Source organism: Coptis chinensis, chromosome 4 (genome assembly GCF_015680905.1).
Source record: "Coptis chinensis isolate HL-2020 chromosome 4, ASM1568090v1, whole genome shotgun sequence".
NCBI lineage: Eukaryota > Viridiplantae > Streptophyta > Magnoliopsida > Ranunculales > Ranunculaceae > Coptis > Coptis chinensis.
This window is the reverse complement of record NC_141459.1, coordinates 7536233-7602803: the sequence shown is the minus strand read 5'-3', so window position 1 is coordinate 7602803 and position 66571 is coordinate 7536233. Positions and strand designations below refer to the sequence as shown.

The 66571-nt window shown below is 37.1% G+C and overlaps 5 protein-coding genes, 2 long non-coding RNA genes and 2 pseudogenes across 8 annotated transcripts; 3 read left to right on the top strand and 6 right to left on the bottom strand.

Annotated features, from left to right (window-relative positions):
- Positions 1–2641: 2641 nt before the first annotated feature.
- Positions 2642–4489, bottom strand: LOC147501601 (protein FAR1-RELATED SEQUENCE 5-like). The gene has a single exon (XM_086604346.1). The coding sequence runs from the start codon at positions 4487–4489 to the stop codon at positions 2642–2644; it is 1848 nt and encodes a 615-aa protein (XP_086460472.1).
- Positions 4490–6135: 1646 nt separating this feature from the next.
- SERPIN1 (Serine protease inhibitor (SERPIN) family protein) lies at positions 6136–9787 on the bottom strand. Its single transcript, XM_086606635.1, has 2 exons — positions 9229–9787; positions 6136–7030 (listed from the first exon to the last, which is right to left on the bottom strand). The coding sequence occupies exons 1-2, from the start codon at positions 9616–9618 to the stop codon at positions 6257–6259; spliced, it is 1164 nt and encodes a 387-aa protein (XP_086462761.1). The 5' UTR covers positions 9619–9787; the 3' UTR covers positions 6136–6256.
- A 10638-nt stretch (positions 9788–20425) lies between these two features.
- On the top strand, positions 20426–25998 carry LOC147501599 (uncharacterized). Of its 2 annotated transcripts, none has more exons than XM_086606633.1 (7): positions 20426–20779; positions 21049–21164; positions 21254–21439; positions 21527–21622; positions 21712–21783; positions 22432–22548; positions 24726–25998. In XM_086606633.1, exons 1-7 carry the CDS (start codon positions 20551–20553, stop codon positions 25635–25637), a joined length of 1728 nt encoding a protein of 575 aa, XP_086462759.1. In that variant the 5' UTR covers positions 20426–20550; the 3' UTR covers positions 25638–25998. The 2 variants fall into 2 exon arrangements, with proteins under 2 accessions (XP_086462759.1, XP_086462760.1); XM_086606634.1 differs by having other exon boundaries at positions 20647–20779; positions 20985–21164.
- A 983-nt stretch (positions 25999–26981) lies between these two features.
- Positions 26982–28407, bottom strand: LOC147501598 (uncharacterized). The gene is made up of 2 exons (XR_015219838.1): positions 28153–28407; positions 26982–27814 (listed from the first exon to the last, which is right to left on the bottom strand). It is a non-coding gene; the product is annotated as an uncharacterized LOC147501598 (long non-coding RNA).
- Positions 28408–34312: 5905 nt separating this feature from the next.
- Positions 34313–34717, top strand: LOC147501597 (uncharacterized). The gene has a single exon (XM_086604345.1). The coding sequence runs from the start codon at positions 34313–34315 to the stop codon at positions 34715–34717; it is 405 nt and encodes a 134-aa protein (XP_086460471.1).
- A 5809-nt stretch (positions 34718–40526) lies between these two features.
- On the bottom strand, positions 40527–41570 carry LOC147501596 (uncharacterized). Its single transcript, XR_015219837.1, has 3 exons — positions 41316–41570; positions 41151–41233; positions 40527–41063 (listed from the first exon to the last, which is right to left on the bottom strand). It is a non-coding gene; the product is annotated as an uncharacterized LOC147501596 (long non-coding RNA).
- Positions 41571–44427: 2857 nt separating this feature from the next.
- Positions 44428–45030, top strand: LOC147501595 (endoglucanase 9 pseudogene; annotated as a pseudogene).
- Positions 45031–57483: 12453 nt separating this feature from the next.
- LOC147501594 (small RNA binding protein 1 pseudogene) lies at positions 57484–57888 on the bottom strand (annotated as a pseudogene).
- Positions 57889–58551: 663 nt separating this feature from the next.
- Positions 58552–60830, bottom strand: LOC147501593 (translocase of chloroplast 34-like). Its single transcript, XM_086603806.1, has 4 exons — positions 60749–60830; positions 59119–59225; positions 58906–59013; positions 58552–58764 (listed from the first exon to the last, which is right to left on the bottom strand). The coding sequence occupies exons 2-4, from the start codon at positions 59215–59217 to the stop codon at positions 58558–58560; spliced, it is 414 nt and encodes a 137-aa protein (XP_086459932.1). The 5' UTR covers positions 59218–59225; positions 60749–60830; the 3' UTR covers positions 58552–58557.
- Between the last annotated feature and the right edge of the window lie 5741 nt (positions 60831–66571).

Below are 66571 nucleotides of genomic sequence, written 5' to 3'. Positions count from 1 at the left end.
TCGCACTAAAAATTAACTTTTATATCTGTTACGTAATTAAAAACGTAATTTTAGTAATAATAATATATAACCCAAGAAAAAACCAAAACCAACTTAATTAATGGGTATAGTTTCGGGTTTTCTTAAAAATAAAATAAAATAACCAAACCTGATAGGAACCATTAAAAATAGAATGCAACTTCGAAACCAGTAAAACCGACCCATGAACACCCTATTTGGTACCATGATCAACCATCTTTGTTTAGCCTTAGGGTGCCCAGGTGTGTCTACCGCAAATTTGTCCTATCTCATTTTATTATATTTTTTATTTGAAAATGTGACCTCGTGTTATCAAAGAAAAACGTCCACCAATCTTTGAAGTTATGCCCGCGCCTACGGCCCACGAGACCTCGACGCACCTGCGGCGCTACCCCGAAAAATGAACAATCAATGTTCATATATGTTTTGGGTATGAACATTTATTGTTCATATATGTTTTGGGTATGAGCAATCAATGTTCATGTCTGTTTTGGGTTCATGTTTTTTTTGGGTGTGAACATTTATTGTTCATAGCCTATAAAGCACGGACGCACCTCCTAATAGGTTGTGTCCGCGTCTGACACGGACGCGGACACGGATGCAGCATGGACGCCCATCGGACGTGGTCAACATGGTCAGGACGCGGGTCAAGACACAGTCAGGACGCGGTCAACATGGTCAGGACGCGGATTTTGACCTAAAAAAAAAAAATAAATCAAAATAATATTAAAAAACTCAATTTTTTCATTTTTTTTGTTTTGTTAAGACTTATAACATGTTTTTAAAGTTTGATTAGGAAATATTAAACTTAATTTTGTGGCTATTTATCTTTAATAGTTTTGAATTTATGAATGTTGATACATTTAATTAAGTTTTTAATGTTTAATTTATATAAAATAAAATTATAAATATTAATTAATTTCCGCGTCCTTTGCCGCGTCCGCGTCCGCGTCCTACTTTTTTGAGATATAACCGAGTCACCGCGTCAGTGTTTGCGTCTGCGTCAGTGTCCGCGTCCGCATCCGTGTTCGTGCAACATAGTTCATAGCTAATGTTCATAATTTGGAGTATGAACAGTTATTGTTCATATTTGTTTTAATAAGCAGTTGATGAAGAACAACTATATAGTTGATTGAGAAGTTATATATGTGATAAAATATATGAAGAAATGGTCACACACCCCATGCTTTCCAACGACAAATATTTCTTATGGGCTTATTAGCGAGTAAAATGTGTAGGAAAAGACGGCTTTGGATTGTGCTTTTAAACAGACTTAAAGATTACAAGAACTTGAAGGAGAAAAGACAATGGAATTAGAAAGCCTGAAATGAAGTGCACGTCATGTTCAAGTGAAACGTATCAGGGATGGTTAAAGAAGTTAAATGGACTTGTATACAAAAGGGTATGCCCGTGCCTACGGCCCATGACGCGCTTGCGGCGCTACCCCAAAAAATGAACAATCAATGTTCATATATGTTTTGGGTATGAACAATCAATGTTCATGTCTGTTTTGGGTATGAACATTTATTGTTCATATATATTTTGGGTATGAACAATCAATGTTCATATTTGTTATGGATTCATGTTTTTTTTTTGTATGAACACGGATTGTTCATACCTTCTTTAGGTATGAACAATCAATGTTCATATCTGTTTTGGGTGTGAACATTTATTGTTTATATCTGTTTTGTTTCCGTTACACGTGTAAAAGTGTGTACTTTATGCAACCATCATATTTATACCTCTCCTGTTTTCTCTTCACCAACGGAATCCAGCTCGGTATGATTTTTCTTCTTTTTTTGGGTTGAATTAGATAGATAGATATTCACATATTGTTCATCTTTAATTGTTGGATATACTTTGATCAACTCATGCTTATGATTTCTAAATCTTCTACTTAACTAGATATTTACATTTTTGAACAAATTTTCAAAAAGAAGACTTGGAATCAATTAGATCCCAAATTTTAGAGTGGTGGATATCACTCTTAATATTCAGACCCTATGTAGCCCCAAGCCTGAGGTAACAACTTAAATTCTTTACCAATACTCGGTCACCGTATGCTAACAGCACTTCAATCTATCATCCTTCTATTGATGCAATATTGGTTTTGGTTCTGAGCAGAAGTCTAGGAGTAATGTGATGTTTTTGGCCTTCGCCAATCACACTTCAAGTATACCATATTCCTTTTAAAATTGACGTAATTGCACCTGAAAAAACAAGGGCTTGTGCTATTTATGTTCAAGAACATGCATCGAATATCTAACAACCAAACATAACCACTTCTAAGCATTTTTGAATTCCGAAAATTCGATAGCTGAAAGCTAAAAACTCACGAGTCACATTCCCACTCTCCTGGATTGAGTTGCCGACTTAGAGGCTTTTCTTTACGTAGCAAGCATTTTGTATTCTTGGCGAAGCTCAAAAAGTTACATCTAAACAATTCAAACTTTAGTGAGAAAGAAGATAACTACATGAATAAGCGGTTAAATATGTGAAGCCACCGGTATCTTACTTGCCACAAACCAATCTCCTTTCTTCAATGGAAACAAGGTCTGACAATCAAAATTTACAAAGTAAAAGTGTAGCACTTCACCATTGCTATACTCTAAGCAAAAAAAAATTACAAGCCAAAATAAATATAGTGTAAGCCTTGTGATGCATCATCTTTTTGAGGGTCTCTACCCGTTGCCCCCTTCAATCGGTTAGCCCCTTTCAACCATCTTTCTTTTATGAAACATTTAGGAATTTCATAAACATCAAGTTTGGATAATACCTTTAGTAAGTGGGCACAAGGTATTCCAACAAACTCATAACGATGACATTCACAAACACCTTCACAAGTTTGTGGATTCCATTTCACAATCCAATGCTGATTCTCACCATCAATTTTATTGCGCATGAACTCCACCTTATATATATTCAACTCGCCACCAACAAGTTTAGCTTTATACAACTTGAGATCAAAGTACTGAGCCCTAAATTTTTCATACATCTTTCTTGTATATATCTTTGCTGCATGATTCAAAATAAAACTTTTTCCAGTAACAATACGATTTTTCTGCTCCGACTCAAAATCCTCATGTCTCTCCTTTACTTCTATAGTCTTCAAAGCTTGTTCATATTTTTGAACGAATTCCTTCAGACTAGTAGTACTACAAATATAATCTTTGAAAAAGCTATTAATTCCCTCACTACGGCCAGTAGTATTCATACCAGCAAAGAAAGTAGTTCGATTATACACTGGAACCCATGCCTCTCTATCTTTATAAAGTCCGTCCAACCAAGTATTTTCAGTCAGCCCATATTTAACTATCAATGATTTCCATCTCCTCTCAAAATCCTCAATCCTAAATGTAAATCTCAAACATTCCTTCATGGCCCTTTTGAAACCTGATTTTTTGTAGTACAAACATCCTAATTTTTTACCAAACTTCTTCTTAATATGCCAATAACACAACCTGTGTCGTGTGGTAGGAAACACCTTAGGAACAGCAGCTCTCATGGCTGGATCTGAGTCAGTAATAAAAGAAACCGAAGCCTTTCCCCCCATCGCTTTCTTCCAAGTCTCGAATAGCCATAAGAAACTCTTCTCCATTTCGTCTTGTAACAATGCACATCCAAATTGGATGGTTTGAAAGTGATGGTTTACACCAGTGAATGGTGCAAAAGGTAACTCGTACTTGTTAGTCTTGTATGTTGTATCAAAAGTGACTACATCTCCAAACTGTTCGTAGGACATGCGTGACCTAGCATCAACCCAAAAAAAATTAACAGCTCTCCCTTCTAAATTACACTGATGAGCATGGTAAAACTGAGGATTATCAATTTCTCTTCTTTGGAAGTGATTAAAAACCCACTGAGCATCACCAACATCAAGTTTTTGTCTCACATCACGAAGATGATTCCAACAACCACGATCATTGACACCAATCACTTCACCTCCAAGAACAGTATTGACTTTGTTTATTTGTAGATTTGCGTCATAAAAACGCTCAACCATACCTTTCACTGCATCGGGCATTTTTCGATTTGGCTTTAGGTGGTTTCTTTTTGAGGGTGATACAAAGGAGTGATTATGCTCGTCACAAAATTGTCTAACCTCCCATTTCATTGTGATTCGAATGAGCTTAATATACATGTGTGATTTGCATTCCCCTCTTTGTGTTGAGGTATTCAACCGTGACCTTGACACCTCCTCTTTAAACTTTTTTTTGTATGACCCGAAATGTGAGCATGCAAAAGAGATGTTTGTCACCTTATCACAATTACTCCAGGATTTGTTAGACAATCTTTTAATGATTGAAAACCCCTTGTTAAGACCATACTTTTCGTAGTATTCTTTCGCCTCTTCGCTTGAATCAAAACCCATGCCCACAAATGGTGTTTGAATATTATGTTCAGCATCTTCATCAGAAAATCCGGTGACCTGCCTCATATCTTCAAAAAATTCTGTACGTGATTCTTCCATTTTTAACAGCACCACATCTGTAGTAAAATGTTAGTGATTAGCCCCTTAATAATCCATAAACTCCATTAATTTTGTTTATCTCAAATATTGCTTTTTTTTTTTAAATTAAGAAAAAGAAGAAAAATAAAAATAAAAATAACATAACTAATACACTATAAAGAATCAAAGAAATATAATACAATTGAAAGAGTAAATTAAAAGAAAAAAAAAATCAAATTGAAAACCTTAATAAGTCTTGTAAATGAGAGTGTGGATTGTCCTAAAAAAAAGTATGAACTGGAAGATAATGTCTGAGCACCGAATTTTTGGTAGAATATTTTTAACAAATGGAAGAGATAAGAGATGAGGGGGGGTGGGGGTGGGGGTGTTCTCTCTGAAGAAGAAATGGAGGAGAGAGAGAGAGAAAGTTGGGAGAAAAAAATAGAGAAACCGTAATAGTTTGGTCAAAGGCTTAATTGCCCATTAGTTGAGCCGAACAGTTATTGTCAATATTTGAGAGTCAATTATGAAAGCCTAACTCTCTTGAGGACCCTAGGATTTGATGTGTTGTAAGGCCTATATTCATTGTAAAATCTGTTGTATACTGATCCCTCCCCTATATATATATATATATATATATATATATTTTTTGGTTTTTGGAGAGTCCGATATATCGCCTAATATCAAAATATTTGGCCATGCTATTGATTAGTATTTATCTAGTGGACTAGACATACATCATATTCACTATCATTTTCAGATGATTTTGCTTTCCTTCCAACGTACACGTCTTGTACGTTGTACCTATATATATATAGACCTTTAGATAGATAGGATCGCTGAATGTTGTTACTCTACTATGTGGGACTCATTTTCATACGGTTTTCAAAGGCACCTTTTGCACAAAGGGTCTAGGGATGATTTGGCTTCCAACGAGAAATCTAAAATAATAACAATCTCAAGCAGTCCGCTAATCTAATTTAAGGCCCAAAATATTAAATTCGGTAAATATTTCAATGTACTCAAAAATTGATATATATTAAATATATTAAAAATATCAGAGATTTTTTTTTTTTGTTTACCAGTCAAAATTTTGTTTTGTATATTAATATATTAGAAATATTATCGATTATATCATAAATATCATCAATATATCGGTCAAAGTCAATAATATTTGGGTCAAGATCAACAATTTATATCATATATATCGGTCGATATATATCATTATCTCGGAAATTATGATATATATCACAAAAAAAATTCAATATTCGGTTGAGATATATCTATATCGGTGTACCAAAAAAAACGATATATATCACCAATACATCATATATATCGGCGATATTTTGGGCCTTGCTCTGATTAGCTTTGGAGGAACATTCCCAAAAACCAAATCAAGTCCCAAGTTAACGACTTAACGGGCATGGAAAATTGTACTCCAGATTCCAGGCAATTCTGATTCTGATTCTGGCGTATAGGCTTAAATCAATCTTTATCGGTACTATACTCAAAGACCTAATAAGCAGGGATTCGGACTTCCAGTACCTCTTATTCATAGGCATGGCAGACTTGTTTGGATGTATATCCACAACATCGCATCCTACAAGGGGTTCATCTTACAACTATCCAGCTTAGTAGAATTAAAACGACCTGCAAAGTTTGGCAAATATTGCAAACATCTGGGATCTATATCATACCATTATAATTATATATACTGCAACATAAGATAAAAACTACTGTAGTCATGTATTTTTATTATTACATAGAGTCACCTAAATCTGACTCAATTTAAGAACTGTGTGTTGGGTTGAGCACATGTCCAATGAACACCAACACTCCAGTTAAGTCTTCTCTGATCAGGAACATAAATGGGTGGTCAGCTACGAAGTCTATGGTAATAGGCAGAGCCCTCAGCTTTATCGCACCAGCAGTAGCTGCAGCAGCTTCAGTACCTTCCTCGTTAACTTCAATGAAAGATTTGTGGAAAATGTTTGACACATATAGGTTCTGACCAACCGGTGAATCCACCATTTCACTTAGACCCCCGGAAAAAGGTGCCATCAGTCCTAAACCTTTCAAAACTTCTGCAGCTTCAAATCCAAATGAAATTTTGAACTTCGGTATTTTGAACTCACCCACTTGAACATCTTGGAGAGGGCGATGATGATCTAAGAACCCAGATTGAGAGCCCACCTTCTCTACCAATGCTTGCAGCCCATCTTTCGCATCAGGTAGAATGAAATACATGGTGAAGTGCCTCTTATCTTCACCATGTTTGTAAGGAAGCCCGAGGACTTTAAAACCATCATATTCACTGAGGTACTGTTTCTTGGTGCTGGTCATGAAAGGCACTTTAACAGAAGACCCATCAAGAAGGTGAAAATCATGTTCCTTGGTTTGTGATGCATCAAACTTCTCAGTCCATGCTCCTTTGAAATATAGTGCATTAGCAAAGATGAGCCTCGTCGAACTGTCAACTGAACCAGAAGGTAGGATGTCTTTGATAAGGCCACTGGTTTCTTTTTCAGCCCATGAGTTGACTTCACTCGTCACCTCAACAGCCTGCATTAAAAAAACACAAATGAAAAGATCATTTCATCAGTGAGAAAGTAAATATCACACAGGACTCCAGCTATAGTTAGTACCATGGCAGACAAGCTACCCAACAATATAAAACAGAAGAAGCAGGACAAAACGGAAACATTTCCTTCCAAGAAGGTGTAAATTAGGCACGCATTTTTCTCGTGGACACAAGTCCCACATAAACCTCAAGTTGACAAAGTTACGAAGCTAATCACGGCTTTTCTCTGATTGGGAGAAGAGAGTGAGTGAATCATCTCTAGTGGCTCCTCCTCAACTGGGACACAGACCATTTCCATTTTTCACTTTTCTGACAGTGAACCTTATGCCTAACGTCTTGCTAAACCTTCTATGACTTGTGATGTCACTTCTTTTCGTTAATTTAATGTTCTCTTATACTCTCGTGGCAATCGTTATGGGAACACTTAGTCATTTACCAGACCACAATTATTTGGTCCTTGTGAAGGATAAGTTACTATCAAGGCTATCAGAACTTGGGATGTAATCAAGTGACACTGTGAAAGGTCCAAATTTCATATGTTTAAGGGATATCTCTCGAGGGGCTATAGGGAGCAAGCCCTCACCCCCGGCATGGCCACCCTGAATTTTTTGGAAGTTTCTACTATGAAAAACCCTGTTATTTTCTTATACAAGGCAGTATCCTCCTTTTCTCCAAGCTTTCTTCTACATTAACAAAAATTTTACTTGGATCAAACTATTTGATAATTTAAGTCCTGATTCTAGAATACGTATTGCTTGATGCCTGAGAGTTCTTGGTTGTTCTCAGGTCGTATCCTCTTTTTCTCCATATTTTCTTCTCCATTAACAATAATATAATTTTACTTGGATCACACAGACACAAACAAACAAACAAACAAACAAACAAACAAACAAACAAAAAACCTCAAGAATCAGTGTATTTCAAAGATCGATAGAATAATCAAATCTATAGTTTTTGTTATCAAAGATAATGGTGATCAGAACTTGACAAACTTGAGAACAAAAGTATGTAAGTTTGTACGTAAAACACAAAATAACAAATATTGCCAACTATAATCCATGGGAAAAAAATAATATCTGACAAGAAAAAGAGGAGTACAGTCATAGTCAATATAAGTGGACCTATCTCCAATGTGGTTACTTTTGATCACAACCATCAAGTCTATCGCGACTCTAAAAGTCTAATCATATTTCTATTAAGACTCATACCTCACCTGTATCCATTAAATCGATATAGAGGGGATAACACTTAAAATAAATAAAAATCAAAGTCCACAAGGCAACCATAGAACATAATTATCGTGGACATAATTTGGGTGACATGGGCAAGTCCTGTGTACGATATGATGACTGATGAATCTGAAGGACAGATAGAGGGTGGACGTGTTTGCATTAGTGGGATTTCCATTAGCATGATATCTGACATATAGCCAAAGGGCCCAGAAGACCGTGACACATGAACCATGCCGAAACCCACGGAATAAATACAGACAGAACAATGTAACTTGGATATTCCCTTATGTCTTAATAGGTCGAAAAAGTACATATTGGATTGGAAATGGAAACATGAGATGTTCATGCTATCTAAAAGATATCTCAAGAACACGCATCATGTGTAAAGGATGCGTCATGAGGTGTGCAACTGTGCACCTTAACAGCAAAGGATGTATCCCCACCCAACCCCCGCTAAATCAGCAGATTTAGCCACTTTGCCAGGATTAAAATCCCTTTTAGACTGCACTTTGAGAGGGAGTATGTGTAACCTGAGATATGGGAGAGAGTTCTTTATGGTTGCTGCTACGCAAAGGGTATTCTAATTGCAATAGTGCATTAGCTTATCTGAAAATTGAAGTGTCAGGGACAACGTTAGGTATGCACATTGTCAGTAAAAGAGACCTCTCAATCCAATGCAGAGTTGAAGAGCAGTAGTAATTACATCGCACTCATTCACATATCAGAGACCATCCCCGCGTTAATGTAATAGGGAAGCAACTAAGTGACACATGCTTTCTATTAAAACTATCCCAGCAAAATAAAATGTTCAAACCACACTTTGACAATGCACTCCATAAAACAAAACCGATTAGTTTTGCATCTCTCACTACGCAACAGGACAAATGGAGTATGCGTCAACATTTCATATAATGAAATAACATAGCAAGTAGAGTAGTTATTATTACCTTAGTTTGGAAATCAACTTGTTTAGCAGAAGCATTATAAACCTTTTCAACAACATCCTTAAAAGAAGGTTTAATAGGCAAAGACTTTTCAACCCAAACACTATTAGCAAAAGAAATATGGGGTCCACCAAGTTGAGTAGCATCAGCCAAAACAAGACCAACTAACTGAGAAGAAAATGAGTTAACATCGTCGTTAGATTTAGATCTTAGGAACGTGAGTATCTGATCTAATGTTTCACCTTTGGAACCAGCTGATATTATACTTAGGATGACGTGGATTGATAATGGGGAGAATACTAGGTTTCTGTCTTTTGCGTGGGTTGAGATTATGTGTTTTGTTAAGCTCAGTGATAGCTCTGTTTGACTCTTTATTGATTCACGAAGGTCCATTTTTTTTTTTTTTTTTTGGAGAACTTGGAGATGAGTGAGGAAGTGGTTGGTGCAGAAGAGTGAATGCCGACGCGTTTGTTTTTTTAAATGGTTCAACGAAGAGTGAAGTGGTTACACGTGCCTCTGAAAGCAACTTTAGTGAGAAGAAGATTATTATGTTTGTCCACCTATTCAATCCACGTGCATCTTCATTCTTAAAGGCCCCGTCGACATGAAGTAGGATGTCCATCGCACCGAACCCGACAACACCCGAACCAAAACCGAAATATGTAGGGTTTTTTTTTTTTTAACACTTTTCACAAACTTGGATCGATCCGAATCCGGCCCAACGATTTAGTCCTAAACCGGTTATAAGGGTGGTTAAGAAAACCGAAACCGAACCCAAAATGTACAATCCGTTCAAGAGTTTCCTATATTTTCACAAAAGAATACACATCTTGCTCTATTTAATTTGCTACATACTATTTTTTATCTTCAAACGGTTCATATTCACCTCAATTGAGTAGATCGATTAATATCACCCACTGAAATGGCATATTCGGATCTAATGAAGAGTGGTAATAGTGGAGGTTAGGTGGTGACGATCTTATGAAGAGAGTCATACGATGGTCTCTCTTCATATATTGATGTGTTTTTTTTCATTGATTAATTCAATGGGAGTTTTAAACCGTAATTAATAAACTAATAGCTAATAGAACAAGTGGGAAATTCTCCACCCGAACAAAAAACTCAAGTGGCATCTCTTTTTTAGTTCTAAAGTGTTGACTAATTTTTAAACTCAGGGTTGACTTCCCTTTTTAAATTAAACTCAAATATTACTCCAAACAGTGGTGGAGCCAGAAAATTAGATGAGGATGAGCCAACCCCGACCCGCCCCATTTACATCCCTTGTCTAACACAATCACACCTAGGTATATTAATAAGAAATTTTTATATATATATATATATATATATATATATATATATATATATACATTTGGCTAGAAAATGACATCCTTATAATGATATTCGATTATTGACATCCTATCAAAAATCTTTAGCAATTTCAAAAAATGAATTAGTAGATTTTTTTATATATATTTATTTTTTCTTTCATTATATCCCTACAAAAATTAAAAAACTCAAAAGAATATAATTCCTCATGCTAGAAAAAATCTTGGGGACACCCACCACCACGAAAAGAAAAACTAAAAACCGATAAGAATGTTAATTGTTTGAAAAAAAAAAGAAAAAAGGCTATAATTAAAACCCAATGACAAATTATTGTGTGTGTTTGTAAATGTGTTTATAGGGAGGAGCAAAAAAATACAATCAAAGGAGATCAAAAGAAAACTAAAAGAAGATTCTCAAAGTATGCCATATCTTTAATTCCTTTTTTACAAAAAAATGTTAAGTCTATAAGAGCATCTTTATCAATGATATCAACCTGGAATCAAACACTAAATTTCCAATAATTTAACCCAACTTCAACTTATCGAGGGATAACTACATGTTGATGAAAACACATCTCCAAATTGAAGAACCAAACACAAATCGATACCCAATATATTTTGTTCGAGGTTTTGTTAGGATCAAATCACCTACGTGGTTTTTGTGGATCTATTTTTTTCTGCCAAAGTCAAATGACCATTGTACCCTCTCTTAAATGGGGTTTGAACATTGTTGTTAGATAAACGATATGTTTTTCTAAAACCGTTGTTCATCTTAATGACAACATTGTTCATACTACAAAAATGAACAATCAATCTTTCTAACCTTATAAATTGAAACACTCACACCATAATTTTACAAGTTTATTTTCTGAGCCCCCATTATTTACCTCTACTCTCTACTCTTAAAACAACAATGACTTGAAGTCAACAACCAAAATCAAAATCTATCATCTCTTCATGGATACAAAAAGAAGATGTGGTGTGGTCAATTGGGATTTTTGAACAATTAGTCAAGATGGTGTTATTTGATTTGAAAAAAGCATTCGATTTTTTGGGTTAAAATTTTGATAAAAATATTTTTTTCATATAACAAATTTTGGAAGAATGACCTTTCCGAAAATGCAACATGAGAAAATATGAAACACAATCAAATCTCTCATTCAAGACTTAAATCTACAAATTATATCATTGGAAAAATTTGAAGTGTTACACCACCATGATCAAAATGATGATAATAAGATGGTAAATTTATTTTTATTTGTTATTTTGATTCACAAATATATAAATACAATTCTAATTTAGTTTTTATGCTTAATTGAATGTTTGCGTGTTGGATGAAATCAAAATAAGTGCATAAATTGATGCAAACCAAACTTTAAGTGGAAAACATCTGCTATAATATGGTGAATTTGGAAAACAAAACAAATATATTAGATCCATTTGGGCTACTTAGTTGAACTTTTTGTTGATAAAATGTCATTTGCATCCTTGGCCAAAAGTTAAGTTAATTTGTCAAATATGGGCGGAAGGAGGTTCATCCTGTTTGATATCAACAAAGTATTAGTGAATTTCGAGCAACTAATGGATTATGATCCCACCAAGTTTCATGGGCTGCAATTTGAGCTTTGCTTAAATAAAGAAAGAAAATTAAGAAAAGAATGCAAAAAAGATAAAGAAAATCTAGCCATTTCTTGGTTTGTAAATTGTTAGAAATCCGCTTCAAAATTTGATGATTTTAGTGTATACATTGAACTTTGTAAAAAAGCACCAAAGTAAAAATAATTCAATGCTATGAATTGTTTATATGGGTTCATTCAAATTTGGCAATTGAAGAAAGATTCTTTGAGATAGAACAAAAAATGTTCATAGCTCATGACTATGAACAAAATGTTCAATCCAATTGATCATAGTCACCCAAATCTCCAAAATAACAAAAAAAAAAACTTCAAATGAAGAAAGATAGTGCTTGGGATATAAGAAAAAATGATAAAAATACTATGAATGAAATTAGAAGGATTAAACCTAAATAGCCGCCCTCTTATAAAAATTATAGGTGCAACTCAAAACTCATAAATTTTAACAAAAATGAAGAATCATGACTATGAACAATCATTGTTCATAGTCCAACTATATCAAAGTAGTTCATTGCATAGTCATAAATTTTCATTTGTATGTCTTTTAATTTGAGTTGTTTTAATTTGTCTTTTGAAATTTATGTATTTTAATTAAACAAGGGTAATTTGAGTTTGTATTTTGATTTTAATTAAAATTTGGACTTTAATTATCTATTTTCTTTTAAAATTGAGTTAAGTTACCATTTTAAAGTTGATACTTTTTCATCATTCTAAATTTTTTCACAAAGTCTCCTTTGTATTTTCAAAAAAATCATTTCATATTTACAAAAAAATATCACTAACCTTTCATAGAAATAAACTTTGAACACAAATACATAATGGTGGTTTCAAATAAATTTGTTGACAAAATTCTCATAAAACCACAAATATATAAATTGAAGTTTTTGGGAGCTTACTTGGAACACAAATTTTAAACATAGAAATTAAATTTGTTGCACCCGAAAAGAAAATAAAACCACAAATATAATAACCCATAGAAATAAACTTGGAACACAAATCACATAGAAATAAACTTGTTGCACAAAATTCTCATAAAACCATTGAATGTTCATAGAAATAAACTTGGAATACAAATACATAGAAATTGAAACGATAAATAAACACAAAGTCCAAATGAAGTGCCCAAATTTGATAGAAATCAAAATAAGCATAACCCACGGCTTTGTTGTGGGCACCACCCTCTCACCCTAAATCCATCATTTAGGCCTTCAAAATCATTCTTCAAAAATCCATATTCATAAAACAAAGAATAAACCCTAGCTCATGACTATGAACATTGATTGCCCAATGAGATAGAACAAAATCAATGTTTATATTCATGAGATGCAATTTATACTTGGTATTTCCAAATTAGCAATGAACATTCTTTGTTATATCGTTTGGACTTGAACATCTTCCATAATCATATTGTGTAAAATGATTTGTTCAAATCATTCAAAAATGAGTTGGTCATGTTCTCCAAATACCATATATCCCGGATTCACTAAAATAGCCTTCATTTAATATTCCTTGAATACCAAACGCCATTTGTTCTTTTTACAACGCTTCTTGCTTTTTTTAAAAATTTTGTCTTGTGCAATAGTTATTTCCTAGGTTTATCGGTCGTTTTTTTTTGAATCAAGGTGACATAATTATTAAATGTATCAAAGATACAAAATAATGATGACCATTCAAGCGCGAGCGGTTACAAGGAATAGCTTCATCATTGACTATATCATCAAATAAAAGACCATCAAGCATATTAAGATTATTTGAGAACTTCGCCATTCCAAAAAACATGCCAAATGCCACCAAATTCCCATTGTTTATGAACCCAATGAAGAAATCGCAAAATCAATTCCCAATGTAACGAAGTGTGAGACCTTTGCCACGTGGATGGGCAATTCTTCCATTGCCAGTGCATGCAATCAATGCTTCTTAGCATTTCAAGCCATTCACGTTCCTCAGACTCTTTAAGCAAACGTTGAATATCTGTAGCATTTGGTTTGCGCAAGTATTCACCTCCAAAAATTCTAATAATTCCATCACAGAAATAGCGCATGCATTCATGAACAGTTGGCTCAGCAACATGTAACATATCATCTACTAGATCAGTTGCACTCCTATAAGCAAGCATTTGTATAGCAGCAATTACTTTTATTTTTGGGTTAATCCTAAACTTACCCGCACTATTAACTTTTTGTTGAAAATATAGTACATTATGATTAAGATGATTGAAAATACGAGTAAATAATGACTGACCCATACGAAATTGGCGTCGAAAGTCGTGGTCACGAAATATAGGATTTGTACCGAAGTAGTTAGCATTTACACGAGCCAGTGTTGCCTCGTACTGACGATTCTTACATTTTCTTCCTTTTCTTGAACCACCACTATAAAAGACTCCGCTTCTTGCTGACGCAATAAACTCAGACGATGTCAAACCAAAGGTAGAGCAATAGCCACTAATTTACGAGTTTTAACTGCAGTGTTATCATTTGAAGAGCTCGAGCTCGATGAAAAATCAAAAGAAGATGAATGATCCATTGAAAAATCGTCAAGAGTTTTGGTAGTGTTTTTTTTTGCTCAAGGAGATGAGGAGTTTAGATGAGGGGGAACATGAAAAGTGAAGAGAACCTCGCATGACCAAGAGGGTTAAATGGTTATAGCATGTGATTTCTGGAAAACCGCGCGGTTTTGGCAAAACCACGTGGGCTTGAGCCTATCAGATGGGCTTCTATAGCGTGGTTTTGGGAAAAATTGTGTGGGCTATATGGCGTGGTTTATCCAAAACCGCGTAGTTTGATGTCAAAAATTTGATGTTGCTCCTAAAGTTGTTTGGTGTTTTTTTGGTTCAAAATTTTGGTGTGTGGTATTTTTTTGGTAGCTCTCCTAAAGATGCTATATATATATATATATATATAGGAGGGATACAGCCCGCAGTCTTGTAGCCACATTGTGGACACAGTCGATCTGATCCACCGATCTGTTTCGATATAGTCTATTCTCGTCCTTTGGATATTTTTTAGAGTTCTGAAAATCAAAACAGCTCAGTATCAAAATTGATAATCTTACGAAGGGTTTTCTCTCTCTTCTCTCTCCCCGATTTGCTCGATTCAAACCAACCCCTCCAAATTCAACACCTCCAACACAAAATCAAACAACGAATCTGGCATGTGTGCTTCTCCATCCATCTCGCCCACCAACAAACTTGAAATAGGAAAATAATTGAAAACCCTCACTCTCTTTCCTCGTCTCCTTTAACAGGTTCGTTCCTTGATTTATTTTCATCTCTTCTTGTATATAATTTTCTAATAATAATTACTAAATTCATGTTATTGCAGGTCCTAAGAATGTAATTGCGTGCTTCATAGTGCAGCAGGCAAATTTGTGGGGAGCTATGGTCAGCTACACGATTACTTCTGCTACCAGCATGAGGTACGTGAATTACACTAGCTAGATCGTTGATCTGTTACTACAATAATGACTTGGAGCAACATCCGGATGAACATCAAATGCAACACACATTTTATGCTTAATTTACATGATAGTATTCAATTCAAATGCAACACACATTTTATGCTTCACATGATAGTATTCAATTCAAATGCAACACACTTTAAGGACAAGATACATAGATAAACTGAAAACAACACATGTAAATAACCAAAAGCCTAATATTTATGTCCTCAATTATTTTTTGAAAATAGGGCAATAGTGCGATCATATTGTTTCCACAAGCATGAGACCACGGGTGTAAGCGCTTCAGGGAATTCATTCATGATCATGTTTGGGGGGCAATCAATATTTTATTATCATAGTTTCCAAACTTGGAAAAGATTACATGGCTTTCGGTTGTGGTTCAAGGTGATGTCATTTGGTTATTCTATTATTAGCTTTTGCTTGTGTATGGCAAAATGGATATCTCATGGCTTACATTCGAGGGTCTCGATGGGAATCATGTCTAGAGAGGATGCTACTCTTTCCTCAGCTTCTAAGACTTGGTCTACATTTCAAGCTCTAGGGAATATTGCTTTTGCATTTACTTATCTTTGAGGTCTTGATTGAAATCCAAGCATGCGATATGTTATTTTCTAAAGTAAGAACATTAAGTATTTCTTGAACCTTTGTCTTTTTCACAAATTATAGAAATTAAAGTTTTTGTGCGGGTTGTGATTAGAGTTGGTCTCACGTATTTGTGCAGGTTGAAAAACCGGATGTAGCATAGGCGTTAGACTTTTGGAAGTTGCTCAATAACAAATTTACAATCAACATATTTGAAATGCTTCATGATGTATAAAAGAACCCATTCGATTTTGTGAAGATGCAAAATGTTCTATCACATAGGTAAAGTACATTTTTTCGATAATATTCAACCCCATATATATTTATCTCCTACCATACTCTTAAGTGATGTTAATTGTTTTATTTTGCTTCTAATCAAGAACAATAGATATGGATCTCATCACAACCGAGTTTCAAGACAAAACATGAAAGGATGAGGCGTGAAAAAAATCATGTTTCGTCGATTTCGAAACATAATAATGGAGAAGATGCAACTTGGAGGACCCTCGACTCATACTTTGGAGGTAATGTGATTGTTCTTTATTTCTGAATCAATAGGACAAGTCATTCTAAACTATTTGAAGATGCTTAAAATGTCTACTCTTACTTCTTTTCTTGAGGAGGAATTGAAGAAGCAAAGTTCAACATTGAAGCCCCCCCTTCTTGATGTAAGTTATTTATTCATCATCACGCGACACAAACTTGCATATTGTGGTATTAGCAATGCATACTTATGACCTGGCCTTTCATTCTTGCAGCTAAGAAATGCTCTTTCAACTCTTGCAAGTGAAGGGTTTATTGTTGTTCAAGGTGACACTATAAAGCAGATATGATGATTGGTTGTATACCACATGGTCTTTGGCGGGCTATTCTGAAGCCGCCATATTGGATTCTGTAGTTTCGCTTCAAATAGGGCTTAGATGATGTATAAAAGAAATTGGATTGTTTTCCTTAACTAGTGCAATTGTCTAGCAAGTGTAGTCACTTCAAAGTTCACCTATTCATTCGACTCTTTATCATAGTATGATGACTTTAAGAAAACTTGTGATAGAAAATTGAACTCGGTGGGAATATTTATTTGAGCTTTCTATTTATTTTGTATTTGTACTTGTCAAATTTTGAAGATGTAATTGGGATAAACGAAATACTTCAATAGAACCATAATGACCTTATAACTTGCTGCAAAAAAGCAGTAAGTTTAAAAAATGTATTATACCATTATGGGCTTTTGTGATAGCATAGTTTCATAACACTGCAACACTATAGTGTAGTGTACTAAGCAAGAATGTCTTGAGAATTTAATTATCATACATCCAACCATTTAGTATTTACACAAGATCATGCACAATGCATGTATAGATCTTTAACCAAAGCATAGTTTATGAACACTTTGCGTGATAGGCTTAAGCATCCAGTTCGTGTTTAAAATAACCGCAAAGCATAGTTTTCACCAAATAAACTATAAAACACCCAAACTATTTACACAAAGATCATGCATCCAGATCTTTAGTCGATAACTTCATAATTTATTTGGGAGTGAGTGAGCAAGAAATGCACCCGGTTGAGACCATAGAGTCCACACCACACACGCGTCGGGCCCCCTGCATATCTTGTAGAAACCATCCTTTCCCCGGTTTTGTCCCGTGAATTGGCCGGGGATCTAGTACGGTTTCTCCTTTAGCCTAATGGGAGCAAAGCCACCGAGCGAATCCCACCAGCAAATATTGCATGATCCAACCTCCTCTTAGAACATATGTATGGACATGAGACTCCCTCAGATGTCTCCAGATGTAAGCATTGATACCCAATCGCCCTTTGCAATCAAGCATATCACCAAGTTATTAATCCATAAAGCAATATCGGAAAATGAATGATAAAAAGACATTGGCGCATTGGCTAACAAACCCGCAAGAGGACCATTTTTCACTAGATTTGCAGCTATTTGCTCTTCATCAATGGAGATAACACTAAAGTTAGATCTGATGATCGGCAATCTTGGTCTTATCAAATTTGCATTTACCATCTTTCCCTCAGATAAGGATAGTCTTCCTCTCGTTGAAGTCCACCACTTTGAGTGTATACTCAAGTCTTACTGCTCATTAGGCCACCATTGCACCACAGTATCACATGAACTCGCTTCTTCCATATCACACTGCAACAGTAAATTCCAAACTTGAGCTTACTATCACTTCATCCGGAGAAAATGAAACTACTCATGGCTAGGTGAAAAGCAACAAAACAATATGCGAAGCTTGTATTTCACCAAATTACAGTCATATGCTAAAATTGTGCTAAAACAGTTGAGCTTAATAGATCGAACTTCAGATGTTCCCCAACATGACACGTTAAATAGTAGTAAAACCACTAACATGACACGTTTACATGTGTTGTTTTCAGTTTATCTATGTATCTTGTCCTTAAAGTGTGTTGCATTTGAATTGAATACTATCATGTGAAGCATAAAATGTGTGTTGCATTTGAATTGAATACTATCATGTAAATTAAGCATAAAATGTGTGTTGCATTTGATGTTCATCCGGATGTTGCTCCGAGTCATTATTGTAGTAACAGATCAACGATCTAGCTAGTGTAATTCATGTACCTCATCTTTGGTAGCGTATAATCGTGTAGTTGACCATAGCTCCCCACAAATTTGCTCTCTTTGCACTATGAAGCACGCAATTACATTCTTAGGACCTGCAATAACATGAATTTAGTAATTATTATTAGAAAATTATATACAAGAAGAGATGAAAATAAATCGAGGAACGAACCTTTAAAAAGGAGACGAGGAGAGAGAGTGAGGGTTTTCAATTATTTTCCTATTTCAAGTTTGTTGGTGGATCTTGAGATGGATGGAGAAGCACACATGCCCGATTAAGTTGTTTGATTTTGTGTTGGAGGTGTTGAATTTGGAGGGGTTGGTTTGAATCTGAGCAAATTGGGGAGAGAAGGAGAGAAAAACCCTTCGTAAGATTATCAATTTTGATATTGAGTCGTTTTTGATTTTGAACTCTAAAAATATCCAAAGGGCGAGAATAGACTATATCGAAAAAGTCGATTGGATCGATCGATTGTGTCCACAATGTGGCTACAAGATTCGTGGTTGTATCCCCCCATATATATATATATATATATATATATATATATATATATATATATATATATATATATATATATATATATATATTATATATATTTTATAGAATGTTGAGGGGTGCCTTGGGTGTGCCACCTGACCCCTCGCCATTTAAACGACTCTAAATTACACCAGAGTTTTAAATATAATTTTTTTAAACATATTTTCATTAAGAGCTATAGAGTGTGGGTATATATAGTTTATAAATTAGTGTGTAAGAGCATCTCCAATGGGGGGTGTAAACCATATAGAGTGGAAATTTTACACCCCAAATGTAAAAAAACTCTTTTCAATGGGGGTGTTATCTTCAGAGGTAATCTGAGATTAGTTGATAGAGAGGGTGAGAAATTTCCCCTCTCGCTATCAGCTAATAAAAAGCCCGGGCGACACTCGAACAGATGTTTGAGTAAAAACAAATTCGGACGTCACTTAGAGTGTCGTCCCTATCTATTTCTAAAATCACAATTTGAAAATTTTAAACTCGGACACCGAGTTTAAAATGGAACTTTTTATACTTTTCATTTTAACAACAATAGAGATATTTTATAGACTCTACAATAATTTACAATTGGAGTAGTAAAATCCTAATGGCATCTAGGTGGCGCCTATGTGGAGGTGTAATTTTACACCCCCATTGGAGATGCCCTAAGTGAAGTTGTTAAATCCTAATAACACCTAGGTGGAGAGCCTATGTGGAGGTGTAATTTTATACCCTCCATTGGAAATGCCCCATCTCATTCCCAATGTGTATACCATTAAATAAATCTCATACGGAGTGTATTATTCTTCACACTAAGTTTTGGAAGTTCACTTCCTAAAACTCTGGTCTGGTGGGTTGTCTGTTATTCAGCAATTCTGTTAGTTGACGGAACGCAGCCACCTTATTACGAGATTACGAAATTGCAACTCGCTATATTTCAGAGGATATTTTACTATCATCCGAAATATCAATAGTCTTGTGAATTATATTGAAACATTGAGTGATTCTATATAAAAAATCAAATAATGAAGATATTTCAAATGATATCATGCCTTAAAAAACCGGTAGTACGGCCGACACGTCTGTGGATATTATCGTCTTATTAGGTCAAGACGAAAAGGAAACAATCTGAAACGTTTTTCATATTTACTTCCTCTTCTTTCTTTTGTCAGAAAAGAAGAAGAAGAAAAAAAAAAAAAAAAAATGGGTGGAGAGGAAACAGCAGCAGCACAAAATAATAATAATAATAATGGAATAGAAAGTGAAGGGGGAAATAAGAGAAAGACTGTTGAGCTACCGGATTCTATTGAACTTGTTAAGCAGAAAGTTCAAGCGTATGTATCTCGTCTCGTTAGTGACGCCGAAACTAAACGCCCTCGTCTTGATGACTCTACTACTACTGCCACTACTCCTCAATTATCTACATTGTCTGGTAATTTTTCTTTCTAGGGTTTTTATTTTATTATATTCTTTTACTTAATTGTTTGTTGCTGTCCTGAATGAAGACACGTGGCATGTATCTAAACCAACTCACGGAAGTCCCTTTGTCAATTATAAATTACATAATTATGACATATTGTTGTGTTGGTCTTCTGACCTAGGATTGTGTCTTTGTGTTTTCCCGCTTTCTTTTCCAGGTTTTGTGCTTAAGCATTTTTTGTTTTGGTTCTCATTCTCTTCTTTCACTCGTATTTCACCTAGATGCAAAAAAGCTAACAGAAAACACACAGAGTGGACCCTATCCTTACATGACACAGGCGAGCTCTAATTACGCTTCTCAAGGCTCAAGTAAGAAGATCGACATTCCGAATGGCAAGGTACTTGATTTGGTTTTTCTGCACCACCTTCAACTTCTTATGCAGGTTTACTTCAGCGTCTTTGTTCATGGCTGTGACTTTTGTTATAGGTTGGTGTTATAATAGGGAGAGCAGGAGACACTATAAAATCACTTCAACTTCAATCTGGTGCTAGGATCCAGGTGGACAAAGATACAGAAGTTGATCCTTATTCTCAGATAAGAGGTGTACAGTTGTTTGGTACACCTGAGCAAATTAGTAGAGCGGAGCAGCTAATCAAGGATGTAATTGCAGAGGTAGAATTTCGATAGTAATTACTTTTTGTTTTTTTTTGCTACCTAAATTAACTTTCTTACACATCTTATATATATCCTTGTCAACAGTCGGATGCAGGAGGGCCTGGCTCTTCTGCTGCCCGTGGATTTAACTCTGTTCCTGAGGGAGGTGAACATTTTATACTGAAGGTTCCAAACAACAAGGTAGTTTATGGTATATTGTTTGTGATTGCTGTGGTGGATATCATAATTGCAAGGTTACAGGAAGAGTTTGCATCTCTACTGATTTGTAGGTTGCCATGGTTATTGGAAAGGGAGGTGAGACCATTAAAAGTATGCAAAGCAAGTCTGGAGCTCGTATCCAGGTCTGTATAATTTATATATGCTGTGTATTTTATTCACTTAATCGTATACATGCATTGTTGTATAATTAAATGAGTTCTTGTTTCGGAGCTGTTATTGAACCTACCATGAAGTCAACTATGATACATTGATACCCTATAAGTTATGTGGGGAATCGGTGGTAAGACTATGTTTCGATAATATGACTCAAGGTATCGCGATATTACCTGGTCAATGTTGAACTCCTGGCTTATTTCTGTGGTTATTTCCTCTCACTGGTTATATTCTGCAACATCCTTCTAGGTTCTTTCAGAACTAGAAGCTTGCAAAACATACATGTGTTTGTCACAAAGAAATAGTACTTGTGTTGTTTCTAAGTATGTGGTCATCTAATTTGAACTATGATCTGTATGACATAATGAAAGTAGCTTTTGTAGTATTGCTAATTAGCTAATGTATTGACGATGAGTTTTAAACTTAAACTCTATATTGGGTGTGTCCAGACTCCAGATGTTGTATCATAATTTACATGGGAAAAATTGTAAAATGCTGTGTCCGATGTAGACTTGAGCTCTTTTTTGTCAGAGAGTGGTTAGATACCACACAGTAATCGCTTTTCGTGCTTTTATATTGTAATTACTGATATATACTCACTTTTGTTCTTATTTCAGGTGATACCTCTACGTCTCCCACCTGGTGATACATCAACAGAAAGAAATGTGCACATCGATGGCACTCAAGAACAAATCGAGTTTGCCAAGCAATTGGTCAATGAAGTTATCAGTGAGGTGAGTTTGCTGTAACTGTGATTAACTGAGATGTCTTTTTCAACTTTATTTGTTATGTCTAAGAAGTATATATCAATCCAAAAGTGGAAGGGAAAAAAAAACCATGAGCTTTGATAAGGTAGGTTCCCAAGATATGCTTATGTTTGCCTTAAATGCATAATTGTTGTAACTGTATTCTTTCATTAGTTGATGCGCTGTGATTTGGGGATTTTCCATATTCTGTAGGAAATTCATGGCTTGTCACAATTTGAAGTAGGTCAATTAGCATTAGTTATTCTGGAGGATACTTCGCATTCATACATGTGTATAATAACGTTAACAGTGCATATCCTTTTCCACATGCAACACAGATATGTTTCCTTATTTTGTTTTTACATTGGTCCCTGTATGCTATACAATGCCTTGCAGACGTGATCCTCCAATATTTGAATCTTAAAACTGGGTAGAGAATTTGATGAATTGGTCTTGACATCTTACGAATGGAGCCTTAAAGCCTTATTATGCACTATGGGGCTCACCCTTTGCTTTAAAGTGCTTATGATGTTTTTCTCGGTTTATTTAACCTTGGTGTCATTTCCCTTCCCCTCCCCCCCCCACAAAAAAAAGGAATATATAGAAAGAAAAAGAAACAGTTTTAAAATTCTGATTCTGAATTGGAAGGTTGTAACCTGTGATGAAGGGGTCGTGCAGACCAGTGATTGGTATATGTTTTCCTATTTTTACTGGTGTAAACCCTTCTTTCTTTACCAAAAAAAAAGGAGCAAACGCTTCTTTCCCTCAAACTTTAAAACCCTTTTTTTGGTCATATCTTCTGTAATCCTCTATTTTGTAAATCAATAAAATGTCCCATCATCCAATGGAAGAGAGAAAGAAATAGTAGTTCTCATCTATCTCTCCTTTGTAACCATGTTAGTAGGACGTTGAAACTTGCAAATATTAATTACTAGTCTGCAATGTCTTTCTTTGGTCTACTTTCCTACCTCGACACAGTTATCTTTTACCCTACTTGAAGTATCATTGTGATTTTTGTAAAAGTCAAATGCCATACTTACTAGTTTGTTTCTTAATTGGGTGTAGTCATTCATAGTGCTATTAGTTTCTAAATCTTGAGCTTATAATTTATACATGTATTTCTTATGCTAGTTTGGAACTCTTGAGAAAGCTTGATTTCTATCTAGAAATATGAAAACAAGGTAAAATATCAAAATAAGAGCGTAGTTCTAGCATGTCTGCAGTTTTAGTCAGTACAATAGGAGGTAAAGTTACCCAGAGTTAAGCTTACCAATAGAAATAAATGAAAGGGTCTTTAGGTGGAATAGGAAACCCGGTTGTTGATTCATTGGTAGTAAACATTGCTAATTGTTTCTGGTCAAAGGTGCATATTGAGACACGAGACATACCTTTTGAGGCGTTCGTGTTTCGGTGGGAGTCCATAATGAGATGATCGGGCTAAGAGACTTGTCACTTTATGGTTTTTCTTTTCTTTTTCTATATGCGTGTAATGGAGGATATCTCATCCTTATGTATCTATCTATAATTATATTAATAAAGTTATACTTTACCGATCAATAAAAAAAAAAACATTGCTAATTGTTTCAGCTCGTTTTACTGCGTTATGATCTTGTGTGGCTGCAGAAGTGTATTAATAATTTAGGACTTTCTTGGGTTTTTGTGAACTCCATGTTTTACCCACTAAAAATCTTCCTTACTGCTTTACTTTGACATTGTAGAAAGAGAGACAGTAAAAGTTAGGTCTCAAAGTGAGACCCATCCTTTATTTATAATAACAGAGTTACAATGTACATAGGTTGGGCCCAAGTATGGGACTAAACAGAAATATAGAACTAATATGACAATAGACATTAAACGATTCTGTTTGCCACAAAACATGCTTCAAATTATGATTCCTTTGCAAGTTTGAAGTATATTCCCTTTCTGGAAGAATTTGACATAAACAACTCAAGAACGAATTTTGCCCTCATACTGTTCGGCATCCTCTATTTCCGTTTGGTTTCTTGTTCATTGCTTATGTTAGTAGATTTTTATATTGTTAATATTTTATCTACATCTATTAGAAAAAACCTGTGTGGTTTAATTCTTACGAGAACTAAGTTGGTCTCCCTAGACGCTTGTTTTTATTTCTTCTACTCTAATTTGTGATTGTTTTCTATTGGCAGAATCGTGTAAGAAATCCCCCTGTAGGCAATAACCAAATGCAGCAGGCCTACTACCCTCCTGCGAATTGGGTTCCACCAGTGCAATCATCTACGCCTCAGCCTGGGTATGGATACACACAACCTGGTACGTATCCTGCACCCCCTCCAGCCTATTATGGCAGCTACCCACCTCAAACGGTTGGATGGGATCAGTCAAATTCAGTAGCTGGGCCTCCTCAACAGAGCACTGGAAATTACTACGGACAGCAGAATCAAACAGGTTCGGCAGCGCCAAATGTTAACTTGAGCTATGGTCAGACTCAAAGCACCAGCCAAAATTATGAACAAGGTTACTCTCATCAGCCACAAGGCTCTGGGCAGAATATCTCAGGTCAGGTCCCACCATACGATCAACAGAATAGTTATGTTACTTCAGGATATGGGCCACCAAATGTATCATCTCAGCTTGATGGAACAATCCCTACTCAGCCTTACGCTACTCAGCCACCTGCCTATCAAGGTTATTATGGTCAATCGCCAGCTATTGCTCCAACTCCAGCATATGGTCCTCAAAGCTACGCAGGCCCACTGCCACCTCATCCTGGTTATGATCAAACAGGCTACACCCAGTCAGGTTATGGTGGGCAGCCACCAGCTCATCCTCCAGCGCCACTGCAGTCCCAACCACCGATTTCCCAGCCGGTTTATGGTCAAGCTGGGTATCCACCACAGCCAGCCCCTCTTCAATCGAATAACTTTCAGGGTGCAACTGCCTATGGTATGACTCATCCTCAGATGCAGGCCCAACCACCTCCGAAAACGTATGCAGCACCATTGCCTTATGGAGCTGAAAGAAATGGAGATAATAGCATTGCTCCTGCAAACAATGTCACTGGCTCCACCGTGCAGGAAGTGGCTCAAGCTCAAAGCTGAAAGTATAGTGTCTTTAACCAACATTTTCTGGGGTTAGAACTATTCAATAGACTGTTTTAGGAAATCGTTTTGTGGTCATAGAGTGATGGGCATGGTGTTGGCCTTATTGTAGGCTTACAACTAGTCCATAGACTCGGAAAGATTAGCACCAATTTTTTTATGGGATGCATGTGTTTTAAAAGGAACAGGGCATTGTTAGTAGATGTTTCTTCTTTTATTGGGTTCATGTAATAGCAGAACAGTCTATGTTGGCTGTGGAAATATGGTAGACCTAAACCTTGCATCTAAGACGAAACTACAATACTGAGTGGTATGCTTCTCAGATTATTCAATTCAGTGAAATGAACACCTGTTTTTTTTATCGTGCTCGGCTCATGCTATGATAGCATATTTTTTATTTCTAGAAATTTTTCGTTTTGTTTATTTTCAAAGTGGCAATTTGTAGCCATTCTGGAGATGTTGTTTGATCTATCTATCACATATTTGTTCTCTATCCATTGGCCTATTGACACTGAAAAGGTGGCAATTCTCGTGTCTTTTCACGATAGCACAACAAAAAACTTCGACCAACAATATCACAGGAGCACTCAATGTGCAGTGTTCTGCACCGTCTATTTGGAATCTTTCATCAAAGCTGAAGGAGTGAATAAGGGTAAAATCGGTAGATCAGTTGTTTAACTTGCTACACCAAGTTACCAAATCTCTATGTGTTTCGTCGATATCAAATAAGAAAACAGAAAGGGTCTTTTAGGTTTTGGTCCACCTAAATAATTGGTATTTGGGGTTTGGTCAATAATAAACTTATTAGGTTTTGGTCCTCCTGACTAACAGTCAACCAAATTGAGTGTTGGTTGACTATTTGTTGACTGTTGGTATTTTGTAAATGAAACCCATATTCTCTCTCTTTCTTTTTGTTTTTGATTTTCGGACCGTTAGATCTCGGATCCAACGGTCTCGAAACACTCATCCCTATAGGGATATTCTCGTGGTAGCCCAGATCTTTGTAAATACCCAACGTGTGTGAGGCACGTGTCAATTTGGTTAACTTTTAGTCAGGAGAACCAAAATCTAATTAAACGATTAGTGCGGACCAAACCCCATATACTAATTATTTAGGAGGATCAAAACCTAAAAGACCCAAAAAAAAAACACGTGTTAATATCGATTAGTTTAGGTCTTTAGGAGGACCAAACCCTAAATATTAATTATTTAGAAAGACCATAACCTAAAAAACCCCAAAAAAAAGTGGAAGAGTTTAGTTTAGTTTTCCGTTTTATAATACACGTGTTTGTATAATAATGGTTTATATCAAGTTAATCTATACAGTATGGCGGCCAGATTCCATTATGTAAAAAAATCATGAAATACGATTAGATTCAAGAAAACAATAACACACAAATTTCTTAACTCACACTCAAAGAGGCACCTGTCAGTTTGGTTGGTTGACTGCTTAGTTAGGAAGACCAAAGCCTAATAAGCCGATTAGTGCATACCAAACCCTAAATACCAATTATTTAAGAGAACCAAAACCTAAAAAACCCAAAAAAAAATTATTCTTCATTCTCAACCTTCATCGCCCTCCTCTTCACCTCAAAACTGGTGTGCACATTTAATTATGAAAAAGACCCGTTGCTTGCGATTTGATATGAGTAAGAATTGGGCTCATGTTGTAGCATGTTTCAAATTAACAGCAACGAACCACCACATGCTAATTCTGATATAGAAGGCTGTAGTCACAGTACTTGCGTTCTCTTGACCAATTTGGCGCAGGATCAAGTGCAGTACCTTATGTCCTTATCAAAGGAGCAAGAAGCTGCAACAGGTGCACTCAGAACCAAAAATCTCGTAACAGTTTCCTTAGTAATCAGTAAGTTCAGGACTTCAGGTGATAAGATCTTAATGACTTGATGGGGTTTTCACGGTGATGACTTTGAAAAATAACATATTACATACGTGAGAATAGGAGTAAATCTGACTCTGTACCATATTTGGGAAAATTTAAGAGTGTGATATCGTTTTAAGGCCAAACACAATCAAAGCTCCAACATCAGCAAGTTCAGCAAGTAGTCCAATAATTACACCAATTGGAGGCAACCAATCACCATTCCAGTGTTCACATCGTACCCTGCAAATTGCTTCTTTGGTGCATTACATTGCGGGCATATGTATGTATCCGGCTGCAGATAAGGAAATAACAAAGATTAGAGCAGCGATACCAACTAAGTGCATGCAAAATGCAAAATTGGGTACTCTGACAAAGGGAAATGAACTCTGACAAAGGGGGGAAAAAATACTCTATGAGATAAGGCTTGCCTGCTCTTCAAATTTAAGATGCATGCAACTATACAAGCTAGCTTTATTTCTTCTTATTATTAAGTTACTCGGTGAGTGTGCTTCCAAACACCTTTTCACAGCACACACCATACAAAAAGATAAGGATATCCAATCTTATAGTCAATTGCCAATGACCTAGCCAAATAGAGTGAACTCAAAAATAAAGCTATTATTCTCATACCTCAAAAATAGCAGAAGTGCAGTTGCAGGCCTAAGCATATCTAAATTATAGTTGCAGAGTGTTCTATTCTCAAGAATCAGGGACCCGGACAAAAAATGGTCTATTCTCGGTTTATATCTCAAGAACTTACAAAAATTGCAGAGTGTTGAAACTGAAAGGGGCCTTCAATTAGGGAAGCAAGAGGCTTGTACAAGGAGCAATTCACTCCGAATCCAGCAATATAGTGTGATGTCCAATTTGTTTTGTATTAGTCGCAGAACCACTGTAGAAGTATGCCGCTACTTTGAAGTCAGTTTTCTATCACAATCCCATGGCATGAGCCGACTGAAGTGGGGCATTTGAGCACCCCTCCACTCTCGTGTGGTTAAATCCTATTGTATTATTCTTTTTTTAAAGCAAATAATTTAGTGGAGTTTTAGCACCGATCTGTACCCTATTGAGTTTCGACTTTTATAAGCTGCAAAGGAGCAATTGATTTTAAGCGGCAGATTTCATGTAACACAAGTACACAATTCTCCAGTCCCAAGCAGCTTTATGCAAGCAAACTCTTTTTATCTTATTAGGCAAATTTCACTCTCGGCAGGTTTGGCATTGCTCAGAGTTGATATTGCAGATATTAAAGGACTTCCTCGGGTAGAGTACAACGACAGATCTGATCAAATTAGACTCATCTAACATAGCAGTGTCTTCACAGCAAAATCCTTCTCTATACTCGCTCTAAACAATATTGAACAGTTAAACAACTACAATTTGTAAGGGAAAAACAAATTACAGTAATTCTGTGTAATAATTTGAATGCAAAATAAATGTACAACATTTGACCCATCTACGCCATCCTTGTCAGCGAGTAAGTCTCCAAAAAACGTTCACTAAGATGATAGTCACGGCCATGCCTGTGTATGCAATCCACTTGTCAACACGATGCCGCCTTTCAATAAGTTTCAAGACAGAGTTTGAGAGCCCAATCGTGTTAAGGGTGTCCAGCGCTTTACGTTGTGCCCTCTGCACAGAAAACGATAATCGATTAAACAAGAAATCCATAGACGCTGATCATGTGATGAATTACCAATTGTGGAAACATTGAAAACCTAGAGCAGAAAGAGGATAACCGCACAAAACGATATAGATGACAAGTCTTTGTGCTGAACCCAAAGATTTCTATCAAAGTACTAAGAAGGCAACTCTTACTGAAATACTACATAGAATTCCCAAACAGAACTAATTAAAAAACTGAAATACTATATGCTATTACGTAGCAAAATCCTTCAGGGTAGCAAAATTTGAATAAATCTTGTTTAGGTATAGAGTTATACCTTCAACCTGAGATCGGGTTTGATGGAGAAGTGGCTGCACTCTTCCTTTGGAGAAGAATTGCCTACGTATTGAGTCTTTGGTTAGACTCGAATCAAGCCAATCGTAGTTCCTTAGAGATTGAAGATTCAGCCTCTCTTTTTGGAGAAGATGGAGCTTCCCTTTTATAGGCATCAAGCTGTCTCCTCCCTTTCTAGATGCGTCTGTTATGAAGTAAAGACTTGGAGACCGTTACAGAGTAAAGTCTCTCATTAATGATGTTGTTGATTGTAGCACGCAGCGGTTACATTTCCTAAGTCGTCTGGACGACCTGACCTTAGAGCGTAGTGCTAGCTTGTAGGTCGTTGGTGTCGACCTGTGGTTGAGAGTGGACTCGTGGTCTGCCACGAGTGGTTGAGAGTGGATGGTACTGACACAGCCCCCTTTCTTTATATCACTGTTTGTAGAATAGTGGTGTAAAGAAAGATAATAAATGAGACCGCGTGTCTTATTTGGTTGAAAAATGGAGATTGTTGCAAAAATATTTTCTATTTTTGTAGGCTGGATGTCGCTTGTTGTTTAGAGTTTTGTTGTGAATTAATGTGGTAGGTTGTACGTCGTAGTGCGCAGATCGTAGCTCATGGTGCGTAGATCGTAAATCATATGTCGTAGCTCGTAATGCATAGATTGTAGTTCATGGATTAGATTTGACTGATAATTAGCCTTTGAGTGGTAATTACAGTTGAATCAAACTTAAACCTGGCGTTGGTGTTAAGATGATTTGTACGCCTTTTGGGGGCGTTTTTGTTGATAGTTAGCTTTTTGGGAGCGTCACTATGATTGACAGCTAGCCTTTTGGGGGCATCACTATGATTGATAGCTAGCCTTTTGGGGGGTGTCACTATAGTTGATAAGCTAGCCTTTTGGGGGCGTCACTATGGTTGAATCAAGCTTAACCCTGGCGTTGGTGTTAAGTTGATTGTACGCCTTTCGGGGGCGTTTTTGTTGATAGTTAGTATTTTGGGGGCGTCACTATGGTTGATAACTAGCCTTTTGGGGGCGTCACTATGGTTGATAGCTAGCCTTTTGAGGGTATCACTATGGTTGAATCAAGCTTAACCCTGGCGTTGGTGTTAAATTGATTGTACGCCTTTTAAGCCACTATGGTTGATAGCTAGCCTTTTGGGGGTGTCACTATGGTTGTTTCCCTTTGAGAGTCCTTGATTGCGATATGACATCGTAGTGCGTGGTTCGAACTTGATCCTTAGTTAGGAGTCAAGCTGATTCGTTGATAGCTAGCCTTTTGGGGGCGTCACTATGGTTGATAGTTAGCTTTGAATTGGCGTGACTGTAGCTAGCCCCAGTTTTAGAGCTTGATTGACCTATAAAAAATTTGTGCTAACACCAAAGAGTGAGTACAAACTAACGGTAGTAAGTCTGGAGGTGCATAGAGCGTGCTAACTGAATTGAACATGTTTAGATGGCAATGACTAGCCCCAATTCGGAGATGGTTGTGGCTAGCCTTTGGCTTGCGATAAACTGCAAGGGAGTAAGCTTTTATTTTGCAATTCGAGTGACTCACTGGTTTGTTCTGATAGTTGGAATATTGGTTGCTTCTTCCAGGTTGTAGACCTGCTCTAACCTGAAGATGACTTGATCTGAGGATGACCTAAGCGGAGGACAACTTGAGTGAGGGGCGACCCAAAAGGCGAAGATGAAATGATCTGAGGATGACTTGAGTTGAGGACGACCTGAGCTGAGGATGAGCTGATCTGAGGACGACCTGAGTTAAGGACTGAAGATGAGTTGTGCTGAGGATGAGCTGATCTGAGGATGAGCTGACTTGAGGATGAGCTGACTTGAGGATGAGCTGTTATGAGGATAAGCTGATCTTTAGCTAATTGAAGTAAGTTTGTATGTGTTTTGGTATTTTGGCCATAACTTTGGCTACAGTTGTCAGAATCACACGTGTGAGCCCGATTCGGAAAGATCTCGGCGGCGTGCATATTGTCAGTGGCCATTTTCGAGGTCAAAATCTACTGTTTTCCCCTCCAAAATCACATTTTTTTGTTTTTGTCCGACCTGAGTTGATGATGCACTGATTTGATGGACGACCTGGATGAGGACGACCTGGCTGAGGATGACCTGAGTTGAGAATGACCTGGCTTGATGATGTGCTGATCTGATGGACGACCTGGCTGAGGATGACCTGAGCTGATGGATGACCTGGCGGAGGTCTTTGCATGAGATATGGCTGAGGTTTTGATGTAGCTCTGTGATGAGTTGTGTTGGTGTGCGGGTGTGCGCTTCTCCTCATTGATATTAACATGCTTTGAAATTTTTGTTTGAGAGTGGTTGAATCAGCACCTTAGTTGACTGGTAAGAGGCGACACACAAAATTTGGATTCTGGATATGTATTGTCACCGATTCGCCGTAAAGGAACGTGTGATATGGTGGTAGTTGCAGCCCTCGGGTTGGTACTAGATCGACTGCAAGTGATCTGTAAATCTGAAATATATCTTGCAACATAGAAGTATGCACAGATGATCCGAATTGATCTAAGATTAAAGATTAGTATAAATGAAGGATAGTTGAATGTAGACTTATCTTTTAGAACGCTGACTTTTCGCTTGCTACCATTGATAGTTGAATGGAAGAATGCTGACTGTTCTTCCCTAGTGGTTTTACCAAGTTTCGTGGGCTTGAGAAATTGATGTGAATGCTTTTTCTCAAGAAAACGAACCGGCATATGGCACCAATGTTTAGGTATAAAGTTATACCTTCAACCTGAGATCGGGTTTGATGGAGAAGTGGCTGCACTCTTCCTTTGGAAAAGAGTTGCCAACATATCGAGTCTTTGGTTAGACTCGAATCAAGCCAATCGTAGTTCCTTAAAGATTGAAGATTCAGCCTATCTTTTTGGAGAAGATGGAGCTTCCCTTTTATAGGCATCAAGCTGTTTCCTCCCTTTCTAGATGTGTCTGTTATGAAGTTGTTCTGGCCCCCACAAATGTGGCCCAATAAAAGCCCATTTCAATATAAAGCCCACGCTCAAAGTCCATGCTTCAAAAAAGCCCACGCTCATAGGTTATCTATGAAAAAGCCCACGCTCAGAGCTTATCTACAAAAAGTCCACGCTCAAAGCCTACATCCCACGATGTTTTGCGAGTCAAACAACTTCCACCAACTTCATCCCACGATTGGACAGTTCTCCCGCCAGTTCTCCAACTTCATCTCCCGCCAGTTCTCCAACTTCATCCCACGATTGGACAGTTCACCCGCCAGTTCTCCAACTTCATCCCATGATTTGACAGTTCTCCCGCCAGTTCTCCAACTTCATCCCACGATTGGAATATTGGAGAACGAGGAAGTAACTATCACCGATCCAACCTATAAAATCCAACCTTCGTCATTTTTCCAGAACTACGCAATCGAGACTTAATCCCAAGCAATACATTTGGAGTGCGTAGGGCAACTTCAAAACCGAAGTCCGTCTCATCTTTTCCCAACCACCATCTCCTTCTCCATCTCCAAAAAACATTACTTCGGACCCTCAACCAGGTGTGTTTTGGCAAATCTTCTTTGAAACATATTTGGCCCGTCTGTGGGGATACCACTAAACCACAAAACAAAAGTTACGTCAATGGCTTCTCGAAAAACAAACAACTGTGAAAGTATCCCTTTTACAGCACAAGTTCAGCACTCCCCTTCTACTGAGAATTCACTTTCTAAGTCCAATGGTCCTCGGCCATCTGCGACTGAGAGAGTGGGTATCCATGTATCTGATCCATCAACTCAAGTCGACCGTCGTCTCCAACAATTGGAGAGCAAGAATAACAATCTGAAGAAACAGCTGCGTCAACTTCTCGAAGATGATTCAGGGTCCACGGCAAAAAGTGTTTGGGATTGTTTGAACACTAAAGCATCTTTGTCAAAGACTCCAAGTACAAACTCCCGCACCAAGAGAAACCGTGCGAGTCGTTTACGAAAGGCTTCGCGCAAACAGAATGTGCAACACCGAAAGCCAACACTTTCCAGTGTAATCGTAAGCGAATCCACAAACTCCTCTGCCGACCTTGATGCCGATCACCCTGTGAGGGATCACCAACTCACAAAAGATCTCATGACGAAAATTGGTTTAGCCGATTCGAATCATACTAAGGGAGATCGGCAAAATATGCATATAGGTCGGCAAGGTAGACTACCCAACGAACGAAAAAGTCATGAAGTTCCTACCCCAAGCTCTAGGAGGGTAGGCAAAATATTCACAAGTCCCTCGTAACAATGGTATCGCCCGATCTTGACAATGAAGACTATTCACCAAGCAGTTCTAGTTCACAACCTAGTCGCCCAAGTTGTAGTCCCAATCCAAGATCTCATTGTCGGCCAAAGTATGTTGACAATGGTAGCCATGGAGATGGAGACTCACTTGCATCAGGTCAAGAAAATGGTTGTGACAGTCCAGCACTCAGTCCGTACTTTCCCGATGTTCACCATAGGAGACAAAGGAACCGATCTCCACTACTGGCTCGGTCACCTACACCTGCATGGACGGGTCGACGAGAACTCACTCCACCTCCTCCAAAGAAATCTTGGCCAAAACGTCCACAGTTCGGTCGTGACCATCGTCGAGAGAATGTTCCATTTTCTGAACGACGTCTCCATGAAATAATACTGAAGGCGGTTAATGATAAGGAGTCACGAGAAAACAAAATATGAAATCTCGCTATAGAGAGTGGTATCAATTCTCCCTTCTCTCTCCGAATCCAAACAACCGTTCATCACAAGGACTTCAAGCAGCCATAATTTGAAAAGTATGATGAGATTGATGGAGATACTTTGATGCATCTTGTTAATTACAGAAACAGGATGATCTTATGGACTTTCGACGATGCTCTTCTTTGCAAGTTATTCCCGTCCACACTCATTGGAATTGAGTCGATGAGATGGTTTAACATGCTTCCAGAAAGATCCATCCACAATTTTACTGATCTTGCATATAAGTTTGCCGAACATTTTCGTCACAATTGGAAAGAACCGAAAAATATTGATTATTTATTCAGTATTAAACAACAAAAGGACGAAAAGCTCAGTAAGTTTGTTGCGAGATTTCGGAAAGCGGCTGTTGAAATTCTAGATGCATCTGATATTCTTGTCATTTATGCTTTCAAGGAAGGCATTAATTATGATAGGGACGGCGTTTACAACTCTATAGTAAAAGGCGTCCCAACAACTCATTATGAACTTTTTGCTCGAACTCAACAGTTTATTTGAGTTGAAGATGATGCATCGGCACGAGTCCACAGAGATAGGGATCGGATAAGCAAGCCGCAGGAACAAAGTCAAAAACCAAAGTTTCACCAAACTACCGATCAAAAGTTCAAAAGTGATGGTAGGCCACAACAATGGAACGACAAAGAACAAAAGAAACTTCCCGAGTTAAAACTTACCACCCTCAACGAGAAGTATGCTGTTATCTATGAGAAGATTAAGGGAAAGACTATCTTATCTCCACCTTTTCCTCTCTCCAAAGATACCAAGGCTACGTGACAAATCACTCGTGGTGCAAATTCCACGGCGATTTTGGTCATGAAACCCGAACAATGCCGATCTCTAAGGGGTAGAATCAAGGTTTGATCAAGAAGGGTATGCTCGAGGATTATGTGTTTGGTAAAACGAAACAAGCTTTAGTCGTGACCGCGACACAATGTAATCAAAGTCGGTCATGCCGAGTTGATTCAATGTCTAACACCCAGTATAAAATTTCAATCACTCTAAGATCATTGATCTCATCCACCACTATGTTTATAGTGGATATGATTTTTCCACGGTATGGGTAATTGAGACTTATGAGGAAGGACCTCTCTTTAGGCCGACAACGATCGATAGAAGTGCACCATCCTCATTGTGATCTTTGTTGTAATACAAGCTTTTGTTGGAATTCATCGTGTGCGCAAAAATCATGATCGATCTGAGTAGTTCGGCAAGTGTGATCTACAAGCGTTGTTACAAAGGACTCAATCTCCTCGAAAAATGATAGTTCCCGATCCAAATCCAATAATAGGCCCGATGGGGACAACAACAAAATCAATTGGTAGATGCTTTCTTCCGGTGACATTAATGAACAAGGAAGTTACAATTGATTTTCTTCTCATGGATTGTAACTCCTCCTACAATGTCATTCTGGGAAGAGATTGGATCCACTCAATGGGAGCTCATTATTTCTACTTTCCATCGGCTATCAAGTTACGGTGTGATGGTATGGTATGCAAAGTTCGGTGATCATATAGCAGCTTTAAAGTGCCATGAGTCTATACTCGAAGATTATAAAGATTCGGAAGTCAAAGGCAACACCATCCTAAATGTCGATGGGGTAAAATAGCAATTACAGAATTCCATTGGCTGGGTACACGCTATGGAGCAGCGTTTAGGTGGCCCCCCGACCATCGATAGGCTCCTCGAAGTACAGATCGACAACAAGGAAGAAGAAACCACTTTTATTTCTGCGGAAATTTCCAAGAAGGAACAGGATGAACTCATTGAGCTTTTGAAGAAAAATTGTACAGTGTTTGCGTGGATGGTCGAACAAATGCCTGGGATTGATCCTTCACTTGCATGTCACAGGCTGGATATCGACAAAACACAAAAAAGCCATCGTCGAGAATCCTCGCCCGAATGGCTCCCCAATCGAAAGCTCAAAGTGAAAGAAGAGATCGACAAACTTCTAAGTGTTAATTTTATTAGGCATGTACTATATCCTAAATGGATATCCAATGTAGTAGCAAATCCCTAAGAAAAATGGGAAACTTAGAATGCGTGTTGATTTTATCGATATCAATAAAAATGTCCCATCCACCTCGTATCCCTTGCCTCATTTTCGAAATGGTTGATGCCACTTCGGGGTTTAAACAATTTCTTTTATGGATGCCTCAATGGGATTTTATCAAATTGCATTAGGTGAAGATGAACAAGAACTTACAACTTTCATAACAGACCAAGGCTTATTTTGCTATAAGGTAATGCCTTTCGGTCTAAAAAATGCACCGGCAACATATCAGAAATTCATAAATACATCATTTTCAGACTTCTTAGGCAAGTTTATGGAAGTTTATATTGACGATATGGTCATTAAGTCGCATGAAGAGTCTTCTCACCTTCATCACTTGCAAAAATTCTTTGATCGACTTGTGTATATTCGAATGCGTCTAAATCCAACAAAATGCGTATTTGGGTTAGCATCGGATAAATTTCTTGGATATCTTATGACCAAACGAGGCATTGAAGCTAATCCTGATCAAATTCGTGCAATTACCAAAATGCCCTCGCCAAAAACAAAGAAGCAGATCTAGTAACTTACGGGTAGGATAGCAACTTTGGGTAGATTTATCTCAAAATATTCAGATCGGCTCCACCCCTTTTTTCAAGCCATTAAGGGATCCTCACAATGGACAAATGAGTGTGACGTAGCTGTTCAGAAAATGAAAGAATACCTAGTACAGCCGCCAATTCTTGCTAGTCCGACCACCGGACAAACAATTGACATTTATTTGGCGAAGATCGAAATAGGCTGTGAGTCTTAGCCTTATTCATTGATGATGAAAATGAACAACCAATTTTCTTCATAAGTAAGACCCTTACGACTCGAAAGCAAGGTATTCACAGATTGAGAAAATAGCTCTCTCACTTGTCCATAGTGCACGAAGATTGAAGCCTTATTTCCAAGGGCGTGTCATCAATGTCTACACTGAATACCCCTTGAGAAAAGTTCTTCGAAATGCTGATTCGAGCAGATTAGCAGAATGGGAAATATATTTGAATGCCTACGAGATTATCTATAAAGCCTGATCATCTGAGAAAGGCCACGCAATGACATCACTTATGACCGATTTTCCTGTCGATGACATACCGACCATGGAAGAGCAGTTTGAGGAACCTCCTCCTAATCCACAACAAGGATCGGCTGATCCATCCACAAGTGCCGACCCTTCTTTATGGATTCTACACACGGACGGTTCCAAGAACAAATCAGGTTCAGGTCTTGGTTGTGTTTTGATCCGACCTGATGGCGAGAAAATTGAAAAATCTGTTCGCCTCGGATTTTGCGCATCAAACAATGAAGCTGAATATGAAGCAGTTCTTTATGCAATGCGAACAACACTTGACCTGGGGGTGACAAAGATCGAGTTATTCACTGACTCAAAGCTTGTTGCGAATCAATTTGGCAAATCATTTGTTGCTCGAAATGATAGGATGGTTGCATATGTCCGAAAAATGCATGAGCTATCCATTCATTTCAAATCCATTGCAGTTCACCAACGCTTTCGCAATGATAATCGTCACGCTGATGCCTTAGCCTATCTCTCTGCCGCAGTTGATGTTAACAATGAAAGAAAAATCTATATTGATTTCCAACCTTTTCCAAGCATAATTGTTATAGAAGAAAATATTCAAAACTTATATATTGCTCATCTATGCTATTTCCAAACGACATCTCGGCATTTCGAATTCGAGCAAGTAAATGTCGTAACAACAAGGAAAAGAAAGATAGAAGAGCTAGCTCAATCGGCCGGCACAAGTTTAGAATCTCACTCAGAGGAAGCAGCTCAAGAAGATTTAGCCGACCATCAAGATTTGGCCGATCATCATTTTGAGAGTGATTCTCCACTCACACAGGATGCCGACCAAAGCAATGTTGATATGGAAGATGAGTCCCATGAAGCAGATAATTCTCCAGAAGTACCACATTTGGATCTCCAATCTATCGATGGTGATTCTTCACCAGATGATTGGAGACCTACTTATTTAAAATTTCTGCAACATGGAACTCTACCTGAGGATTCCTCACTTTCCTACAAAATTAAGAGAGATGCCTGGAAATTTGTCATAATTCCAAATTCTAAAGGCAAGCTCCTACTTTATAGGAAAGCAAACAACTTCAGTCCTCTTCTCAGATGTCTTTCCAAAGATCAAGGTCATCTAGTTCTTGAAGAAATACACTCCGGACTTTGTGGAAACCATTCTGGGGGATGTAGTCTTGCACATAAAACCATGACTCAAAGATACTGGTGGCCTAGCATGCAAAGACACTCAGTGAAATTTGCCCAAAAATGCATACCTTGTTAAAAACATGAAAATATGGGCAAACTCCCAGCAACGGAACTCCACCCAATTCTAAGCCCTTGGCCTTTTGCGAAATGGGGCTTGGATATTGTGGGCTACCAAAGGCTCCTGGAAGTGTAAGATTTTTATTGGTTGCGACTAATTATTTCACTAAATGGATAGAAGCTCAACCGCTTGTCAACATCTCAGCAATAGATGTACGACGTTTCTTATGGAAAAACATCGTTTGTCGCTTTGAAATTCCATCTAACATCGTCTCTGACAACGGTAAACAATTTGATGCGGAAGAAATTCACAAATTTTGCGCCTCACTAAAAATTCAGCATAATTTTTCCGCTCCATATTATCCACAAGCAAATGGACAAGCAGAAGCAACCAATAAGACGATTCTCTCGACTTTGAAGAAGAAGCTTAATGAAGCAAAAGGAAATTGGGTTAAAGAGTTACCAGCAGTGCTTTGGGCATATCGCACCACTCCAAAGCATTCTACCAATCTTTCCCCTTTCAACCTAGCTTATGGCATGGATGTTGTCCTCCCTACAGAATTAATTGCACCAACTACAAGGACAGAAGCGGTACAAATTGGAAACAATGATGCTACTCTAACTTTGGTGGCAGACTCAATCGATAAAACTCTAGAAGAAGCTTTACAATGTCTAATAAAATATCAGGCAGACATGAAACGCAAATATGATAGAAAGCTCCGCCTCAAGAGTTTTGAACCAGAAGATTGGGTACTTAGCCAAAAACAGAAGCTCATTGAATCTGGGAAGCTGTCAGAGAATTGGGAAGGACCGTTCATCATTGATAGGCCAGCATCTAAAGGGTCTTATTTCCTTCGTAGAGTCACTGGAGAAAAATTTGTCAAGCCATGGAATGCTTTTCATTTGAAAAAGTTTTATCGTTGAATATTTTGTTCTTCATTCATTGTAATCATTTCATAATTCAATAAAATTCAATCCATCTTTCGTTTTAACTAGGAATCAAATACCCCAAATTTCATTACGTTATCATTACACTTACACTGTAGGGGTGACGACACCCCAAATTTAATTATGTTATCATTACACTATGGGGGCGGCGACACCCTAAATTTCATTACATTATCATTACACTATGGGGGCGGCAACACTCCAGATTTCATTAAGTTATCATTACACTATGGGGGCGGCAACACCCCAGATTTAATTATGTTAGCATTACACTATGGGGGCGGCGACACCCCAGATTTAATTACGTTATCATTACACTATGGGGCGACACCCCAAATTTCATTACGTTATCATTATACTATGGGGGCGGCGACACCCCAGATTTAATCACGTTATCATTACACTATGGGGGTGACACCCCAAATTTCATTACGTTATCATTATACTATAGGGCGACACCCCATATTTCATTACATTATCATTACACTATGGGCGTGACATCCCAAATTTCATTCACGTTATCTTGGGGGCGTGACCCCAAATTTCATTACGTTATTATTACACTATGGGGCGCACAACAACCCAAATTTCATTATGTTATCATTACACTTTGGGGGGGCGACACCCCAAAATTTATTAATGCGTTATTATTATATTATGGGGAGGCAACACCCCAATTCACGTTATCCTTAATACTTATATCTATTTTGCCGACCTACCTTAAGGCGGATTACCCAACTCTTATATATTTTGATGGACCTATTACGATTACTAATCTAATAAAAATAGATAAAACCAAATATTATGAATCTGATTGGAAAAAAAAAAACATAATCGAGAAAGAAAAACCGTAACCTAACCTCACATCATCCTAACAATAAAAACAAAAAACTTCACTCAAGAAGTTGCAAAGATAATGCTATCCTCCACTTTGGGCTGGAACACCTTTTAGATCCGGCGGTGATACATCTTCCAACTTCCTATAACACATAGTATAATAATCGGACAAATTTGCAATTTTTTTTCCCGTTTCTCAGAATCTCTCGATTTCCAAAGTCCAACACTTGCCGATGCTTCACGCAACAACGCCCCAGATTTCTTAGTTTCAACTGCATGCTTCTCAATCATATCATCCTTCTCTTCACACCCAACCCTAAAGTTTTCCACCCTCTCATGATATTCATCTAACTCCTTCTTCAAAAATGCATTCTCTTCCAATAGTACCTTGTAATCTCCTCTAATCCCCTCAGCCTCGCAAACTCGTTTAGCCAAGTCCAATTTCTCACATTTTAAAATCTCAACTTCATCACTCAAAACCTTCTGCTCCCTAAGAACAACAATTTCTTGATTCTATTTCGACAATTTAGCTTTCATGATATTCATTTTCATCTCATAGTCGTGCAAAACTACTTCATTTCTCAAAAGTACTCCTCTCAATCGTTCATTCTCCTGAAAGATGAGCTCTCTCTCCTTCCAAATATTTCTCAATTGCGCATATTCATTGGTTTTAATCTTATAATTTTCTTTAGCTTCTAAGATTTCTTAGCACAATCCCCAAGCTTCGACGCCTAAGAGAACAAAAATAATGTGAAAAAAACACACACACACACACACACACACACACACACACAAAACACACACACATACAAAATTACCTCTGCAAGCTTTGAATTCAACATATTAACGGTTTTTCCAAAATCTACACTTCGTTGATAATCCAAACACAATAACTCTGGATCTGAAATATTAGACAAAATAATTTAAAATAATAATATATAATAATAAGTCAATACTATTAAAATAACTATTCAACATCTAACCTTCAATTGCCAAGGCTTGCACGTCTGGAGTGATGAGCACAGGCGTTGTAGAACTGCCGCTCATCCCTGGCTGCATTGAAGAAGGTACAGTTGAGCCAACAATGATGTTGGTACTAACCACAGTAGACACTTCTGTTGACACGCTTGCATCGGTGTCAATAGAAGTCAGCAATCCAGCACTAGTGCCAACAACAGTTGATACTAAACTCGACACACCAGCAATGGTGCCATCGGCAGAAGTTGCTACACCAGCATTGGTGCTAACAACAGGTGTTGGAACTCCAAAACTACTTCCACCAAAAGGAGTTGGCACTCTAAAATTGATCTTGACAACAAAAGTTGAACCCATTGTATCTCCACCATCAAAAACTTTTTCAATCTATATTACCAAAAGAACCATTAAACAATCAATAACGAATATTATTCTAAATCACAAAAACAAGATCAACACTAACATCAAGTCCAGATATACTGTTAGTCATCGCTTCCCCACCGATATCATCATCATCATCAATATCAAGCACATCAGTAGTTTTTTGTGTAGGAAGACAAAAAACCTGTCATAATGAAACATCATTTCAAAACATATTATAGGTATTACATATATGATATTTTAAAAGAAATATTATATACGTACCATTTCTCGACTCTCAATCCCTTCCTCAATTTTACTTGAGTTATCCCCAGTTTTTTATCCATCTTTTTTGGATGTACGCTTCTTTTCTTCTTTCTAATATTTTCTTGTCCACTATCCTCAGAGTCATCTCCTTCTACTTCTTCGTCATCTTCACTTCTATCATCTTCAATAACATTCTTTCTCTTCTTTGAGCCACAGTAAGGTGCTAATTCCCTAGGCTCATTAAGCAGTCCAGTTTCTATATCATGATAATAATCTACAATATCGTCTGGAAACGACAGATCATAGACATCTGCATTATGACTAAACAAACTAACAAATTTCTTTTTTATCATCTCGCTGCTAAACACTGATTTATTTGGAAACTTCAGAAAATCCCCTATATATATATAAAAAAAAAAGAACAAGATAATCAAAATGTGATGCTAACTATTTAAAATTATAATTATAAGAAAATTGAGTTAACATCTTACTTGATATATTGTTAGGATAATCAATATTTTCGAACCTCCAATTGCCTTTGATCTTAAAACCATACAATTTCGCATTCTTGTAGTTAGAAGGCATCCCATAAAACCTATAATTCTAGTTGTGATGGTTATGATATCCCAACGCATAACTTTTAGAAGAAGCCTTGTTTTGCTGTAGAGGCTTCAATAACTCAAACAAAAGGTCTGACGACATACTCTTTTGATAAACCTTACAAATTCTCGCTACATGGGCAAATATAGCCCAATAGCCAGGAGATAATTGTAAAGGATGTACTCTCCATCGAGCTAATAACTTGGAAACTGATTTTCAAAATGGAACACTACAACCAAGCCAAAAATGTGAAAACAATAAAATTATCTAGTCATTTTCACATTTTTGGTCGATATCGCTACCAACATACTCAATAGAAACATCATCTCCAATATCATATTGTGCTCTCAAACTATTAGAATCAATACCCTTCGCCACCCTATTCATATTAAAATCCCCTTTATCACCCCATCTCCTCTTCAAATTATAAACTCTTTCCATTAAGCAAAAAATATTAGGTTTTGATTAAAAGAGAGATCCAAGCAGAGAATATACTAACTATAAACAAAGAAGTCTCGAACACTTAATCGACGGCTTGATTTAAGAAAAGAAGATCTGCAAACCTTTTTGCTCTCTCAAGTTTCTCTTCGGTCTAATAGTCTGTAACTCCAGCCTAGCAAGTTCTCCTTTTGTCTCTACTCCAACACACAATACCTTTCGTCTCCCCCTTTTATAAAATAATCGAACCCGCAAGCTAGAGTCACAAACGGTTGTTCTACTCTCCCATTTCACTACGTTTCTAGATATATATCCCTTTGCAACAACTCTCCAAAAATCTATCTTCACAACAGATATATATCCTTTCACAGCAAAACTCCAAAAACCTCTCAATTCCCAATTGCCGATCACCACTCACAACTGAGCGGTCTATAACCGATCTCTCGATGAACCGAAATATTCCTTAGTCTTCCCTCAATATAAACTAATTAGTTTACTACCCGTTCAATATCCTATTTGTTACCTACTGAAACACCAACCTTCCTTTTGAAGTTCAACCCACCTTTATTTATATATGTAACTCTTTAAGCCGGTTCTATATCAAAATCCTTCTCCACATCCAATTAGTATGGTTAAAATTGACCAACCACTTCAAGTTGCCGACCAATAACAAATCCAAAAACCGACCTATTGCACTGTTTATACGAAACCGACCAATAACAAATTCAAGTTGCCGACCTATTGCACTTCAATTTGATTTCCTTTTTGCCTTTTTCATACGAAATTCGAAACCGATGTTTCGAACCCAGCAATTTATTTGTCGGATCGAGTTATTCACTGTTCAAAGTTCTAAGAGTTTGAAAGTTCTGAACTTTGAACAACACATTCAAAAACCGAGGGATAATATCCAAACCGATCAGTTTGTTTGAACTTGCTAATCAGATTTTGAATAATTGTTACTCGATAAATCAATTGCCGATCCTTTGATTGCCGACGCTATGAACTGCCGATGCCGCTTGATTTATTGAATTGCCGCTGGTGCGCTGATCCTTTGAATAGCCGCTGAAGAACTTTGAATTGCCGCTAGTGCGCTCGATACTTTGAATTGCCGCTGGTGCACTGATCCTTTGAATAGCCGCTGAAGAACTTTGAATTGCCGCTGGTGCGCTGATCCTTTGAATAGCCGCTGAAGAACTTTGAATTGCCGTTGGTGCGCTGAAGAACTTTGAATTGCTGCTGGTGCGCTGATCCTTTGAATAGCCGCTGAAGAACTTTGAGTAGCCACTGGTGTGCTGATCCTTTGAATAGCCGCTGAAAAACTTTGAGTAGCTGCAACGGTTACCTAAAGGATCATCTTCTGCCAAAATTATCATGAAGAATGGTCTACGGCTCAAATACTTTTGAGGGAAAGAAACATATTGTGGAGAATGGAGAATGGTCTACGGTTTGAGCTGAATGAATTGCCGCTGCTTGATTTTGCAAAATCACGGTCGTCCACAATCTTTGCAATACGTGGCAAATGCTGCATTTTTAGCATCCCTTTTTGCTGATTATATGAATGCAACTGGTGTTCCTGGATGGTTTTGTGGCCCCTATTTTATATCATCGGATAAACTACGGTTCTTTGCATCTTCTCAGGTGAATTACATCTTAGGAGCCAACCCGATGAACATGAGCTACTTGGTGGGTTATGGAGACAAGTTCCCAAAGTATGTGCGTCACCACGGTGCTTCTATCTAGCGGCCAAGTGGCAATACGAAAAGTGAGAAGGTCTACACTTGCCATGGTGGATGGGCATGGTTTTATAGCACAAAACTGAATCCAAACGAGATTACTGGAGCGATGGTTGGTGGGCCTTACAACTCTGATAAATTTGAAGATGATCGCAAGGATAGAAGCCACACAGAACCTACATTGGCTGGAAATGCAGGATTAGTCGCTGCATTGATCTCATTAACCACCAGTGGTGGGATTGGTATTGATAGGAACACCATATTCTGGAACCTGTCACCATTCTACCTTTCAAGTCCACCCCCCGCCACCACCTTGCAGCCATAAGGTCACATGTTCTTATACAAAGTAATTAAGTCTTAGCTTAGGACTTGTGAAGTTACCTCTAGCTTTAGTATGTACCAAAACGTTGGCCTGGGCAGTTGTGTCACTGCTATAGCCTTTCATCTTTAACCAATCTAACACAATTATATTTACCAAACTGCCATTACATATTTTCACCATTATACAATCAATTCAACAATATCAAATTCCAAATTTATATGAACTCTACATAAATTATATATATAAAAAAAAAAAAAAAAAAAAATCTATTTGCCTTTAACTCCCATCATTTTTATTTTTACCAATTTACTAACCTACCAAGTACCATAAATATTAATACTTCTTTGCCACACAGGCCTTGCCCATGTAACAAAGAGAGGGCGATGTTCCGGCCCTCACAAATGTGGCCCAATAAAAGCCCATTTCAATATAAAGCCCATGCTCAGAGCTTATCTATGAAAAAGCCTACGCTCAGAGCCCATGCTCAGAGCTTATCTACAAAAAGCCCACGCTTACATCCCACGATGTTTTGCGAGTCAAACAACTTCCACCAACTTCATCCCACGATTGGACAGTTCTCCTGCCAATTCTCCAACTTCATCCCATGACAGTTCTCCCGCCAGTTCTCCAACTTTATCCCATGATTGGACAATTCACCCGCCAGTTCTCCAACTTCATCCCACGATTTGACAGTTCTCCCGCCAGTTCTCCAACTTCATCCCACGATTGGAATATTTGAGAACGAGGAAGTAACTATCACCGATCCTACCTATAAAATCCAACCTTTGTCATTTTTTCAGAACTACGCATCGAGACTTGATCCCAAGCAATATCTTTGGGTACGTAGGCAACTTCAAAACCAAAGTCCAGTCTCATCTTTCCCCAACCACCATCTCCAAAAAACATTACTTCCAACCCTCAACTGGTGTGTTTTGGCAAATCTTGCTGAAACATATATATTCGATGAAAGTCCTATATAAGATGTGTGAAGCCTTGTAGTATATTGTAAATTTTTATGAGGATCTCCACTTATCACCAATTAACTTTAAGTTGGATGCTCATCATGTTTAAGCATATCATTTATTCTCTAAGGAGTACTCCATTTTAGCTTTTGGTTATGAAAGTGAATATATTTGAAGGCAAATGAATGAGTAGGTTAAAGTGTCAAGCCAAACCCAAATTCATTTAATAACATGTTGATGCATTACTACTATTTAGATATGTACAATGTTCTAAAATCGGGATTAGAAGGCCGCTTAGGCGGTCATTAGGAGCTAGGCAGTGCCTCACTGACTCACCTAGACCTCTAACCGTTTGGGAATTTGGCTAGGCCAACCAGGTGCCTGACTAGACCGATTTAATCCAACTAGGCAAACTAGCAACGGGTACAATTTGTCTATCTTCAATTAAATCAAGCTTTTTCAGCAAGAAGAGAAGGAATCAGAGAAAGGTGGGTATACTACTTGCTAGTGAAGCTTTTCTTTTATAGTAGAACTTTATTCCCTTTTTTCCCAACGAAGGTGGGAAGCGAACCCAAGACCTTGGGCCAACCTCACATATCTTGACCAGTAGGTATATAACTTGCTACTGAAGCTAATAAGGCGCGAGGATAGATTCTTGATGGTGGTCATGATGAAGATGTCGAGTCCGGTTTAAGGCTTACATTGGCAGTGAATAAAGAAGCGTCCAGAGTAGATAAGGTCCCAGAGCCTAGGAGAAGTACTACAAATGTAGATGTAAGAGAACTTCCTGGAGAAAATTCTGTATCAGGCATACACACAAGTTTGAGTCGGGTAAAGACAGTCTTGGAAGGATATAAAGAATACGGGTTCGGACCTAATTGACTTGTTCATTTTTTTAGTTTGTCTGAATCAAGGACTTGTCTGGTTGGGAAAAGTGGAAAACTATTAAGCCATTCTATGAAGTATTTTTCCCTGTGTTTGAACTTTGGACTATGGAAAATGTTTGAATGGGGAACTCATGCATATAAAAAGAATTAAGGTTTGTTTTCTTCAATTCTCATAGTATTAAATTAATATATCTTAATAAAAAAAATATTGACCGCCTAACGCTTAGCCTGATTAGACATCCTCGCTCCGCCCCCTCCTTCCACAAAGCATTTTAGATCACTGGACATTTCAGAGTTTTGAAACTATTGACTAAACATAGTTTTTAATGCAGCATATTTTTTTTGCAAGTGTCCAGCAACTCAGCTGGGCAAGGCCCTGGTGGCAGTATCCCTTTGATTCCCACTTACACCTTGGGGTTTTCATTTCTTTCCACCTAGTTGCTTCGGTTGTAAACTTCAACCTCTATTATAAATAAAGTTCACTTCAAAAGAAATAGAAAAATAAAAAGAAAATAAAAGAAAATCACATTAGAAAAATAAATAAATAAGTAGACAATCTAGTGTAAACACGTATAGTTGTATACTTTATTTGTGACCAAAGTAATTTGAGGTTATGCAGACCACTATGTGTATTTGATTCTTACGTCTTATATAGATCTTTCCATCCTCGTCCTCCTTTGCAATAGTTGATTCACATTCACTAGGAGGCACAAATTGTTGGTATACGACTCAGATTTGGATAAACCACATAGTTAAGGTTTTGATTTTCTATTCTAAATAGGATTCTAATTTGATACCCACCTCTATAAATACGAGACCAGTTGGTGGGATTTGTAAGGTTCAATTTGTGAGAGAGAGTTTGTGAATTCTTCAGGATTCGTTTGTGAGTGATTGTACTCTATTTGTTTATCTCTTGATTAGTAAAATTCTCCTCTTTTGCTTGGTGGATTAGGCTAACGCCAAACCACGTAAATCTCGTCTCCACTTCTATTGGTTATTAAACTTGCATTGGTAAGTGTTTTAATTGATTTGTTTTTTGTCGATTTCTATCACCACATTCAATCTTCTTTGTCCAATTGTCACGCTTCCGCATTCGTTTTCGTGTGGCAAACAGTAAAGGAAACAATGATGCATGATTTTTTGAGACTTATCTGATGTGATAGCAAGGAAGAAGTCAGTGAATCAGCTTTTTTCTTCGGCATCGACAAGCCCAATTTAAGGAGTCATAGCTGTTTTGAGATTGATGGAAGGGTTTTTCTCATCTTCTTTTCAGAAATATTATCTTGTTCACCACCGCATTTAACCATTCAAGTTTTCAATGCCGTGGGCTGGGCCTAATGATCCATGTCATTCCCTTATAGCATTCCCAATGCAAACAACAAGTTTTCACCTCCATGTAGGACGATTTCTCTTTTTTTGGGCTATTTTTGAGGTGAAAAGCTGTGAAGGATTGCCTAATGCAGAGGCGACTTTAAAACTTCGGATAGAATGTTTCATTCCTCCGTTGAATGTAAAAAATGAAAAAATATCGAAAAAAAAATATCGGACGGAATGAAATATCCCGTCTGAAAGAAAAAAAAAACGAAAAAAATTGAATAAACTCACAAGACGGAATGAAACATCCCGTTTGAAAAAAAAATATGAAAAAAAATCGAAAATAGAATGTTTTGAAAACCGAACCGATGATCAAACCGATTTTTTGTTAAAATGGTTCCACCATGGTTCGACTCGGTCGGACCAATTAAGGTTTATTTAGCAAATTTTTTAATAATTACAATAATAAAATGAATAAATACATATTTTAATTCAATATTAATTGATATTATATATCAAAATGAATTTCTTATACAAGAAATACATAGTCCGTGGCTTTGTCACCTTTGCATTGGGCAAGGGTTTTTACCTCCATCGATCTCAATCACAAGTCCCTAATTCCCCTCATAGTGACTTGCATTGAGAATGCTCTTAGAAGGTATATACTGAAATTCCCAGATAAGATTTCACAAGAGTAATCTCGTTGAATTCAATGTTCACAATTAGATTTAATCATGCACTAGCAAACAATTAAACAATTATCTATGACAATCAAACTGAAAAATAAAACGAGACAAGACACAGAGAATTTTTTAACGTGGTAAACCCAATCAGCGAAACATCCATGCCAATCGCCTTTCACAAGTAGTGGAAAAATCCACTCAATAAAATCAAGTATTACAATGTCTTGTGCTCACATCGAAGTATTAAGACTCAAAGAAAGAACTACTCACAACGGGGATCAAATCCCATGATTACCCGAATACCGCATTCTTCCTTCTATCTTTGACTCTTTCGAATATCACACTTCTCCACTTGTAGTCCTTGACATTAAAACCTTCGTCTTGCAATCTCAGCAAGCATAACTCTTCCTTTCGCAGGAACAACTTTAATCAATTTGGATTTTGGCTTTGGGAATTTTATTCCTCTCAAAATAACATCACAAGTAATCACAACTCTAGATACATATGTGAGAAGAGTAATGGAGAGCAAACAAATCAGCCAAACAATCCTCTCTATAGCTTGCGGTTCATCAACCAAACACAAAGGTACGGTTTTTCTTTTCTATTAACTCTCCGGCGCTTCCTTTTGAGAATAGAAACCCTTATAAAGCCTCGGTCCAAGTCTCCCCCTCAACTTGGAAACCCTTTATTAGATAAAGCATATCTTATATTAGATAGATAAATCATATCTACCTTCAGTTGTAGCAAAGGATTTTGTCCATTATATTCGGTGGTTTTTATTCTGAAATATGTCCAACATATATGGGCGTTTCAATCTCCCCTTTGGATATCATTTAGTGACAAAACCACCTGCACAACTAAGTAGTCGGCCTCACTTATGAGAAAACAAAAGTGCACTGAATGACTCGAGACTTCCCAAACTCAAGACACCCAATGCATTGTACTGTCTCCAATTCAGCTCAACTTCGGATGAGATCGTGAAAGTTATTGTAGCTATGCACAATAAACAAAAACATCATGATACCAAAATATAACAAGCTCTAGGAATCACAAACCATTCTCCCCCTTTTTGTCACGAAAGACAGACTAAAATATGCAAAAGTAAAAAAAAAAACAGTATAATAGATAGAAATAAATGGCAGTAGAAGCAAACACAGCAAATGTCGAGTAAAAATCTTTATTCTCCCCTTTGACGAAAAGCAGTCCATTAGAAAAACAGGAAGATAAACAAACAATGTGCTCCCCCTCAATGATATATCTACTGGCAGCATGTGAGGCATTTGAATAAAACTATGCAACTGAAAACTCAAAAGGTATGTAATGCAACATACACTCCCCCTAAACAAATGCATCCTTGGTAGAAGTTTATTGGAAACTCCTCCTAATCCGTACACCTCCCCCTAAACCAATGCAACTCCCCCTTAATCAAACCTACCTAGACCTCTGTCAAAATATATCAGAAATGCTCAAACAGTTTCAGCAGTGAGACAATTGCATCCTGCAGTCATTAGAAAAGCTCCATAAGAAATGGAACTGAGACATCAAAAGAACAACACCTGCATGTGTCCAGAAAACTTCAAACAGATCCAAAACTCTAAAGTCTTGATGGCACAACATCCCCATACATTTAGCAGGAAGTCCTGTACTGAACCAGTAGGAGTTAGAAGACACGGTTGGTACCATTGGAAAGCTTGAGAAGTCTATTTTCAGGAACAACAAACTGTTTGTAAAACAAATAAGAGAGCAGAAAGTTATGCGCAATTTACTGACACATGGCAGAATCGATGCCCTTAACAATTGAAGGCATGAAAGAAAAATGCAATCAAACAATTAAGAACCAAAGTTGAACATGTTCATGGAGAATAATTCAAAAACATGGCAGCAAGAAAACTAATTTCAAACTTGCACCTTGTCCCATGAAAAATGTAGAAAAAAACAGTTCATATAATCAATTGAAACATGAATCCCAACTTAAATTTCTGCCATAATGCCAAGCCACATTTTTGAATTCTTTTTCGTGCTCCAAAGGCCTAAACACACGCATTTAGGAAACATAGTTACCCACTTGTGAGGATTGACAAAATTGAAGCATAAGTGAGTGAAATCCATAACTCATAATATATAGATAGATTATACAGCAAGCGTGTATTTTTTTTTATTTTTTTTTTCACATTGATATATTGGAGAGGAACCATCCCTTGTAACAGGCCTTCGATTGGTAAGTCCAGACCAGTTGATCTTAGATTACCAGGTGGAAACCCCTACGAATCTACCAACCCGGGTGGTTACATGCCTGTGCTCCAAAAGAGAGATAGGAAGAGTTTATATAGTGGAGAGGAACCATCCCTTGTAACAGGTTGTCGATTGGTAAGTCCAGACCAGTTGGCCTTAGATTACCAGGCTTAAACCCCTACGAATCTACCAACCTGGGTGATTACATGCCTGTGCTCCATAAATTAAAAAATATATAATACGTTGAGTTGCAGAGATTTCACAAACTTATAGAAAATATGTCATTCAGCTCATGTGAAAAACTATAAGACCTAAATAGTGGCATAAGTGTGTTGTGTGTGTATTGCAAAAATCAAAAAAAAATGGCGAAACATTATGATAGATATTCATTGTTAGATTGATATCACAATAAATCAGATGAACTGAAATTTAATCAATGAACCTTCACACAACAAGAAACAAGAATAAAACAATAAACATTGGATGCTAGTAAGAGAATTATAGTTCATGAATAAATTCAACATGTGCATCTCTTTTTGTTTGAAAATCTAATCAAATGCATTCTCTCTCACACTCTATAGTCTCAATAAGAAAACAGATGCGTGCAAAGAAGTGGGAGAAAAATAACGTGAAAAACAAGCTAAACAGAAAACAAAATGCAAAGGAAACAAAACCTACAAAACACTAAGACATAGCCTGTGTGCAGAACAGGAAGCACAAGGCTATAAAGAATGCAACTCTCATCCTTGAGATGGACTACCACCAGACTTTCGCAAGTCTAATAGCAACTTCAACTCATCCTTCCGCACCCATATGGATCTACTACTGTGAGAGGAACTATATGCATGAGTCACATGAATAGATGAAGATGAAGAATTGTTGTTATTATCACTGCCATTTCCCTTAGTATGTTTCTTATGCTTAGAAGTCCTGGACTGATTTCTAAAACCCATATGTGTTGGTTTGAAGGTGGGCTGGTGAGTAGGCTTCCAAAATCCCCTTCCAATGGAATAAGGATCAGGGAAAGTATAATGATTGTCCCAACAATATGATGTCAAATGCCCTCTCCTACCACAGTTATAGCATTTTAAAACTCTAAAAGGCTTCTTCTTTTGAGCGTTACCCATAGTTTTCAAGACAACTATTCTTAAAAATGGCTAAATTTGGAAGAACTTTAGGTGTAGTTGCCTTTACAAACTTAGTGACACGAGAGGTATTCTTTGATGTACTAGTATTTTCAGAAAATCCAAGACCTCTCTTGTCACTTGAAGCTTTTCCCACTCCAAGCATTTTATCAAGATTTTCGGAGCCAACAGAAAATGAATTGAGCTTTTCTTGAGTTGAAACTAAATCTGTCTTTGTATGCTCAAGATCAACCATTGTAGACTTGAATTTCATCTCAAGGGAATTAAACTCACTCTCCAAACTCTCAAGCTTTGTCACATAAACAGTTTTTTCTTTGTCAAGTATTTCAACCTTGGGAGACATGCTCTTGTAAGCTTTACCAAGTTTGACATACTTTTTAGCCGTAGAAGCAGACATATCCTCCCAATCAACATTCTCAATATCAAGGCTAGTACTACCATGAACACTAACATCATCAGAAAAATCAGACAAGGCATGTGAATGAATGCTAGAAGTGAATGCAACAACATTAGCAGCAAGATCATCATCCTCACAAGTGGCATTCAAAAAATCAGTCGAACAATCACTACCACTATCATCCCAAGTGACTTTTAAACTTGATCTTTTCTTTTCATAATTACTAGAAGTCTTTGTAGGACAATTATGGGCATAGTGACCATATTCTTTACATTTAAAACATTGCACCTTACTCATGTCCACTTGAGTTTTGTTGAATATGGTCTTCTTTCCTAAGACAAGATCAGACTTCATCGCATGTTTCCTTTTTATGAGTCTTCGAAACTCTTTACTCACACCTCAATCAATCTCGGTCGAGATCATCATCACTATCGAGTCAATGTGAGACACCATGATGTGAGAAAATCCTAGACTTAGAAGCTAAGGAGGTACCCTTGAATGCTAGAGTCTTCTCATTCTTAGGTTTCTCCATCTCCAACTCAAACTCAAAAGTTTTTAATTTACCAGCTAAAGTATCCACCGACATGGTTTTGAGATCATGTGCTTCTTGAATAGCATCTTTATGTGACCTAAATCTCTTAGGAAGTGATCTCAAAATCTTTCGGACAATCTGCACATCTGGATAATTAATACCAAGAGCTTGACTGTTGTTAATAATATCTTGGAGTCTAACAAAAAAATCATCAAAACTTTCACTTTCCTCCATTCTCAATGTCTCAAATTGGGTGGTCAATAACTCAAGTTTGCTTTCCTTAACTGTTTTGTCTCCCTCATGAGTCATACATAGTTTGTCCCAAGCTTCTTTTGAAGTGGTACAAGAAGATATACGCCGAAACTCATTAGGTGACATAGCCGTAAATATAGCATTAAGACCTTTAGAATTAAAACTAGATAGAGTTTTTTGAGTTTCATTCCATTTATTCCTAGCTATGAGAGTGGTGACAGCAGCAGCACCCTCTCCAATGGTCACACTAGGCCAAGTCCAGCCATTCTCAATAGCAACCCAAACATCATCACCTAAGGCTTGTACATAGGCAATCATTCTAACCTTCCAATAAGGAAAGTTAGACCCATCGAAAAATGGAGATCTGTTAGTTGATCCAAGTTTATTAAATTCCATCAGGAAAAGAAAATATATCTTTTGGGGAAAAAATCAAACTCTTAGGGCTGTTAAACCCAAACAAAGAGCACCCGCTTCGATACCAATTGAAATTCCCAGATAAGATTTCACAAGAGTAATCTCGTTGAATTCAATGTTCACAATTAGATTTAATCATGCACCAGCAAATAATTAAACAATTATCTATGACAATCAAACTGAAAAATAAAACGAGACAAGACACGAGAGAATTTTTAGCGTGGTAAACCCAATCACTGGGAACATCCACGCCACTGCCTTTCACAAGCAGTGGAAAAAATCCACTCAATAAAATCAAGTATTACAATGTTTTGTGCTCACATCGAAGTATTAAGACTCAAAGAAAGAACTACTCACAACGGGGATCAAATCCCATGATTACCCGAATACCGCATTCTTCCTTCTATCTTTGACTCTTTCGAATATCACACTTCTCCACTTGTAGTCCTTGACGTTAAAACCTTCGTCTTGCAATCTCAGCAAGCATAACTCTTCCTTTCGCAGGAACAACTTTAATCAATTTGGATTTTGGCTTTGGGAATTTTATTCCTCTCAAAATAGCATCACAAGTAATCACAACTCTAGATACATATGTGAGAAGAGTAATGGAGAGCAAACAAATCAGCCAAACAATCCTCTCTATAGCTTGCGGTTCATCAACCAAACACAAAGGTACGGTTTTTCTTTTCTATTAACTCTCCAACGCTTCCTTTTGAGAATAGAAACCCTTATAAAGCCTCGGTCCAAGTCTCCCCCTCAACTTGGAAACCCTTTATTAGATAAAGCATATCTTATATTAGATAGATAAAGCATATCTACCTTCAGTTGTAGCAAAGGATTTTGTCCATTATATTCGGTGGGTTTGTTACGAAATATGTCCAACATATATGGGCGTTTCATATACAACATTTTGATCTTCTATCTATCTAATATCTAAGAAAGCACAACAGTTAAAACTAAACCATACGTTCATTATGCATTTATGCAATACCAGTTACTTTTAATTACATTGCCTAAAGTAAATACTTTTTAATCAAGAGAAACTCTAGCCAGAATAATATTGCTTTAATTAACATACTTACCAAACGGGGCTGTGATCCTCCCCTCCTCCCTGGGCACCTCCTCCTCCTCGATCTCTATCTCTGAAAGATATTACTTCGATGATGTTAATTTAACAAATATATAAATGCAACTAATTTTTGTGTCGATATGATCTAATAATAATTAACAAGATTACTCATGCACATAACCACACAAAGCACAACAGTTACACCCTTAAGTTTTATTACTCAGTATGATCGAGTCTAGTGTTCATGTTAACCAAATGTTTTATGTCTAAATGTGCTTACAACCCAAACCTCTTTCTTCCTTCAACAACTAGTTTCTTCCCCTTTTTCACATGAGAACACAGGGAATATAAATCATCAAACACTCGCGAGAGAACCAGAACCAAACTAAAACTAACATAGAGAACCAGAGGTCAAAAACCTTATAGTCCGTGAACAAGACTCAAAGTCTCAAACATAACCACCTTTCTCTCCCCGACCTAAGCAAACCTTCAGGCAGACTCTAGGGAGAGTTTCTCGGCTCTTCAGCTACTCCCAACCAGCCAGCAGCCACACTTCTCTCAAGGTTTTTGTTTGCTAGAAGTCTTGGAACTATTGAACTATTTCTCGGGGTTACCTTTGAGGTGAAAAGCTTGCTTAAAGCAGATGTGACTTTAAAACTTCGGATAGAATGTTTCATTCCTCCGTCTGAATGTAAAAAATGAAAAAATATCGAAAAAAATGTCAGACGGAATGAAATATCCCGTCTGAAAGAAAAAAAAAACGAAAAAAGTCAAATAAACTCACAGGACGGAATGAAACATCTCGTTTGGAAAAAAAAAAACGAAAAAAAATCGAAAATAGACGCGAGACCAATGTTTTGAAAACCGAACCAATGATCGAACCGATTTTTTGTTAAAATGGTTCAACCAGGTTCAACCATGGTTCGACTCGGTCAGACCAATTGAGGTTTATTTAGCAATTTTTTTAATAATTACAATAATAAAATGAATAAATACATGTTTTAATTCAATATTAATTGATATTATATATCAAAATGAATTGATATTATATATCAAAATGAATTTCTAATTCAAGAAATACATAGTAGCATGTTGGTTTGGAGTTTGTATTATTTTGTTTAGGTGCTAGGTTCAATTCCCCACCCTAATTCCCCTCAGAGTCCCTTTGCATTGGGCAAGGGTTTTTACCTCCATCGATCTCAATCACAAGTCCCTAATTCCCCTCATAGTGACTTGCATTGAGAATGCTCTTAGAAATATACAACATTTTGATCTTCTATCTATCTAATATCTAAGAAAGCACAACTGTTAAAACTAAACCATCCGTTCATTATGCATTTATGCAATACCAGTTACTTTTAATTACATTGCCTAAAGTAAATACTTTTTAATCAAGAGAAACTCTAGCCAGAATAATATTGCTTTAATTAACATACTTACCAAACGGGGCTGTGATCCTCCCCTCCTCCCTGGGCACCTCCTCCTCCTCGATCTCCTTTATCTCTGAAAGATATTACTTCGATGATATTAATTTAACAAATATATAAATGCAACTAATTTTTGTGTCGATATGATCTAATAATAATTAACAGTACTACTGCACATAACCACACAAAGCATAACAGTTACACCCTTAAGTTTTTATTACTTTGTATGATCAGAGTCTAGTGTTCAGTGTTAACCAAATGTTTTATGTCTAAATGTGCTTACAACCCAAACCTCCTTCCTTCAGCAACTAGTTTCTTCCCCTTTTTCACATGAGAACACAGGGAATATAAATCATCAAACACTCGCGAGAGAACCAGAACCAAACTAAAACTAACATAGAGAACCAGAGGTCAAAAACCTTACAGTCCGTGAACAAGACTCAAAGTCTCAAACATAACCACCTTTCTCTCCCCGACCTAAGCAAACCTTCACGCAGACTCTAGGGAGAGTTTCTCGGCTCTTCAGCTACTCCCAACCAGCCAACAGCCACACGTACTTCTCTCAAGGTTTTTGTTTGCTAGAAGTCTTGGAACTGTTGAACTAGCTATAAATTTTTTTAATCATGGAATCCAATTAATCAAGCTGCATCTTCTATGGAGATGGATATATCGAAAGGGGTTTCTATTGAACCCAAATCAGTATCTGTTTTTCATGCAACAAAGCCTAAATTCGAGCCTCTGAAAGCTCAGGAGATATCTGAAGGCCGTGTTCAAATTCCATAAAGTCGCTGTACCTATACACCCTTAAAGATATAGCTTGGATGGAGATCTACACTCCTGTCTATGAGCAGATGAAGATTGACGTACATTCTTATGAACCTCAAGGCTCGGAAGGTTGAACTGAAGACTAAGTCAGACACACCTGATATAAGTAATCAACCTACAAAAATTTGCTGATTTCGTCCATGCTTTTATGCTTGGGTTTGATATAGTAGCTAGATGGTGCTATTGCCCTCAGCTCTTCCGTATGGATGAGCTATATGTGGATTCTTTTGAGATAAATTATTTGAAATCACACGCCTAAAAACAAAGACTCAGCCAGAACCAAATGAACATAAAACAAAATTTAATAACTCATCAAATTAATTACCATCAGAGTCACCACCCCAAGATCGAGTAACGGATCCACCTCCACCATATCCTCGGTCACCACCGCCTCCACCACGGCTGTACCCACCACCACCTCCGTCTTCACGACAGCCACCTCCACCACCACCGCTATCTCTAGACTGAGCTTCATTCACAGTAATATTTCTTCCATCAAGCTCTTGTCCATTCATGCCCTCAATAGCTTCCCTCATCGCTTGCTCACTCAAGAACGTCACAAATCCAAATCCCCTCGATCTTCCAGTCTCACGGTCGATAATAATCTTACACTCAGGAATGCTGCCATAAACACCAAAAGCTTTAACGAGAGAAACAGCATCGGTAGCCCATGCAAGTCCACCAGCGAAACAACGGTATTCAACATCAGCAGAAGCCATGCAGCTCAAGTGATCGAGGAACGATATATATATATATATATATATATATATATATATATATATATATATATATATATATATATATATATTTTTATCGGTATGATATGATCAATGTGAGGAACGATATGATCTAATCATTTTTATATCAGTGTGGGTAGCTATTTTGAGCGGGAAGAGAATAAGTGCGTACACGACTATTTACTACAAAAGGAATAAATACGTACACGAAAACTATGACTAGCTGGCTTGTTGATACGCATACTAGCTGGCTTGTTGATACGAACATCGGTGTTTTTTCAAATATTTAAATCTGTCAGTTATAATTTAAAAAATAATATAAAAATATTAAGAGGGGTTGAATATAATTTGAGTGATGTGAATGAGGTTTTCTAAATTATTTTAAATAATATGAAGCTAATTCTAATTTCAATAAAGTGAGAGAGTTTTTGGTAAATTGTTTAAAAAAGAGGGAGCTGATTAGAATAATTAAGGGAAGTGGTTCTAAAATCATAAAATAGAGAGATTACAAATACACAGTTCGGTTGAAAAAATTTCCTCCTAAACATCCGGCAATGTAGTAAAAACCAATTGAAGAATAGAGGTGACTACCCACCTCATACAAAGGAAAAGATTTTCACTACTACAACGTACTATCTCATCAGGAAAGATGCACTAAAACTGCGAAAGGTCAGTCAATGATATAAAAGATATTCTGAGAAAGATATGTATGCAGTGCCAGTGTGCCACTACTAACCATTTTATAGTATCAAGAGCCTGTTCATTGACATACCCCCCTTCTATAAGCCCAGGAGTGTCAATAATATTCAATGTAAATCCCGACCGCGAGCGTGAGACCATAACTGGTCGTGGTACTTCAGACTGCAGATAAAATCACAATTTTAGCGCAAAAATCATACAAAACAATGACGAAAAAGATCATAATGGAAAATAAATGTCCACAAGGATTTAATTCGTCAAGATACTTTATTGTAAGCAAATAACCATCGCTACTTCACCAACCTGGAAAGCACTAACAGCTACCACTCGTTCCCCAATCAGGGAGTTCACAGTCGATGATTTCCCAACTCCACCTTTTCCCATTACAAGGATTGTTAATGTGTTCACATTCTACATGTGTCAAAATACTTAACAAAAAGAAATAATTCACTATAGAATTTTGAGAATATGTGGAAAATTAGAAAGAGAATGTTTCAAGTTAGCAAAGAAACAAACCTCTTGCTTTAGTTTACCCAGTAATTCAAGTAATTTTGTTTGGGTGGCTGCCGGGAACTGTTGAATGCCGGTCCATTCGCGTATCAGTTGGGATGCCATTGACTTCTATGAAATGATAGATGCTTATATAAGATCATCAATAATTTAATAAAAAGCAATTAAAGCCTTAGTATATAAAAGATATCACTTGTTCAGTTTCAAACATAAATGATAGATATTCTGTTTTAAAAAAGAAAGATAAACCTTTAACAATGATTCTAAATAATGACTAAAATTGAGAGGAAAAAGAAAAAAAAACCCGACCACGGAGTGCAAGCAGTGGAATATATATGTTACTAGAAACAACTAAATTTCATGGTTCATAACTTATCAGCTTTGCATAAAAAATACAACAACAAACTCTCAGTTGAAGCACACACTTAACTGATTTAAGGCAGCAGAATGATGGATAGATAACCTAGGGCACCTCTAAGTTCACAAACCAAAACAAGTCTTTTGCAAGCGTCATAAGTAACAGAGTGTCGTTGGTCGCGCTCTTATGCAGAACTCCTGGAAATATTTCACAGGATCAAAGGCTTGCCTAGCTCTGATCGAGCTCAACGTACCCTTGGCCCTGAAGCCTAGAGGCGCGTACGGGTGCCCACTGTCACTTAAGTTTGTGCCGGCCCCTAGGCTCACTCACATCTCCTATGCCTATAACTACATCAATTTTAAAGGAAATGGTTCTAGATTTCTAGAATATCATGTATTGTCCTATCACTAGTATTGTCTTTCTCAGTCTTTGCTCTTTTCTGGATCCTGCCTCAATTATCATCATAGAATACTCCTCATCAGATGCCTTACGTGATCGCAAAAAGTTTTGTAGAAGCCAAAGTATGAGCCCAACCTTGCGGCATGACAGGTGGTACTCTGCGAATTCAGAACAATGCGAATAGATATAAGAAATGTGGTCTGAACTCTGAAGGCTACTTGGAGGGCCACTTGATGAGCAAAATCCAAGCCCTGCAGCCACTTCCTCCTAGGTGCAACTGGTCTGATCTAACCTAAATTGAAGAGGGGAGACTCAGCAGACTGACACGTTGTCTGACAAAAAAGTTACAAGGTCGAGCGCGGGACCAACAAGGACTTCACGGAAGGTTTTGCCAGCAAACCTTTTACCAATCCTCATCATACAAGCCACATGTGATTTTCATTGGAGGAGAGGATTTCTCAGAACTAGTCAGCTACAAATAGCAGGTCTGAGGAAGCAAAAACCACTATCTGTTATCCTAGTCTTTTCTAGCTCTCTTAGAACACATCTTTTGAACAATCCGCCTCTTGTGTTCCCCAGACAAGCAAAGCGCTTGTACACCATCTCCAAATATAAACTTATCACTGTTTGACATCTGCTCAGCATGAGCAGCATACTTGAGTACATATCGTCATACTATAGCATCAATCACATAATTTGTAATACAATATAGACCAAATTGGAAAATATAATATGTTAAATCGAATTTTATAACCTCGGGTGCAACATAATCTAAAATTCTCTTTTTCCAACTACATTTTCATATACTATAAACAGTTCTCCAACTAAAAGAAGTCGATTTCTAGTTACAAAATAAAGCAACGCGAAAAGTCAATAAATGGTTGGGGTCTTGCTGGTGGACTTTGGCGTCTCCGCCCACAGTAGAAAGAAGGCTTGGTTGCTTCTTCAGCTCCACTACTCAGTTACATTGATCAGCTGCTCCTGAGCCATTGCCGAAATATCGACTTTGATATTGTACGAAATAAACTGTGGCGTGCAAAATGAAATTACCATTGAATTTAGTTATCTTTTCTTCTGCTAACAATATTGTGAACGTTTATTATGCCATGAGCTTAACCTGTGATGAATCATGGTGTCTGGATATTATCACTCTTCACCGTTGTTTCGAATGTTTTAGCTTGGTAGGTTTGCTTTTTCCTACTATATGGACAACAAGGCATCTGCTTCGGGCTGGGCAGGTTGAAGGGAAAGCTAAATTGAATTTTAAGAACGTAAAACTGTTCAGACGATTCTTTTTTGCTATTTGCTTATACTCGCTAGCAATTGCTTTGCTCTCTCTCATTGAAGCTTTTGCCTTGTTGGCTACTTACTCTTGGATGTCTATTGTGCTCGTGGAATCAGAAACACTTGCTTTGTATGTGTTCTTTGGGCGCAGGTAGAACATAAAATCCCTAGGACTAATGATGATGAGGAAATAGCTGCTGCTGAAGCTCTCAAGGACGAGAGCATCTACGACCTCATGAAAGAATTTGTTGGTCCTAATTATGTTGCCGTTTGAGTCATTCACACTCCATATGCTTATCAATTATTTTAGTTAGGCCTTGAACTACTATTTCTGAGAATTATCTTCGTTCTGAAATCATCAATATTCATAGTTCCATTTCAAGCGGAAAAAACCTCAAAATTTCTAGAATAGGAACATGATATTATATATCTTTAAGTTTAAAACTTAATTGCTGCAGAATCTCTAATAGCCAAACCCTCTTGAATATGGTTGTCTATAAATCACCAAATAATTTTTTTTTACTATATGAAGATCAAAGAAAAACAATGTCTACAAGTACATTCGTTCCAATCGAACGAGTAGAGACTTTGTTTTGCTAAGTCAGCAATATTAATTTTAATTTAAAAATAAAAAAGGAGGGAGGGGAATATACAAATAGACTGTGAAATCTAGGGAAGATACAGTAGCACTTCCGAATGTTCAGCATCGGACAATGAGGACTTACTTCTATTAACTCAGTGGTCATAGCTGGTGCACTAGCTCCATGTCATACTGCCCCATCATCTGCTGCCATGTTCTTGCTGCAACATGACTTGGAACTAGTATTTGGTGGAGAAACATTAGACCCTTTGCTTTAACTTCTTTTTGCTCAATACTGGAGTGAATTCCCTTTGATCCTCTTCCCTGGCAGCCACAAGTCTTGAGTTCAGAGCTTCACGAGCAATCTGTAACTGAGCTGTTTCTACTATCTGAGTTCTTGAGCTACATTGCGTTTGTGGCACCATTTTTTGAGCACTCGCGTCTAAATTACTACCGTACCTCTTGTGAGGTTATTGAGGAGAGGGAAATGGAGGAAGATGGCGCTGGTGATGATCATGCACGATTTCTCCTTACAGATGAAACCGTTTGTCAGAATATGTATGAAAATAAAAAGGAGCAAAAGAATATTGAGTTGGAACAAGAACTGGGATGAAGATCGGATACATACAAGTGGTGTTGCACGCAATATCAAAATTGAAAATGAAGAGGTAAGACCCAAGAAAAGCATGGAAGCTGAGTCTCTTTTGATACGCTGTATCCAGTTTGACAGATTACTTGATCCCAGTGTTTCTAGTTGACCCCAGTGCACTTGTAAAAGTATCTCCTACATTTGTTCTGTTTTTCGATCTGTTCTTTCATTTTATACTGAAGATTCCAGCTTCACTTCCCTATAGGTATGGCGATAAATCTAGCTAGGATATCTGATCTAGTGAAAACATTGAAAAGGTAAACAAAGAAGAGTCTGTTATATGTACCGAAGAGGAAAAAATTTGAGCAAGTTTGGAGGAAGATAGAAGGGGAGCAATGTAAACCTGCTGGAGAGGTGAAACTGAATAATTCATCTTTTAGTCTATAATTTAGTTTCTTTCCGTGTAGTGTTTTCCATAATTGAATTTCTTTCGTTTCTTTTGTTATCTTAATCTTGCTTGACAAGCTATGTTCCTATAATTATTTGTAAAGTGCACTAAAAAGTAAAAGAGGTAACACTCCAGGAGCACTCAACGGACACTGCTGGAGAAAAGCACTACTTAAAGAGAACTCCCAGATAGATGAACAGGTGTTGAAAGAGCATAAAGAAAACGTCATTTGAACTTTGAAGAAAAGAAATTTAAATATATGTATAGTCTACACCAGATCTACTGTTAATTTGCATCATACCTCTCTGTTATGTTTTATTACTATCAGTTTGAAACTTTATCTGGTGGAATGCAGGTATTTGAGGGTCTTACGGTGGATGGAGCTAGCAAGGAAATAGAAGAGGACATCCTAGGAGAAAAGAACGTGTTTGAGGATCAGTCCGCAGTCTACAGTGGAGAAACCACAGCTAAAGAGAGCTATAAGGGAGATGAAAAAGAAGGATAAGAAATCTGAAGAAGAGGTCAGTGACAAGATATAGTGGGGAGCTCAATCTCTGACTGTAACATTACTTCGAATATGTTCTAGATTACCATTTTATTATTTTTTCCCTTTTAGTCTCTCTTGTATCCTGTCCCTAAAGTTATACCTTCATTTGTTATACGTACTAAATTTCTCTGGGACTTCAGACGTGCCACCAAAGCAAGTGAGGATAGTACTACACATACCTGCATAGTCTATCTTGTATCCTGTTTATAAAGTTACAGGAATTCTCTTAAACAGATTATACGTTTACGGACATGTTATATAGTGTCTTGACGCATCTTATTTAGTGTCTTACCCACGACCATGTAATAAGTGTAAATGAAAAAGTTGTTCAAGACACTATATAAACTGTTCAAGACACTAAATAAATTGTCCAAATATCAATCCGTTTAAGAGAAAGCCTGTATAAAGTTATACCTTAATTTGTTATACTAGATATCTTTGGGACTTGAGACGCGCGACCAATGCAAGTGAGGATATTAATACACATACCGTACCATAGAAGGTTGCTGATGCTAGCGTTACCAACTACACAGAGTTCATGGGAGAAAAGAAGGTCATAGAACCTGCCTCAAGAAACAGACCACAAGCAGACCACCATTATCTAGAACCTGCCTCTCTTGCAATGGTTCAGAAAAATTAAGCTTACAGGAAGGAAGTAGAGGCTGGGAAGCTAGTTGATGCTTGCCATCTTAATTACTTCTTAACAAATATTACCAACAACCAAAGCTAATGGCGCAAGCTCAGAGGGTCTAGATGGTGAACACGTCAGAAATAAGTAAATCTCCAACTTAGATGCGGATGTAGGTGAAGAGGAATGAAAAGTACTAAAAACAGAAACTATTCTAATGTAAGGTATAAATAATGAAATAGTAACCACTGCCCTGTATCAACACTTGATTTTTAGGTGCTTATCCGATGAAGTCGTTTACAAAACTTGAAGCAAATCTACCTAATCATCATATAACAAACAGAGTCAAATTCTTAAGAAATTCATACTACAGCTTCATTCTGACTCAACATGTCTTATACTCAATCTGTAACTAGTAAAGAGGGAAGCGGAGAGGTTGTTGCAACTGACCTAGAGTAAAAGAGTTTCTAATATGGTCATATACACAAATAACACAACTGTCAGAGCCTCTATATCCTTTTTTGCTTCTTGATGTTATGCTAGGAGTGAAATATTTTAGGCACTCTTCTTCCAGCGGATGACTCCACATGTTGTTACCATTAGAACTGTGGAAAAGATAAGAAATGATAGAAACGATATCCACATATGCTTCCACTTTCCTTCAGAAGCGTACAAGACAGATATTGCCGTCATAGCAGTTGCAATGAATCCAAAACCTTCGACAATACTCTGGACTAGAGTTGATCCTATTAGTGCCGCCAGTATCGAAAGAGTTCCAATCGCCATCTCAACAATTCTAGCACGCCATCCTTCTTTTAGAACTTTTGGATAAGGATTGCTACACCAAGGTTTAGTCCATAATCCAATATATATTTGGCCACATACCCCCTGAGATTAGAAAAACTCCACTACCACATAACTAATTGTCTAGAAAAAATTTCAAACTATAAGGACTCGCACCCCCAATTTTTTTTAGCAAACCTCCACTACTGCACCCCCAAACTTTTCACAACTATAGTAAGAATATTATCAACAAAAAAAATAGTATAAAAAAAATAACAAAAAACATTCCAATAAACCAACTTTTTTACTTCTCTTTTTGATCGTACAAAATTATTATTTATCATTTATTTGAAGTTCAAAACTATTAAAGATGGACAAATGTGTCTTTGAATATTTGATGGGTTAATGAGACTAAAACAAATAGCCAAAGACCCAAAGCCCAACCAGTCAGTTTGTATAATTCTAATCACCAATAACAAACTCGTATAATGTCCTTCCTTTCTTTCACTCTCAATTTTTAAACAAACGGTCAGACCTCAACCAAAAAAAATAAAACAAAAAATACAAAAAAACATAAAACATAAAACACAAATTCAGAAAGGACTTGCAGCGCAACGCAGCTTGTTGCACGCTTGTCCCAATTATTTGTAAAAGTCATTATCATTATCAATAAAATTTCCACTTAAAAAAAAACAAAACAAAACAAGGTAATTTTTTATTTTCAATGTTAATTTTTAATAAGTCTATATAACATTATTATATAGACTTATAATATTATATGAAGTTAACAATTTGTTGAATTGTTGTAGACTTGTGGACTAAATTATTTAGATATAAATAGTTAGACATAGTAGTATCAATTAATGGCTGAAGTGCTTAAGTAGTTAACGTCATCAGTCCATATTAAATTATTAGTAGTCAATGCACTCTAGTTTTGTGAATTGAAATAAATGTATAATTTTATTGATTTTTATTGTTTAGACCTTTTGACAAAAAAAAAAAAAAAAAAAAATTGTATACGGTTTTTTTTTGGTGGGGTAGGGTGTGCACATAATCTCGCACCCTGGCTTAGAATCATGCCTTCGTCCCTGTTTGGCCATTAAGAATAGCTCCTTATAACTCTCCATCTTCTTACCCATACTCCACTTTCTGAAATAGACATCAATCACCCATTTTTATCCAGCCCCACAAAGTGCAGAAATACATACAAACAATGTAGTTTCTAAATTTGAGTCGAAGCCCATAGATTCTTTAATTAGAGAATACCCACTTGATCACCAAGTCTCATACTGGGAGAAAGATGTTCGAAGAAAAGAACATACAACTTATCAACCCAGCCAAAAACCATACCCACCGTACAACTGCTTCCTTTCCATAATCTACACCCAAAAAAGAATAAAATATATTGGAAATTAAACATAAATAAAACACATCTACTTAATATATCTTACTTAATATATGTTAATTACCTTCTGATGTCTGATTTGCTAGTGGTGTAGTAGGAGTGAGAGTGGGACTTCTAGGCGTTGACATTTCAATAATTTCCGAACCATAACCTCTTAATGGAGTTAAGCTTGGGTTTGACATTTTTTATTTCCAGCTGAAACATGAATAACACAACAAATTTTGTAAACATTAAAAGTTTGTTTCAACTGCGAAGATTCAACAACATTTTCGGTGGAAATTAGGCAAGAACAACAACATGCATCTAAATCTAAATTCAACAATAATATTATGATAAACTAAACACAAAATTATATAAATTTTGATGAATGCATTTTTTTCAATCAACTAAACTAGTTATTGAGTAATTTCAAGATACAACAACTCAAAATTATTAAAG

Coding starts and splice junctions, on each gene's coding strand:
- LOC147501601 (XM_086604346.1), bottom strand. CDS start 4,489: ATGGAAGAATCACGTACAGAATTTTTTGAAGATATGAGGCAGGTCACC.
- SERPIN1 (XM_086606635.1), bottom strand. CDS start 9,618: ATGGACCTTCGTGAATCAATAAAGAGTCAAACAGAGCTATCACTGAGC. Junction 7,031..9,228: donor AAGTTGATTTCCAAACTAAG/GTAATAATAACT, acceptor TTTTTAATGCAG/GCTGTTGAGGTGACGAGTGA.
- LOC147501599 (XM_086606633.1), top strand. CDS start 20,551: ATGGGTGGAGAGGAAACAGCAGCAGCACAAAATAATAATAATAATAAT. Junction 21,165..21,253: donor TCGACATTCCGAATGGCAAG/GTACTTGATTTG, acceptor CTTTTGTTATAG/GTTGGTGTTATAATAGGGAG. Junction 21,784..22,431: donor AGTCTGGAGCTCGTATCCAG/GTCTGTATAATT, acceptor TTCTTATTTCAG/GTGATACCTCTACGTCTCCC.
- LOC147501597 (XM_086604345.1), top strand. CDS start 34,313: ATGATCTTATGGACTTTCGACGATGCTCTTCTTTGCAAGTTATTCCCG.
- LOC147501593 (XM_086603806.1), bottom strand. CDS start 59,217: ATGGCATCCCAACTGATACGCGAATGGACCGGCATTCAACAGTTCCCG. Junction 59,014..59,118: donor TGGGTAAACTAAAGCAAGAG/GTTTGTTTCTTT, acceptor TGACACATGTAG/AATGTGAACACATTAACAAT. Junction 58,765..58,905: donor TAGCTGTTAGTGCTTTCCAG/GTTGGTGAAGTA, acceptor TTTTATCTGCAG/TCTGAAGTACCACGACCAGT.